Below are 69,111 nucleotides of genomic sequence, written 5' to 3'. Positions count from 1 at the left end.
AAAGTACGTCAGACCAGTGTTGCCACTGCTGTCCGTCTGCAAAGGAGGGAGAGCTCAACTTGGACGGGCGCCTGGAGGAGGAGGCTCACAAGCAAGGCTTTGAAAGTGGATTTCGGCAGATGTTGGCGCAGGCACTCCCCAAAGGAAATGTGGACAAAGCCTGTAGGCAGGAACTGAATGCTGCTGGTACTGGTAGAGGAGGGGAGGGGTAGGTAGCTTAGTGGGGAGGCCCCAGTGGCTCCCAGTGTCTACAGAAGGGGCTAAGGGATGGCAAGCTCATGGGAGGGGATTACTGCACGGGGCTTTATAATCAAGACTCAGTAGATGTCCAACATCCATATAGAAGCTTGGCTGGATGGAGACTCTGTCACCCCTGATACCCTTCCAGGAGAAGTGAGGCCCAGGAAGTGGGACGTGGACATGGCATGGCAGGCCTCGCTCGGATACCGGGCTGTGAGAAGTGTGTACCCTGACTCCGGCTGGTTGGAGGGGAGCGTGCATTAAAGGATCAGAAGGAACTAGGGAATCCCCTGTAATAGAAAAGACTGGAGAAGTGGTGGGGGCCAAGGAGGAGGATGGTCTTGAGGATCCTACCCCAGGACTGGGCATGGTAAGATGGGGCACTCAGAGGCTGGGAGAGCAGCCCTTAGGCCTTCTTCTTCCTTTGACCATCACCTCCCACTGAGTCCAGCCCAGGCCTCTGCATCCAGGGGCCCTGCCCCACTGAGGTCGATTTGTGGCCAAACACTGGTCAGCTGGTTGTGGGATCACGGAGTGGCTCTTCCCTCCTTCCCCGGCCCTTTGGGTGCTCATATCCCAAATATCCATACCCTGGTTTCTGCTCCAGCTTGGACACCATCCCCTGCCCTCACTCTCAGCCAGCTACTTACACTACCACAAAGGGCCATGGCTCAGAGCCATCCTTGGAGGCAGGAAGGTTGGTGGCCCCATGGAGAGTGACTGTGATGACCTCCTTATCAGAGGGAGACGGGTGGCTGATGACAGAGTTCACATTCTGGGAGGTATTCGTGGGCTCCTCTGGGCCCTCGGTGACCTGTGGGGAAAGCCAGGGCTGAGCGCCTCTTCCAGTGTGGTCACCTCCCTTTACTGCCTCTCTATAACTCTAGCCCCCTCTCGGTTCCCCTCTGAGTGGCTGTTTCCCTCTGTTGTCCCCACAGCCAGTCTGGAACTACAGGGGCAGTCACCTTTGACCCCGTTTTCTCCCTACCTCTGTCCCCCACTCCACACCTCTGTCTCCCTCTTGCTTCCTCCAGTCCTGGATCTATCACTTCCTGCAGAATGAGACAGGCCACTTCACCTTTCAAGTCCAGTCCCACCTCTAAGCCTTTGCTTTTGCTGGTATCCTTGCCTGTAATTTCTAAATCCTGCCCTACTTTTGAGGTTCTAGCAATTGGCCCTCTTTGCTCCTGCAACCTCACCCCAGGCCAGCTGTCACCTCAGGTCCCTCCTGTGCACAGCGCTTTATAGTTTACAAAGCCTCTCCACATCCATGGAGTCACCCAAAGCATTAAAGAGGGATGAATGAATGTGTCTTTCCCAGATGCCTCATCCATCGTCTACCCAGAAAACCCTGTGGACCAGGAAGGAGGAGAGGTGCCTGCCTGCGCACGGGGCTTCCTAGGCTGCTTGCCTCAAGCAGACATACGTGCAGGGGCTCAGCATCTTGTGGACTCACACGCTGGAAAGCAGAACCCTGAGCCAAGGCAGCAAAGTGGGAAAGGGAGGGAGCTTACCAAGGCCCAGGGCAGGCTCAGTTTGACTCTGGAGGCAGTGGGGAATCCAGGGAGGGTAGCAGAGTCCGGGTATGGACATGGGGCTGCTGCGGTTGAGGTGTCCTGTCCTCCCTCGGCACTGGCTGCCTGGCTCTCATTCCCAGGCCCGGGGGTTGACACAGTTGACCCAGGTTAAGCCTCATCCGGCAGGAGGCCACCCCCCCACCCACCTTCTGTCCCTCCCGCTGATTAATCAGCACCAGCTGATGTGAGAGGCCCTCCTGGCCCTGGGAGAGAAGCAGTGGACCTCTTCAGGTTGGAGATGGGGCCCTGGGGGAGGGCGTCACTGGGGGCTGACCCTCTTATCTGGGAAGCTTGGCCTGTCAGTCCTGCATTTCAGGGCAGGCTGTGGCAGGGGTGGGGGAGTCCTCAGAGCGGGAAGAGTCCACGGAGACCATAGAGAACGATGTGAGACAGAGGCCCAGAGAAGAGGAGGGCCTGGTCCGAGGCAGGCTTTGTGCTGGTGGCAGCCCCAGCAGGCTGGGTCCCCTGACTCCGTCCTGTTGAGCACTGAGTGTCTGGAGGGCTGGCTTTAAACCAGCTCTACCTCTCACCACGGCGGGACCCAAAGCCAGCTGTGCTCTGAGAATCGGTTTCCCCAATGGAACGATGAGTGCTTAAACCAGACCGTCTGAAACTTGCCCTGCTTCCTCTGTGAGGGTCCAGGTTCCCCATACACTTCTCCCCCTTTGAGCCTGGGCGTCCCGGGCACATTTGCTTCTGACTCTGGGAAGCCTCTGGGCCGAGGCAAAGGGAAGAGCTTTTTATGGCTGTTATTTCATGCAGTTCCCTGCGCTACTGCAATCTGTCGGCATCTCCTGCCAGCTCTACCTTCAAACCATGTCTAGAATCTGACCTCTTGTCACCATCTCCACTTGGGTCCAAGACATGGAATTCCTGCACTTGCATCCTCATTGCTTTCTCTTTTCTGTTTGTTCTGGCCCTCCCTCTGCCCTGCCCCATCTCACGGAACAGCCAGAGTGATCCTCTACAAATTTCAATCAGACCACATCACTTCTCTGCTCAAAATCCTGCAGTAGCTCCTTGTTTCACACACAGCCTCACTGTGGCCTGTAAGGGCTATACACTCTGGTCCAGGAAACTGACCTCGTCTCATCCCTGGGCCCCTTGCCCACTCACTCCAGCCACACTGGCCTTCTAGTGGTTTCTCGCACCCACCAAGCTGGCTCTTGCCTCCCAGCCTTTGCCCTGGCTGACCCTTCTGCCTGGACTGCTCTTCCCTACATGTCCATCTCTGTGGCTTGTTCCTTCACTTCCTGCACGTCTGACTCTTTCTCAGAAGGACCTTCCTGGTACAGGCTGTGGTCCTTGCCTAACAAGATGACTAATTAAGAGGTGAGAACATCACCTCCCTCCCCAGTCCCAGAAGTGCCAGCCCTACAGAGACTCTCCTTCCCTTCCTCTGGTTGAGGAGCCCCTCCCCCAACCCAGGACTCAGCAGAAGCCATCACCATCTGCAGAGGTGTTGAAAGCTGCCCCCTCCTCCCCTATTCCTCTGCCAGGCCAGGGCGGGAGGAGGGGGAGGCAGGTCAGTACTCAGAAGGAACCCCTGCCAGGTGGAGGGGGAAAGAAGGAGAAGCAGCCAAAGAGCCACCCCCTACCCTCATAGATCAGTGTTCCACCCTCACCGCACACCCCGTAACCCACTCACTCCCCAGCAGGTTTGATCTGGTTTGGTGATCTAGGAGCAACACGAGCAGCCTAGGGGTCGAGAGATTCAGGTTTCAGCCCAGCTATGCCCCCAACTCTCTAGGTGACCTCTCTGAGCCTTAATTTTCCCACCTGGTCAATGGGGATATCTGGAACGGTTTGTAAGTCAGCCTTCCTAATAACTGGCCTGAGGTTCTTGCAGTGAGGACTAATGTCCCTCCCACTCCCAGATTCCCAGGAACTGCCTAAGATAGTAGCTCCAGCCCCCTGATTGCTGTGATGAGCTCCCTAGGGCCCCAGAAGTGAGGGCCCAGCAGCATGGCAGTTGCCCAAAGGCTCTCAGTGACTCGCTGGCAGCCCCAAGGCCAGCCAGGCATTTGGCAGACCAGGCCATGAGTGGTGCCTCCTCTACGTCCTCTGCATCCTCTGCACCCTCTATGTCCTCTGTGCCTCCCCTCTGGGACACCTGTCCGGGAAATAAAGCTTGCAGGGGGTTTGGCAAGAACTGCTCATGCTTCACCTTTGGGCATGAGGCCAGCTGCCGGGCTGGCGCCTCCTGGTGAGGCCTGCAGGCGTGTGTCCGCTGGGCAGGCTGGGCCCAGGGCCAGGGAGGCCTGGGGCCAAGTAGGAGACCTCGAGGGGGGACAGTGGGCCAACTTTTCTGCCTTCCCCTCTATCCTGCCTATGTCTGGATGGGAATCTGCAGGCTTCCCTCAGGCGTGTGCCTGCATCAGGAGTGATGTCCTCTCCACGCCCTGCCCTTCCCAGGCCTACATTGGAGACTTCAGGGAACAGAAAATGTACAAGCTGGGTTACATGTGGGGGAGTGAACTGTGGGTGATGACGAAACTAAGTATGAGGTCCTACAAACCCATCTGTAGGGGTGACATGAGCCCGAGGAAGGGAATTCACTTCCCCCGAAGACACCTCCTGCAGGACAAGAGCAGAGCTGGATACTTACACACCACTGGTTTACTCCCTGTTAACTCATGCAGCACTGCTACGGTGCAGAAATCAGTGGGCAGTATTTCTAGGCAGAGGTTTGGCTGGTTTACCACCACCCAAGGCCACTCAGCCGGTACTGGCAGGGCAGGGCTATGATTCCAAAGCGCAGCTCTCTCAGCTGCTCCACTGGGGCCTGGCATGTGGGAAAGCTCCGAAGTTGCTAATTCCAATGTCTTACCCTCCAGACAGCCCACCTTGCCCTCAGTAAGCCAGGATTAGCCAGCAGATGTCCTGAGGGACCTGTGACTGCCCATCACTCAGGGCATTTGGGGATATGTGTGCTGGGGGGAGGGGACAAGGTGGGAGGCAGTAGGAAGATTGTACCAGCAGTGAAGGAGTTAATGGTCCATTGGGAAGGGACTTAAATTGGTTCTCCTGAGGGGACAGATGGAAGAAGACAGTCTCCTCCACCCTTCCCTGGCCACAACTCTGCCCCAGCAATCTGGGAGGCCATGGGAAGCAAGGAAGCCAAGTTCCACCCTCCAGGATGCCCCTGGATCTGAAAGCCATGCCACTGGAGAGGCTCTGATGGTGGCCAGAGGAGGGGGCACTGGGCTGGGAACAGTCATTTGGGCTAATTCACTCCAGGGGCCTCTGTTTCCCCAGCTGTATCGCCAGGGCTTCGAGTTGAAAATGGTCCCTCATGTTCCTTCTCGTTTCAGCATCTAAACTTGCCTGGGAGCTATGATGGCCATGGTGAGGCCCTTCTATAGGTGAGGAAACAGGCTCAGGGGCACAAAAGCCCCTGCACCAAAGCACACAGCTTAGCTCACAGGCACAGAGCCAGAAATGGAACCAGGGTCCGTCCACCTCCACTTCCTGCTGTCTCTACTCTCCTCTCTCACCAGCCGTTCTTTGTATGTGACGTGCTTTCTCTGGGCCACAATGTATACACTCTAAAGCTCATAACCCGAGTAGCTAGTAGTAGCACATGGTACTAACAATAGGAGTTGTGGTGTTTGGAGCAGTAGAGGCTTTTCAAAAGGACACAGAAGTCAAAAATCATAAAGAAAAGGATTGATATGATTACATTAAAAAAATCCATACCGGGGCTTCCTTGGTGGCTCAGTGGTTAAGAATCCACCTGCCAATGCAGGGAACACGGGTTCCAGCCCTGGTCCCGGAAGATCCCACATGCCTCAGAGCAACTAAGCCCATGCACCACAACTACTGAGCCTGCGCTCTAGAGCCCGCGAGCCACAACTTCTGAGTCCACGTGCCACAACTACTGAAGCCCACGCGCCTAGAGCCCGAGCTCCGCAACAAGAGAAGCCACCACAATGAGAAGTCCATGCACCGCAATGAAGAGTAGCCCCTGATTGCCGCAACTAGAGAAAGCCGCACGCAGCAACGAAAAAATATTTTTTGGTGCGCAGCCAAAAAATAATAAATAAATAAATTTATTAAAAAAAAATCCATGCCAACTTCTATAATGGTTCAAAATTCACCACAATACATTAAAAATAAAAGACAAACTGGAGGGAATATCTGCAGTATATATAAAAGGATGGATATCCCTAATACACAAAGAACACTGAAATCTGTAAACATTACCATAACAAAAAAGACATGAATGGAGGACTCACAAAGAAATACTAATATGTGATTAATATGTGACATGTAATTATGTACATTATGAACATCCTTATAGGGGATTCTACCCAGCTATCAAAAATGTTTCCCAAAGCTATGAATCAAATAAAACAAATCTGGCTCCTTCTCAGGGCTCCCATGCACCCTCCTTGGATCCCCGAATCCAGTTGCGTGGGCAGGTGGGAATGAGCTTCCGGAACAAGCTGGCAGCTAAGGGCCCCCAGGTCAGGCCGGCTGGGTACCTGGTCCCACGTGTGTGACATTCCGGAAGGAGGCTTAAAGCAGGAGGGTGGAGTCAAGAGGAGGAGCCAGCTGTGGGTAGAGAACGCAAGGAACCAGAGACACCAAAGTCAAGGGTCATAAAGTAGAAACTGCACTGGGGTCTCAGTACCCTTAGCTGTTTGGTTTATTTGACCTAAGAGTGTAACTGCAAAGAGGGTGTTCCCCAGTTAGCAACTACCTGTGTACCTTTGGCAAGTGACACAGCAAAGGGCATGGGTTCAGCTTTGCCAGTTAGCACAAGTAAGGGTCGTGCTGCTCTGTCACTGCTATTTATTAAGCACCTATTATGTGTCAGGCACTGTTCTGAGTACTGGGAAGAGAGCAGTGATGGAAACAGACAAAAATCCGTTCTCTCCAGACATTGGAGCATTTGTGGCCAGGGGAGAGGGCTGGGCCAGGGCTGGGAGATGGTGGAGCAGTGGGGCATGGGCACTGCCAGGGCAGCAACCTGGGAATCTCCTGGGGGATCTTGGAGGATGATGGTGAGCCATTGCAATAGGCTCTCTGAGCCTCTGTGACCCCCCCAGCAACAAGAGGACAAAAACTCCTTTCCAGACTGTGTGTATGTGTGTGTATGGGGGGGGTGATATACCCAGTTCAAGCTACGTTTCTCTCTGGGTCACAGGGAGATGGGCAGAAATCACCAGATTGAGTTGATGACACCTGCAGGCACACCGCATTTCAGATCCCATGTGTTCCAGGAGTATAGGACACCTCACCAGGAAGACCAAAGAGCCTACCTCCTTCCCCATTTCACAGCTGTGAAAACTGAGGCCCAGAGAAAGGAAGCTTCTGTCATGATTCAGGAGCAAACAAAACAAGGGACTTTGAAGGAGAGATGAGTTCATGCAGGTGCACGCCCCATGCCCCCAGGCCTCACCTTTTTCTTTTTCTGTACCATCCTCTTGGGTGCAGGAGTGTTTGGCCTTGTTTGCCAATCTTGGGGACCAGTACTTGGAATTGCTGGGTGATCAGTCCTGCTCAGACAGCTGGCCTGGGTACCTTGGAGTCTTTGGGGGTGGCGCACAGTATGGAGCGTTAGTGTGGTCTCAGGGGTGCCAGACACCAGCTCTGGGATCTGGGCGGGGGAAGGGGGAGGGCAAGGGTCTGGCGTTTTCTCAGCAGGGAGACATTCTGCGAGCGGAGGCGATGTGTGGGCTCTGGGCCATGGCCAGCTGGGCAGGGGTCAGCAGCTGGGCAATCGGCTCTTGGCACCCCCAGAAGGTAAAGATAGGGGTGGACCTCTCTCTGCTCAGACCTGGAAAAGCAGTGAGATTTCCACCCACTTGGGTCACCTGGGCAACACTGTGTGAGATCGCAGGGCAGGGCAGAAGTCACACAGACACCTGTCAAGTGCAGTGGCGAGGGAGTCCGAAGCCCTTCCCCCTATTCCCGGGGCTGTGTCCTGCCTGCTCTCCGGCATTCAGTCCTCATCCTTCCTGCTCTGGGTACCCCAAACAGCCCATCAACCAAGATTCACCAGCGGTCCTGTGTGCCCAGTCACATGCTGACCACACTGCAGGAAAGGAGGAGACCCAGACACTGCCTGCAAGGAAGTTGCAGCTTGGTTGGAAAAACAGCTATTTCTGTTAGTGAACCTGCCGCCATCCTGCCTCTTCGGATGCCTATAGCCTTCTGTTTGTTTAATAGTAATAAACACAAAGTTCAGGAGAATGGTTTCCTCTTGGAGGGTGTGTGGGAAGATGGGGGAGAGAACGGGAAATAAGTAGATGTGGTATTGTAACGTTGTCCCCTTAGATTGGGTGGTCAGTTAAGAGGTGCTCATTATATTATTGAAAATAAATGATAAATAACTAAAGAGGGCTATGTACGGGTCAACAATTGTTCTAGAGTATGGACCAAAGATTATGACTGATCCAATTCTGAGCTCTACAAGAAATTATTACATAAATAACGACTCCTTTTTTTTTTTTTTTTTTGAGCACTTACCACATGCCGGGCACGGTTCTGCCACTGTGAGATGGCAGAATGAGGAGTGACTGGCCCTTGGCATGGGGGTGGGGTCTGCTCCATGGGGAGACGAGGTGTGAACTGGCCTCAAAGGATGATCTATACGGGGTGGGGTTGAGAGATGTCTGGAAGACCCCTGTGGCCTGCCCCATTCTTCTGCCGGCTGCTTTAGACACCATACGGAGGGTTCTTCCCATTTTCCTTGGTTTGGGGGCCAAGAGCAGGCCCACCCTGGCAGCAGAAAAGCTGAGGACTCACCTTTGATTAAAACTGAAAGGTCACCAGCCAAGGTCACCCAGATGGTTGGGGACGCACGCTGTGAGTCCCACTTCCAGGTTTCTCCCCGCCCAGGCCTGGGCTGACACTGTCACAATCTAGCATGCGTGCAGAAGGCCTCAGGGGTGGTTCCCCAGTCTCCCTAGAGAGCCTCCCCTTTCCACTCAGTCCCAAACGCTTCGGCAGCAAGTCGTGGTGGCGGGAGGGGACCGGAGCTACTCCAGTGCCTACAGGGGCCGTTTGTGGCTCAGTTCAGGGCCCTGCAGCAGGGCTGGGAGAGGCCAGCAGGGCTCTTAGGGAGCCAACATTAAGGAGGCACTTGGCTCTCGGGGCTATGTGAGTATCCCTGCCATCACACCTCCTTAAGTTCTGCACCCTAACTGCCTTAGCCTGCCCTGCCCTGCAGCTCCCTACTAGCATCTGAGCTTTCTACAGCTGCAGCTCCCAGCCCGTCGGCCTTCCTGCCTGGGAAGAGGATAATGCAATTGGGCACTGGTTCCAGGCCGTCTGGCTCCAGAGCCCTAGTGAGCCCTGAGCCCTGCACACTCAGCAACCAACGGAAAGAGGGCCTTCCCACCGCCTCACTCGCTGGCTGCCCGGCTCCCTGGACCAAGGGCCCCTGGGACACTCACTCCTGTGCTACACCAACCTTCCCTCCAGAACTGCTTACTCCTCACCAGTGAGACAGCCATCAGCCTGGGGACTGGATGTGGCTCTCCTACCTAACAACGCTACGAACCCACCCCCCTCCCGCGCGTGCGCTGTTCTACCTGCCTCATTGCCCTTTCCCAGTAAGGGGAACTCCGCCTCCCCCAGCCAAGGGAAATGAACCTGCTCCCCAGATGTCCAGAAGACCTTCTGCTCCCCTGCCCAGGGGACCAGCCCCAAGCTTTGATGACTCAAGGAGATTCCACTGTTAGGAGAAGCAGGTAATGACTGATCTCACTGCTAATAAGTAACCTTACCCAACCCCTCCCCTCAGGAGAGAACACTTGGTGCTGCATCATTCGGTAGGGCCAGGGGTTAAACACAGCCATTAGGGAGCCCACAGTCACTGCGCACTGGATCTGAGGCCGGCTCTTGGGGAAGGAGGGGTCCTGCTTCTTCCGCTGGCTTTGCACTGGGCTTGCTGGGCAGTGGGAAGAGCCTACCCCTCCGCCTCCCCCATTCTTTCACCACCACTACCCCACCCGCATCACTTTCTCTCCGTTTCTTTTGGGCAGTTGAATTGGGCTTCTGGGAAAGGGAAGGGATAGATGAGGTGGAAATTTAGTGTGATTTTTGCAGCAAATAGCAGCCGATAGCTGTGTGATCTTGGTTCACATACTAACCCTCTCTGAGCTTTGGTTCCCTTCTTTATACGGTGGGGAAATCAGGCAGCTATGAGGACTGAAGGAGACAATGCAGGTCAAGCCCTTAGTGCTGACACTCATTTAAGTTCTCCAGAAATGTTCGCTCTTTTCCCTGCTAAACAACTTTGGACTTGGCAGGTTGTCCCCAGAAGAAATGGGCCAGAAAAGTGAGAAATGTCTGCAGGGTGCAGTCTCCCCCCAGCGCCTAAGCCTTCACCCCTGCCTCAGATATTCCAGCCTCCCTCTTCTCTTCCCCAGACCCACTCTGTTCCCAGCTTCCAAGCCCATGCCCACAGCCACCTTTCTCCAGGCAGCCCCCTCGCCAGAAATCTCTTCTCCCCTCCTACCTAAATCCAATTTATCCTCAGGGTCCAGCTCAAGACATTTCATCTAGGAAGCCTTCCTCACCCCCCTTCTCTCCTGCTCTGAACAGTCCTCTGTCCACGGTAACACCTGCCTGTGCCTGTGTTTGTGAGTTCACTCCCGATAGGAAATAAACCTGAGGTCAAGTGCCTGCCCCTCCCCGAGTTATTGGCAATTGTCAGCCAAGGCAGCTCCTTTAGAGGGTCTCTACGCTCCAAATGCCACTTCCCCTCAGCACCAGCAGTGCATACAGCAGGTGCTCACTCATTGGCTGAAGGATGGCAGACTCCAGGAGGGCCCCCTCCTCTGATTACAGTGGTGAATCCACAGCCCGCTAGGTCAGGATCATCAGGGGCTGCTCTGACCTCACATCAGCTGAGGCTCAACCTGGGAGTTTCTGCAGAGAGATTTGGGGGTGAGTAGGGGAGGACTGGCTCTGCCTTGTGCTTCAATTTCATCTCCCACTGGGGCCCCTGGGGGCCAGTTCACACCCTACCCCTTAAGGCACTGGGCAGAGTTTGAGCTTAAGTCACTGCAGCCAGAGCTCTGCTGGGGGCACCTGGGAGCCCCTCTCTCTGTGGTTCCCTCCAGCCTGTCCTCCTTCCTGCCCTTAGTCCCGCCCACACCAAAGAAGCAGCCCAAGGACAGGGCCACCGGCTTCCTCTGAGAGTGTTCCAACTGGGGAGCAGGTGAGTGTGGCAGGAGGGTCCTCTCCCGTCACCTGTGGTGCTGGGCGGCTCCCATTTGTACCGTACATCCGTTCTCCCTCTTCTCCACCCTGCGCTGTGCCCAGGAGGCTGACCCATGTGGCTACTTCAGTGGGTTGTGGTTGGGTTGGGTTTACGGGAGGGCCATCAGGGAGCTAGGAAGATCCTCCTGGCTGGTTCTCTGGGTTGGCTGGTCCCTCTCCCCAGGGCCACCCTGCCTGGCAGGCAGCACTCTCCATACAGCTGCCCCGCCAGGTCATCATTCCCCCTCTTGCCTGTTCAGGTCGAAGAGACAGTGAGGGCTCCTCTCACTTACTAGCCCCCAGGGGACTACACTGTCCCTCTTGTTTTTCCTAAACATCACCCTCAACTTTGCAAATAGCCCCTCTAATAAATTCCCCTCAAATGACAGAATTTGAATGCCTTCTTTTTTCCTACAAGGCCCCCAGCTGATGCACCTGCTGAGTGAGCCCCTCTTTGTGGGCCTGAGCGCTCATCTGATAAATACTCTGGTATCACCGCCGTTCTCATCACCTCCACATCTTCACACCCTGCTAACGATGAGTGAGCTCTTTGTGTCAGGCGCTGTGCCCAGAGTTTACCTCACTGTCTCATTTCATCCTCACATTCACAGCCCCAGGAGTTATTGTTTTTACTCCATTTTAAAGAAGAGGAAACAGATGCTCTGAGAAATGAAGGGACTTGTCTAAACTTTGAAGCAACAGAGTTGGGATCCGAATGCAGATCTGCTGGCTCCAAAGCCTGTGGTCATAACCACCAAAGCATATTGCTTTTTCCTTTACTCCCAGGGCAAGGGGTCACATCTCTCCATCCTTCACTCCTAAAACTGGGACAACATGTAAAAGGTCAAGCTCAGAGATGAAAACACCTGACCTCTTGAATGGGACCAGAGAGATGCTCTGTGACAGCGCTGTCCACAGACACCAAGAGTCAAAGGAGAGAGAGGTGGAGCATCCTGGAGGCCCACTGGGCATGGCTGGGCCAGGCCGCTGTAAACCAGGGCAGAAGCTGGTGTGTCCAGAGGAGGCCATTCTATCCAGCACAAATGGGTGGCAGTGTTGTTTGGTGGAGTCCTGGTGCTTGGGGGCTATGCCTGGGATCACTAATGGGAGCTTGCTCCCAGTTCCAGCTAAGCCCCTTCAATGCAGCCTGTCTGCTGTCTGGGTGGTGGATCCTGGAGGCACTGGGGGGCTGCCCTCTGACCTTCCTCTGGTGCCCTACTATGCAGAGGTGACCTGGATCTGCTCAGTCAGTGGCTGCTGGGCCTAACGCATGTGCCTCCGTCATGGCGTACTTGATAGTCCCAAACTTGTCACTGCGCCTCGTTTCTGTCCCTCAGGACTGACCAGCCTGGCCCAGCACCATCACACTGGGCAGCAAAAAACACCATCAACCGGCTTGGAATCCGCCAAGTGAGGCTTTAACTATGGCTCCTCCAGCCCCAGCAGCAAGCATTTGCACAAGTCCTTTGACCAGCTCGGGCCTCAATTCCTCATCTGCAAAGCAGCAAGGAAAATCTACCTTGCAGGGGTGCGGTGAGGATCAGGTGAGAGAATGGACGCCTGGCACATGGCAGGTGGCCCAGAAAACCGAGCTTCCCCCATGTTTACGCCAGTTTGTGCCAATCTGGAGCCCCTGCGGCCCCAGCTGTGCAACGGGAGACTTGGGGTGATTGTTATGGATATGCTGTTCTCCTTGTTGGCTGACACCTCGTCCCTTAGCTCAGCAGGCATGTTTATTGATCACCACATTGAAGGAGTCCTCTCAGCGTTGGTAACCAGAGCTCTAGTTTGGGGCAGCCCAGGTCCCATCATCGTGCCATGAATCACTTTGCTAAAGAAGCAACGTGGCTTTTGGGCATTTTTCTTTTGCAAAATCAATAACTCGTTAACAAAGGACTGAAAAAAGGGGTAAGCAGGGAAGGCCACCTGCCATTCCCTTCCATCAGGAGGGGGCGGAAGAGGGACCCTGCCAATGTCGAGTGGGGGTCCACTCAGGGCAGAGAGGCCTGGGGGGGCAGTAGGCTCAACCAGTTCCCTCACCCCAACTCTTCTGACCCACAAGTCTGACCAAGTTCCTCCTCTGCTTTGATAAACACTTCAGTAGGCCCCACTGCTCTCAGGAGAGATGCTGACCCTCTCAGGAGCCTCATGGTTGGCTCGCCCCAGCCCCTCCAGCCTCATTGCTGCCGATCCCTGCCTCACACCCACGCTCCAGCCACACTACACGTCTGCGGTCCCCTGAAAGGGCTCTGTTCTCTCCAGCCTCCTGGCCTTCACCTAAGCTCTGCCTGGACTGTCCTCCCTCTACCAGCCTGAATAATTCATCGTGTTTCTTCAAGACACAAATGGAACAACCTCCAGCAAATCTTCCCTGAAACCTTCCCCCACTGCCCCCACTTCCACCCAGGGGCATCAGATCCATAGCCCCTGGGCCTCCCCCTGGCCTGGCTCATGACCCACTATTGACTTTTCTGAGAGAGGGTCTGTCTCCTCTGAGGGTAGAGACTGTGCCTGGTGATGCCTTGTCCCCAAGGCCCAGGTTGTTGCCTGGTACAGTATTGGTGTCAGGTGGGTGCTCATTGAATGAGTGAGGGATGACGTTAGCATCAGATGCTTTCCTCCTCCCTGCTAGTTCCGCAGATTCCCCACTTCAGCCAGGGACAGTGATGCCTGCTCCCCAAATAGCCCTCTCTCTTGCAGAGAACAAGCCCTCAGGGGCCTTCTTCCCCTATTCGGGCAGGAATATTTGGTGTGAACCTCATAAGAAGAGCCAACAATTAACAAGCGCTTGTTATGTGCCAGGCACTATTCTATGCATTTTACATTTGTTAACTCGGTGCTCACAACTGCATGTGAGGTAGGTACAACTGTAACCCCCTTTTACAGATGGGAAAACAGAGGCAGTACCAGGAGCTGAACAGCCAAGCTTAGACCCAGGCCATGTGGCTGTAGAGCCTGCATTTGTCAGCACAGCCCTCTCCCTTAATGAGGTGCTTGTTGGGAGTTTGGGGGTGGGGGAGACAGCCCAGAGCACCCCACTCCCAGGATGGGGCCTCAGGGCCCACTCTGCAGCTGGAATGAGCTAGCAGGTCCGAGGAGCTCCAGTTACAAGAAACTGCTTATTCAGGCTTTACCTGCTGGGATCCCTTGATTCCCTCCCTCTCATTCCCTCCTCAGCACCAGCCTCGTCCACACGGGCCGCCCACCGTCTCTACCAGAGAGCAGAGCCTCCGGCCCTAATCTCATTTGTGGCCATGAAATCGCATTTGCAGCGTATTAATGCAGCATGGAGCTGGCCCAGCCCTGCCTGTCTCCTGGAGGAGAGGAGCCTGGAAAGCAATCTTGTGGGGAGGCACCTCCCGGAACACCCACCGACAAAAAGCAATTATGCTTTAAGAGGAAGATTAAAATAATATCCTCCGCAACAATCCCCACCAGCGGGCCTCAGCTCCACCCAGCCTCCACCACCTCCCGACAGTGATTCAAGGGCAGGCTTCTGCTGGGGGGCGGGGGCGGCAGACTCAGTTCTCTCCCTCCGAGGAGGACATGCCCCCAAGGCCTGGCCCCTCACCTGCCCCCGCATTCACCACCCTTTACCTCCCTGAGTTCCCCAAAGAAACTATGCCCTCTCAAGCATCTGGGCCTTTGCCTAGGCTGTTCCCTCTGCCTGGAATGTAGCCCCCCAACCCTTGTTTATCTGGCAGGCTGCCATTCACTCCGCATAATAATCATAGGTTAAGTTTTCGAGCATTTAGTGTGTTCTTTAAATTGACTACATATTCAATTCAACAATTCTGTCAGGGGACTATTGTCATTATTCCCATTTTATAGATGAAGAAAGAGGGCCACAGAGAAGAAGTCCCATAGGTGGAAGGTGGCAGAGCAGGGATTTAAAGGAGAACATTCACCCTTTCGCCCAGGGTAAGCCCAGCTGCTTCCCCTCCTGTACCCATGATTGCAGTGGTCTCACTGTGGGGTCTTATCTCCCTGAGGACTCTGAGAGGCCAGGCCTGGAGGAGAATCGGGGTTTAACAAAAAATTCTTGGGTGGAAGAATCGACACACCTCCCTGCAGGGATAGAAGGGGTGCGGATGTGTGTCCCACTCCTGCCTCCGAGGCTGTATCCTTCCAAGGATGCCTTCCAGTTTATCCGTATTGGAATTGGAATCTATTTGGAGTCCCCTCTCCTCCAGGAAGGGCTCCTGGACTGCATGCAGTCAGGTTAGCATATCATTTAATCTTCATAATCACACTGCAAAGTAGGCATCATTATCCCCATATTACAGAGGAGAAAACAGGAGGGTCAGAGAAGTGAAGTGACTTGATCAGGAACACTAAGTATGAGGCAGAGCAGGGATCTGAATTCACACCTGAATCCAGCGTCGATGTTTATCCACAGCATCTTCTTGGCAGTGACTCACTCTCACTCCTCAGATAGGGTGGGTAAGGGCTTAATTCTGTGCTGGGGCTATTTATGCAACACTTTTTTCTAAGTGTCATCAGCCAACGCCAGTAGGCCAGGGGGTTTGCCTGGGGACTCTGAGTCACTGACAGCCCCAACCCCATCCCCAGTCCTGCTCCTAAACCTCCCGGCACAACAATGAGCAATTGCTGTTAGGGTCAGCTTAATACTGAGTAATTTGTCTGGGCTGGACTTGCTGTGAGATGGGGCCACCAGGAAGAAATCTGTTGCCCCAAATGCTTGCCCATGATCCTGTCATGTTGCCTAGAAAGCCCATTGAAGAATGAGCCTCCCTGGGAAAGAACACTACAACTCATTCCCTCCTCTGTGCTGATTACTGTATCAGAAAAAGCAAAATATATGGTGGGGACCTGGATTCTAGCCTGGCTTTGCTACTGAGTCAATAGGAAGCCATGAGTAAGTAGTTTACTTCCCAAGGGCTCAGTTTCTTGCTCCAGAAAATGGACATTATCAAGGCTAACCTGCCCACCTCCCAAGACCCATGCAGTGCTCTAATGGGCTTTGTAGCTTCCCCCTTTGCCAGCCTGGCTCCGAGCAGCCTGGGCAAACGGTATAGCAAACGGCTCAGAGCCCGGGAGCTGGCACCGACCCTCCTTTCCCTCGGCATCCCCTGCAACTCCTCATCCCACAGACATGCTCTCTCCACTCCATCCTTTCTCCCTGCTTGCTGTTCCTTCACACACCTCGTGCTCCCACACCTTTGCTCACCCTGTTCTCTCCGCTTGAAAACGACTCTCCTCAGTCCCTACTGGAATCGCACCCATTCTTTGAGGCAGGGATCAGATGTTCCCCATTTGTGAGGTGGGTTTTAATGAACCAAGCAATTTTCCACCCTCTTCCTCACCTGAGCCTCACAACCTCCGTGTCAGTGGGTACTGCTCTGCCCACTGCAGATGAGGAACTTGAGGCCCAGGGAAGTAAGTGATTTGTTCAAAGTCATACAGCTCTTACGCAACTGCAAAATGGAGTCCTAAATCAAGGTCTTTTGATTCCCAGTCAGAACTGCCTTTCCTGCGGCAGACTGAGTGCTTGATGACCACCCCGCTCATGCCCGTCGCTTCCTCCCCAAGCTCCAGCAGCCCTCACAGTGAGCTTTTTAAGTCATGGTCTTCCAACTCCTCCTATTTCCTCTCCCCACCTAGCCTGGTGGCTCCCCAAGGGCTGGAGATCAGCTACCTTGTTTACTGCTGAGGGAGTGGATGGATGAATGGTTGGATGGACAGATGACCACTGTGGGCCAAGAGGTTGGACCATTGGACCCAAGGGCAGGCTGTCAGATCCAGGTAGAGAAAGGATATCCCTGACTCATCCTCCATCCATCCTGCTGGCCTCAGCGGCGCCTGAGCCCAGGGACTCTGCAGAACCAGCCCGGGACCCAGGCTGGGGTGTCTCGGCTGACTCCTGATGGGCCAACCCCTCACCAGGGCCATGACAGGCCAACTGGGCACTGTCAGCTTTCTTTCCCTGTTGCCCTCCCCCATCCGCTGTTTTATTAGAGACCAGTTATTGAAGACTGATTTCACATGGGGTTTTAATTTAACCGCATATATCACACATACCATATCCCCAAAGCTTCTTTCTCCTCTGCTAGAGGCTGCACTTGGAGGGTTTGTACAGAGATAAAGCCAGGAGGGTCCCAAGGAGGTATGGGTCTGTGTGTGGAAGGGGGTGTGCCCCATGTATGTCCGTCAATGAGTTGGTGTGAATCTATCATTGTGATGTGGGGAGGGGGTCTCTGCATGTCCAGGATGTAGTGGGTTTGTGTATATCCAACATGTGTGTGTCCTTGTGTGTCTGCACGTCTGTGAGAGTGGCTGTGTTCCCGAGTGTCTGTTGGGGGAACATCTATTTTCCAAGGGTGTGAGTGAGGGAGAAGAGAGAAAGATGACCCTAAAAGGCCATGACAACTGGACCCTCCTGCCCCTCCTCCCTCCTTTCACATGAAGGTAATTTCTGGAGATGAGAAGGCTACCATAGCCCCCCCCCGCCCCCCACCCTGGCCCACCCCGGAGCCCTTCAGCTGCTGGGCCTGGGCTGGCTGGGAGGACATCAGAGCCGGGTACCCCCTTCCTCTCCATTTCCCCTTCACCACACACATATCACACATTCACACACACACACACACACACACACACACACACACACACACGGTCTCCAGGAGGTGTGAGTCAAGCGGCAGCCCCTGGCTGGGGTGGGGGAAGGCAGTGATGGGGGAGGGGCAGCGGGGCCATCTGGTATGCTCAGATACAGCAATCTGCTAATGGAGTTTCTTCCCAGACCAGCACTCAGGCTGATCCAGCCTTCTCTATCCTGAAAACTGGTACCCGGGTCCCAGAGACAGTGGGCTTCACAAGTTCCCAACACCCTTCCCATGGGAGGCCAGCTAGGCAAGAAGGAGCTACCCTCTTTTCTAGATGCAGAAACTGAGGCCCAGACGCATCTGCTTTGCCTAGTACAGACATCCCAACTCATTACTAGAAGCGCATTTATTAAAACCTGCCTGCAGGGCACGGCTAACCATATACCAGCTCATTTGATTTTCCCAGCAACAGAGGGCCTAGGAATTGCCCTCCCCCATTTTACAGATGTGAAAATGGAGGCTGAGGGAAGTTATATAATCTGCACAAGGTCACACAGCTACTAAATAAGTGTTAGAGACTGATCTGAACCCAGATCCACCTGACCCCACTGTACCTGCCTCTCACTGCAAGTTGGCTGAACCCCAAACTCTCCTATAACCCACCCGTCTGAGCTCTAGGCACCGACTCCAAAGGCATATATAGAGACTTGGAAATCAGGCAGGTGGGGTGAAGAGACTGGCTCGGGCAAGGACATAAATATGGGACCCCACCCCCCCCAACTTACATGTTTTCAGGTCATATCCACTATGTCCAGGGACTTTTGAGGCCCTTCAGAGGCCCCTGTGGGCAGAAAGTCTTTCAGGGCCACCCAGGAGCAAGAAGGGACAGCAGGCAGCTTGCAGGGTCATTGTGGTACAAATAGCCAAGGGCCTTTCTCTTCCTGAGGAGGGTCTGGCCACGTCCCTCACCGCCCCCCTCCCCACCCTCCCTGGGACCAGCCCTGGCCAGCCCCGCATCTCCTGCCAGCCTCAGCTCTCTTCGGCCACTGGTGATGGGTCTACACCCCTCCCTGCATGGGTGACAGCGCTCTCTGGGAATGTCTTGACAGTGCCTTTGTTCCCCAGAAATAAAAGAAAATCGAGCTACAAAGGGAAACCTCAGGTAGCTTTTAACGGAGCTCAGCTGCCTGGGGCAGAGTGTGTTTAAGCTGGAGGCGGTTGTCACAGGAGCAGAAGGGGAGCCGCCCGCAGCCCTCTCCCACCCCCCTCGCCCCCTTGATTGAGTTTACACAAGGAAAAGGCTCTTCCAAATAGCAGCCAAGGAGAAAAATCAATGAGAATTGATAGAGAAATGTAAAGCAGCCGTGTGTGTATATGTGTGTGTGTGTGTGTGTGTGTGTGTGTGTTAGGCACAGCAGAAGTATGCTGCCTGGACCCAGGCTGACCTGCTCTGGGGCCCAGGCCAGGGGAGCAGGGGCTGGGAGTCACTCCCCGGCACGTGCCCCTCGGGGGGGGGGGGTGCTGGTGGCTGGGGGAGGGGCAGCAGCCGAGTCTCTCACTCGAGTTAAGAGAGAGATTAATATATTCAATCCGCTCGGGGTAATTGAGGGAACAATTGGAGTGTTTTTCTAAAGCCCGTAAAACTGCCTCATTTGCAAGGAGGAGCTGACCTGCTCACATCCTCTGTACGTGATGGAGCACAGGAAGGGAGGGGGAAGGGTGACATTGGGGCCCCAATACCAAGGGACTGGGGCATTAACTTGGGAGGGGGTTAGCAGTCCTGATCTAACCTGTTCTCACCTTTCCCACCTTGTTAGTAGCAGCCCAAGCCTCTGTTTCCCCACCTGTGAAATGGGCCGTGGGCATCCCCCTCCACCATGAGATTCGATACAGGAGGGAAGCCGACACTGACCCTGAAGGTCTGGCACTGAGGTGTAGCGGCTGAGCAAAGAAGTACCCAGCTCCCCCGCCAGGCCAGCTCCCCACCCCCACCCCAGATGAACCGGGCAGGAATGTTAATGAAATCCAACAGTGTGTGCGCCTTTCCCCACTAGAACCGTTCCCATCTCCAGGGCAATAGAAATAGTATATACAATAGTGCGCAATAAAAGGCAGAATGAATTGAAAAGCAGAGCAGGAAGGGGAAGAGAGTGAGGGCCTGGAGTGTGCTGGCCCGAAGGCAGAAAGACACCTGGGGATGGAAGTGTGCGGGTCTGGAGATCTAGCCAGAACAGGGACCCGAAAAGGATGGAGAGAATCAGAGAGGGGGGTGGGGGAGGGGAGGAAGGAAGGAACAAAGGGACACAGACGCAGAGACAGAGTTTCGGGGACCGCAGGCAGCAGGGACGCCAGGAGAGCCACTGACTGCTCGTTCCCCTCCACTCCTTTTTAATGAAAACCCCCCAGCCTGTTGGTGCCAAAGCCACAGTCAGAATCCACAGGCTTAGAGCCAGGTGCTCAGCATTTGGTGATTGCTTTATTAGCTTTTTCTTCTCTTTTTTTCCCCTCCAGGGCAAAAAAAAAATGCTTTAAATGGAAAGAATTAAAAAAAAAAAAAAAGACCCTTGAAAGCATCATTTAAAAGGCTCCTCGGGAACAGAATCATTTCCTTGAAACAAAACTGCGATTGTTTGCAAGAGGTAAATGCAGGGGAGGGAGCGAGCCCCCCTCCCCCCCTCCCCCCTCCTTCCCCTCCCCCCACCCCTCCCACGTGGGAGGAAGCTCCAGGGCCTAGCACGAAGGAGCCCCCAGAATGGCTCACGGAGCTACCAGCGAGGAATTTTAAAATTCATGTTTCCCGAAATTTCTTGACTGGGAATTTCCAGTCCACAGTTTCCCTCTTAAACAGCGCTGCCCCGCAGGAGTTTGTCCTTAAACCTTCAGGATCTCTTAGAGAGTTGAGTGAGGTACGAGGAGGGATTGTGGCCCCTGAGGGCCCTGCGGCTCCCGGCCCAAAGCTGTTGTGGCCTCCCCTGCCCCATGATTCCCCAGGAGGCCTCATATGCCCTTAAAAGAGTTGAGCGGGAGTCACCCCCAAGGACTCAGCAGCCAGATTTGGCCTGCACCTTGCTGCTTCCCTCATCCTTGGGGACCTACTCTGCCCGGCACTGGACAGGCCACCCTCATTCTGGTCAGATAAACTCTCTCTTACCCTGGGGAGAAAGGGCCTTGGGGGTGCCGGGGTGGCACAGCCCTGTGGTCTCAAACCTGCCAAGAGGCGAAGGAGGTAGCGTCAAGGGACAGGATGAGTCTGGTGGGGCTCCGCCCAGAAAGGAAGCCGCTAGAGGACACTGTGCAGCTGGCAGGAAACCTGGAGCTGGTTCCCTCCCATGCACAGTAAACTTCCTTCTCTAGCCACTGCCTGTGCGGCCCAGTTCCCCAACTCGTGGGTCAGGGCCCGAGGGAGTGATCTCTACCCTAGAGTCTGTTACATACCTGCTGAAAATACTCATGGGGGATAAGCCCGCACTACCACCAACCCCCACTCCCTCCCCACCCCCCCATCTCCCCATCTCCCCACACACATAACAGGAAACGTGAGTACTGAAGAAGGGAAGATGTTAGCTCAGGGGAATTCATTGTCCCAGCAGAGTCTCCAGGATTTCTGGAATGCTATGACCATGGCTGTGAAGCCTGTGAGCCATGGCTGAGAGGCAAAGTGATTCAAAGTCAGTCACTGAAGCTTCACACTGAGGCCTGCCTCCTGTTCCCTACTCACTCTTGATCACTGCGTTAGTAATCCCCCTGCCCTCTGCCCCCGGCTCCACACTTACCCCATCTCTCAACCCATAACCATCATCAGTTCTGGCTTAAAAAACTGACACACAAGTTGGAGAGCAACTTGTGAGCTTACAATAAAGTTTGAAATTGAATAGATTCAATGGTTGAAATGCCTAATGCAGACAGGACCGAGGCTAGTTTGGAAGAGACAAAATCAATGCAGGGAAGGCTTCCTGCCCGAGGTGGCCTTGAGTCTATCCATTGGCATCTAGAGCCTAGAAATCCATTCCTGGCCTTGAACTGAATATTGCTGAAGTTGGGCTACACTCAAGAATGCAGTTCCCTCCTCTCCATCCCTCCTGCTCACTGCCTTTTCCCCTCACCAGCCCCACCGCCCCAAGGTTGCTTTCTCCTCCTCTTCAGTTGAGAATCAAAGAGAGCTGGGTTAAGTCCTTCCCTCCTGGGCTTCATTTTCCCTATCTGCAAGGAGGGGAGGGGGGATGGTTTCAAGGATCCCTGTGGTTCTAGGCCACATCCACTTCCCCAGGGAGCTGGCCACAGGCCCGGAGGACAGCCTGCGGCCCCAGCCCGCGCTGAGGGCCTGGTCATGGTGCTGTCCTACCAGCTGTGTCTTTGAGCCTCCAAAGACACCAGAAAGGTGCCCCCCTTCCTCAGGCTGAACTGCTGATGAGTTTGCCTGAGCTGAAAGAAACAGCCCCTCTATTCTCTGAAGGACCCCTCTCCGTTGTCTGTTCCCCACTGGCTTCCTGGCCCCGTTGTCAGGGCTGTGATGGCTGACCCCACCCCCAGGAGGGAAGCGATTTTCCTCTCCCTTGAAAGCCATTTTCTTGTCTTGGTAGAAGCAGACATCTGACACTTTAAGAGGGAGAACGGCAGGGAGATGACAGCATTAAATAACAGAAATTAGAGCTGCCTCGGATGGCTCAGCCATCTCACAGTCCCCCTTCCCTGCAGCAGTCCCACCCTCCCTCAGAGGCATTCAGAGCTGCAGCCTGCAAAGAACTGTCCACGTGGCCCCTGGCTCAGGTGGCCAGGGCATGCTGGGACATACACAGCAGGGGACTGCTTCTCCCTGAGCTCTGAGCTTCTTGCGTATCTAGTCCTGTAACAAACTGTAGAACATGTCGGAACCCAGGTATCATCTATCTCACTCACAAGCTCACCGCTGTATCCTCAGCACCCAGCACAGAGCTGGGCAGACAATAGGTGGTCAAAAGTATTTGTTGATCGACTGACTAATGAATGAATAAACAGGGGCCAAAGTAGTCCATGTAACAGACTGAGACCTGGGCAAGAGAAGTCGGTGCCTGGTCCCTGGTCCACCCTTCCAGTTCTCCTGGCACATTCTGCCAGATTACTCTGTCTAAATCACGGGTCAGATTGTCTTTCTCCTGCACAAACCCCTCTGGTGGTCCCCCATTGCCTCCTGAATTGAATATCCACCTAGCTCTTTTGTCACTGTTCCTGATTCCTTCCACTTTCTCCCAACCATCAGCCGTCTTCCGGCCCAACTCAGCCCACCACTGTGGGCTCCACTTCAGCCCAGACCAATGCGCTGTGGGATGGAGGTGCTGCAGAAGAGCCAGGCACCTTTGGTTGTAAACTTTTGGTTTCAACCTCAGCTCATTCTGCTGCCAGCCAAACCCTTTCCTTTTCAGCCAGCTCATTCTGGTCCCTCCTCCTTGGAATATGCTCCTCAAAGTCCAGAATTGCCATTCCTAAATCTTACCCACCTAGCATGGGATCTGATAGAGTCAGCACTTAACAAATGTTTGATGGATGAATGAACGGATGAATGAGGGAATGAATGAATGAAAGAGTCACCTCAAATGACATCTCTTCTGAAAAGCCTTTCCTAGGCTCCAAAATCAGACCCACACACTTCCTCACCAGAGCTCTCCTTCCAGCACATAACTTGTGGGACCATATGATGCCCGCAATGCGCCAGACTGTTTTCAAGCCAGGTGGCATCTTGAACCCAGGGTTTGAACTAGCTTTGGGTTCCGTGCACTATTGTGCACTAAGGTCCCCAGGAAATGTTGCTGGCATTAAATGGAATCAAGAATCCTTGGGGATGATCCTCAGTTTCTCTACCTGTGAAATGGGCTGCTTGCTCTACTAGTGTCTACCTATACTGACTGTGAGGCCCACCAGACACACTGTCTGGTTGCAGAACACTATCGCATTGGGGAACCTTCCTCAGCTCGGACAAGGACTAGACCCTCTCAGCTGGGCCTGAGGCTGCCAGGGTCCTGGTTCAGGGCTGAGTCCCTCCTGGCTGTGGTGGGAGCTCAATGGGCTTGAGGGTGGGCACAGAGAGACTTGTGTCTCCTGGTCACTCCAGGCCTCCCTCGAAACCTGGTGAGAACGTGCGAGAGTGAGTTTGAGGACTGAAGGGTCTCAGGGGACACTCACCCACTGGGCAGAGAAACCCCACCCAGTGATGTCCTTGATCTATGTGGCCTTTGCTCCATTTTCTGTCTCCTCCTTCAAACTGGGACTCCCTGCTGCACCCTCAGACTGCTTGTTCTTAAGAACCGAATGAGGCAACCTTGGCAAGTCCTGCTGCTCTGCTCAGTGAAAGATTGTGGGGACAGCCAGGCTTATCAAAGACGCAGGTCTTCTAACTGGGGGAGCAGTGATGCTAGAACCTGATGGGGACCCAGGGAACACCCACCTGCAGCCTGGGCAGCTGGGGCTCTGGGCGCGGTGACATTGGTTCTGGCTGGCTGGCGCGGGGAGGGCAGTTTGTGGCAGGAGGCTGAGGGGCCCGGTGCGTGTGGAAGGCCACCCTGTAGGCCAGGCCCCTGCAGTGGCAGGCCATGGGGTCTGCACTGGCCCGGAGCAGAGCCAGGTTGCCGCGGTAGTGCTGCGGGTCCTCGTGCTCCTGGGCCGAGAGGTTCATTTGGGGTTGGTCCGGGTGCGGGTAGATGGGAAAAATGGCCTCGCCGACCCGCTGGGCCGCCCTTCCGGAGGCCCCGCTCAACCTCCAGGTGCAGCTGTGCGTCGTGCTGTCCATCATTCTTGCAGAAAGCTGGGTAGGGAACAGGGGTCTCAGAGGTGGTCTCTGGGGTCTCTCTCTGCCTCCCCCAGGGGATGAGAAGGACAGGCAGGGCCCTTGGGAAACCCGGGCTACCCGGCCTTTGAGTTGAAGCCAGGCTTGGTTTCCCTGTGGATGACCCCCTCTCAGGCCCCATCCATGGCCCCCTCCCTTTACTGATGTGGGGAGTGGAGGGCTCTTAGCCTGTGAGATGGTCCTGGGTCCTGCTACCCAGAGGGAGGAGTTCAACCTGACTCTGATCTCTGACCACATGAAGGCCTGGAACTTAAGTTCCCTATTCCCGCATGCGCCTCCTCCTCCAGGAAGCCCATTTGGATGTCTTCACAGTCTAGGCATGGATCTTCTGCTCTTTCCAGGTCACTTAACTATTCTCTCTTTGGAATTCCTGCCTCTCTACCTGATGGCTGGAATCTTCCTGATGGCAGGGCCCAGGTCTCCATCTCTCTGTCTACCCTGCATACATACAGTCCAGTGGCTCTAAGGTTACTCAGTGTAATGGCCGGTGGGACTGGCCCCAAACCTGCTGTGTGCTCAGCTGTTACAAATTCACAAAGCCATTCCTCAGCTGTCCTTTCATTTCTTCCTCACCCGACCCTGGGTGACCAGCGTCAGCATCCCCATGTCATACTGAAGGAGGCAGGGGCTCACAGAGGGTCAACTTGGCCCAAGTGACACAGGCAGAGCTTTGGGATTCAATCTGGAGCTCTGCCCCTGCCCCTCCCGGTTCCCCTGAGGCTCCCTGGAGTCCCTGACAGGGGCCAGGCAGGATTTGCAGGGTCGCTGTCTCTCCCCAGCCTCCACCCTTACTTCATACCTTTAAGCAAAGTAAAGACAAACTGGTTCCTGGTGAGGGTGAGGCTCTGGCCAGGGTCTTTCTGCTCAACGACATCGGTGACAGCAGAGCAGGCAGGGAGGGGGTCCCCATCATTCACCTGCAACTGCACCCCAGCCCCAGAGCCGGCCTGCCGGGGCCTCTCAGCTGACAGCCGCAGGGCGTATCTGGCCTCCTCGTTAAACCCCACGCTCAAGACCTCGAACTCCATGTCCGAAGTCTTTTCGTTGGCCTTCAGCCTCTGGCTCAGCAGGGATGCAGGGACCCAGGGTTCAGGTCCCCTGAAGGCCATGCCCATGTCAGGGACTGAGCCCTGGGCTGAGCGCTGCCCCCTCCCAGCCACGTCCCTGCCTGGGCCCAGTCTGAAAGCCTACACGCTGGGCGCTCAGGGCCACACCCCCACGTTTCTCTGTTTGTTTGAGGAGAACCCAGGTAACAAGCCAGGAAGCTGGGCCCGTCCCAGGGAAAAAAGGCAGCAATGGATTCCTCCCGTTTAGCTTTTGTTCATTCAGCAGATATTTATTGAGCGTCTACTGTGTGCCAGGCACTATTTTAGGCATCTAGAATATAGCAGTGAACCAAAGATTCCTGCCCTCCTGAAGTTTATCTTCTAGTGGGGGAGGGAGGTAGGGACAGATAAAAGTAAACACTAAATATAGAAAGTAAGTTAACTATGATGTCTGCTAGATGATGATAAGTTCTATGGAAAAATTAGAGCAGGGTCAGGGATAAGGAGTACCGGTGGGGGAGCACACAGGTATGGGGTAATCAGGACTTCCCATTTCCAGGAGAGCCTATCTCCACATGCCTGTTCATTCCCTAGAGTTCTTGAGTTGGGGGGGTGTCTGTTCCCTGGGAGCATACCCTTAGCACCTGCTTCTAGAACCAGTTTGTTTACCTTCTGAATCAAAATGGAGAATATGGGGCACAGCTTCACTTTACAGAGAGCCCAGAGCTCGTCGCACCAAATAATTGTCAAGCTGGAACCCATCCTTCCTGATCCTGGGTCTTGCTGATATCCAGTGGGAGAGGGTGGATTCTAGACACTCCTCAGAAAGAACCATCTCTATCATCACCACTATCACCACCATCATTATTCTCATCATTAGCCAATATCATCACCATCATTTGTGATACTCTTCATTGAGCAGCTACTGGGTACCAGGCACTCTATATGGCTCTGTGAGATAGATATAATCATCCTCATCTTACAGATGAAGAATCTGAAGCTGAGAGAATCTCAGATAACATAGCTAGTAAGAAACAGAGCTGAGATCTGAACCTAGAGATTCTAAACCTATCTACATTTTCCCCTACTAAATGTGTCCTGGGACTGGCTCAAAGATTTAAATTCAAACTATTAGGGACTTCTGTACCTTCGTTCTGAGTCTAAAGAGTAGATTTATGGACAGCATAGATTTCATTCAAAAGAGTTCATTTGAAGTCACCTTGACTGGAAGGCATCATTTTCAAAAAGTAAGAGATAACCAGTCTAAAGATGGTCTGGCCAGCCCAGATAAGGGTCCTGATGTATGTGGCAGGCTTCCTCTGCAATGATTAAAGTTCAGTCTCTTCAGGTCCCCCAAGGAGAAACTGAGGCAGAGAGGGTTTATAAGACCAGAGTTCTAGTCACCTGACTTGCAGGTGATCTTGGGCAGATTCCTTTCCCTTTCTGGGTATCAGTGGACCCATGTGTATGATGGGTAGGAGTTGGATGGATAAGTCTTCGCAGATAAGTTCTGGTGGTTTAAAATTCTGTAAGTCATGTTGGAGAAGGCCACAGTCTGGCCATTTTGGGAAGAGGGTGGCTGGCAGAGGTTACCTGGAAACCTTTGCTTCCACAGCTGGGCCTGGACAACCAGCCTGGGTCTGGAAGCCATGGTTTGCCTCGGCTAGGTCTAAAGTCTTGGAGACTCAGTGATTCGGAAGAAGTAGCTCTCTTCTCTTGCATGTTTGAAGTGACCCTCAGAGATGTTACAAGACGGGAGCCAGTCTCTTCTGCCCTCGGGCAGACCTCTATGCACTACACCCGGACCCACGCCCCTGCAAGCAGGCCCCATGCACACCACCGTTCAGGGTTTATCCTGAGCCCCTTCCTCAACGCTTCCCTCTTTCCCCCTTCCTCCCTTCTTTCCCTCCCTCCCGCTTTCTGCAGAGGATCTGAGGTGACTGTGCCAGCAGCCACAGCGTGGTTTGAGGGCCCTCTGCATCTGATGACCCACCCCTCCCACTTCCAGCCTCCCCTCCCCTACTCAGTCTCTGGGCAGAGCTCATGTTTTGGTGTGTATGTTTGGTTATTTTTTTCTTTTTAATTCTGGTAAAATATGCACAAGATAAAACCGACCATCTTAACCATTTTTAAGTGCGCAAGTTCAGTAGTGTTAAGTATATTTACATTGTTGTGCAACCAAGCTCCAGAGCTCTTTTCATCTTGTAACACTGAAACTCTACACCATTACACAGCATCTCTCCATTGCCTCTGGCAACCACCATTCTACTTTCTGTCTCTGTGAATGAGATTACTCCAGGCACCTCATATAAGTGGAATCACATGGTATTTGTCCTTTGGTGACTGGCTTATTTCACTCAGCATAATGTCCTGGGGAAGGCTCACCTTTGCCCCAAGCCAGGCCTGCCCCGTCTCCCCTCCCTGCCTTTGCTGGTGCTCTTTCCTCTGCCCAAACTGCCCAGCCCCTCCTGCTGTCATGCTACTCCTCGTCCAGTCTGGCTAAAAGCCTCCTCCTCTGGAATCAGGCTGGTGACTCCACCCGATTGCCACACACTGCACACACCTCAAACTGGCCCACGCTCAACTGCAGGTGCCTTCAGGAATCACGTCTGTGTGCCCAGGACAGGGCTGGGCGAGAGATAGGTGACTGGGGGACCTCTAACGCCTTCTGGAAGGGAGGAAGGGAGGTAGAATTGATCAACAAACCCAGCCCTGCTTTTGCTTGTGCATAAAAGAATAAGGAATAGTTCTTTTGGCTATTTCATCTGGAGTCTGTTTGTGAGAAGGGAAGACCATTTTGGGTTTTTGACTCGCACTTGGACTCAGAGATGCATCCTGGTGTCTCAGCGGGCAGGCTGGTGCCCAGGAGGGAGGGCAGCGGTGCCAGGGGGTAAGCAGCAGGGCAGGAGGCAGTGTTCTGATGCTCAGGCTTCTCTGGGCCTGGCCTCAGTTCCACCGAGGAAGTCTCTGGACACCTCAGTGAATTTTAGCAGGTCAGGACTGGATAGTTCCCCCATGTTATAGATGGAGAAACTGAGCCCGGGATAGTAGAGCAGGACCAGATCCCAACTCCCTTCCCAGGGTTCTCTCCACTCCCAGCTGCCTCCCTGATTCAGCCTCCTGTGGTTTTTCAAAAGGTTTAAACTCCAGGAAGAGTCCCGACTCCCACAAAAGGAGCCAAGAAGGGGCAGAGTGTGAGGTGAAGACAGGAGGCGACAGTGCTGACTTCCAGGCCGCCTTCCAGGCCGCCTTCCGCAGTCCCAGCATGAAAGGACTTCATGGGGCCCTCAAGTATTCTTTCTTCTCCAGAAGAATGGCCACTCAGAGGCCGCTGGCTTTGTCTGGAAGAACCTGGGCCTGTAATTAGCCTACCCCAGAGAGCCCCCTTCCTGCTTCCCACAATAGCTCCTTTCAGCCTCCCCTGCTGACAGCCCCCATGGCTCCTGTGGGCCCTCAGACCCTCATCCCCAAAGGCCCACCTCCAACTCCCCCCATCCCTCACCCGCCACCACTGCTCAGATCTGAGTCCTCATGGCAGGGACATCTGTGAGTTCACTGGATCCTCCCAAGGCCTGGGGGCTGGGACTATTAACCCCAGATGGGGTTACACATGGCGAAACAGGCACAGAGAGATCAGGTGGGTGAGTGAAGGGAAGGACCTGGACCTCAGACTCCTGATTCCCAGGCCAGTGGGATCAAGCGATCATCACTGCTCCACACTGGGATTTCAGCCCCCAGCTCCCCTCCAGTAGCCTCCCCTCCCCCACAGTGGAACTGCCTGAGGTCCACACCCCACTCCCTTCAAATCCGCAGTGCCAGAGGCTCATGGGATGATAGAACAGACTCCAAAGTGAAACGTAGCAGCCAGTCTCTCTCCACTGCACAGATGAGAAAACTGAGGCCCAGAGCTGGAAAGGGCCTTGTTCGTGGTCACTCAGCTAGTAAGTGGTAAATGCAAAATTAGAAGCCTGGTTTCTTCCCTCCATTGATTTTGGTGGTTAGGACTGGGGCCTGGCTACCTTGAAACTCTCCCCTCTGAGTGGCAACTGATCCAGCCCCCATGCCTCCGGCCCCACCAGGTCGCATACCCTTCCCCTCCCGGCCTTTTGCTCCAGGCTCCAGCATGGAACACTGCCAGGAGAGTCTTGTGTCATCCCTGAAGCCCTCTGGCTCTGGCCTTCAGCCGAGCGTGAGCTAGGGCCATACCCATGATCCCTGGGCTTCCCCCAACAGCCTCGTCTGCCAGCCTTGGCTCAGAAAGAATGAAGTTCCTGGGGTCACAGGAGGGAGAGGGTGCTAGCCTCTCTGGCAGCATCAACGGCACTGACCTTTGCCCTTTCTGTGCCCAGTTGCCCAGCTGCTCCACTGGCTCCAAGGACTCAAACCCCTGAAAGGGCGTCCAGCCTGCTTGGGGGCCAGAGGCAGACAGAGCAGGTAAGTGGGGGAGACAGGAGGCAGGAGCTGGCAGGGGCAGCACCAAGTCAGCACACAACATGACCCAAGAAAAGGTACTGCCTAAAACCTTTAGGAAGAGAGATGCACTTCACAGTCAGGCTCAGAGAGAGGGAGACAGAGAAACAATACAAGAGCAGGAGAGAGAAACAGAAAGGGAAAGACAGGAAGGGTAGAGAGAGACAGAGATTGACAGCGAAAGAATGAGGCAGAGACAGAGAGTTAGAAAGAGAGATAGAAAGATAGCAGACAGGCAGACTGAGGCGGACAGAGAGAGATGATAATAGGGATGAAAAGAGGCGCTAATGGACAGGGACAGACAGGCAGACAGAAGGACAGAAAGATAGAGAGAAAGAAGCCAAATAGGAGATACTGACAGACTCACCAGTGGGCAGAGGTTCTGCTGTGTTCTCATCAGAGTGCTGAGAGGTATGTCCCAGGCCTACCACTTAACCAACTCAGGGGACCTTCACCCAATCCTCGGACGTGGCCCCGGAGGGTGTCCCCTAGCCACAGAATGGAGCAGCATTAAAGCTCTGGGAAGGGAAGTTTTCTGGGGAAAGAACCATGAACTCTGTGTGTGCATGTGGGTGGGGTGGGGTGGGGGTGGGGGATCTCGGGCAAAACTCCTAGCTCAGTCACTGCCCCTGACACATCATGTGGCCTCTCTGGTCCTCAGTTTCCTCTGGATGTGAGGGAGAGTGTGGGTAGAGCAGGGGTCTCTGAGGTCTCCTCCAGCCCTAAGATCTGGTCTTAGCTCAGACTCCGTCTTTGCAGCTCACTTACTGCTCTATCCTATTTAACTCATGACCTTCACCTCATAGTCCAAAATAGCTGCTTGAGAGCCAGCCATCACAAGCACATTTCAACCAATTGGAAGGAGGAAAGACTAAAGAAAACACCACTCTTTTAAAGAACACCTTTTTGGAAGTTATGCTCAACATTTCTTTTTCCATCTTATTGGCTAATACTTAGACTCAGGGTGGCATCTAGCTTCAAGGGAGGCTGTGGAATGTGCAATACTAGGTTGGGGACAGAATGTATTTCACACAGTTCAGTGATGCCATCACAGCTCCTCACAGCAGCTTCAACACAGCCTTACAATGTTTTCCTTTTGCTAACTAAAGATAGATAGATAGATAGATAGATAGATAGATAGATAGATAGGTAGATAGATAGATAGATAATAGATAGTTTTTACTAGTGCAAATCTCCCTTCATTTCCCCAAACTCATCCCTCCCCTGAGTGTGATCACTGTGAACAGTTTGCTGTGTGTCTTCTAGATTCATTTTTAATGTATTTACACACACACACACGTATACTTAATTTAAAGGAACATAGGTGTGTATTATTCTGCAACTTGCATTCTTGGTTATTGTTACATGGCATTATGTCTTGGAGGTTCTGCCATGCCAGTCCACAAGGAGGTACCTCATTCTTTGTGACAGCTGAATAGTGCCTTACCATATAGACTTATCAAAGCTTATTGATGGATATCAGGCTTGTCAAATTTTTACATTACTAACAGCCTTGGGTATCTTCTCTGCATATATATGCAAGTGGTACTTGAGGATAGATTCCTAAAAATGGGCCAAAGTTTAATTCTCTCCTAGTGTCGTGGGTTTAACTCTTTCTATGAAAATCCTTCTTCTCCATGGGGAAAATAGCAGTCAGCTCAGAGACCCCTTCCATCTTGGTTTGGACTGCTCCCTCTCGCTTCCTCCCTCGCTCCCACTGAGCAAGCACAGCCCTGGCACCATCCTCACTGTGCCCTGTGTTCTGGGGTCTTTACCATCACTGGAAGCCAATCTCACATCTTAATGCTGCCTTGCTGCCCCGCCCGTTTATTGACTGTACACCCTTTCTCCTTTGAGGAGGAAGAAGACACCTCCCCTGGTATCCTTCTCTTGGGAATTTAGGGCCCTTCTTCTGGTCCCTACCTTTATCCCTTCCCTCCCTGACTACCATAGCACCATGTTTTAGCACCTTCTGAGCCCTTTTTTCCTTCTCGTTTACCCCCCTCTAGGGCACCCCTGCTAGGAGGGGGAGGGAAGAGCATGGTGAATCTGAGCCAATCACCTCCCCTTCCAAGTTCTGGGACGGTGATCGGGGCGACTGTCCCTGCAGACTTGGGGGTTGTAGGAAGGTGCTTGGGGTGAGTAGCAGGCCCCAGAACCCCAGACTTCTTCTAGAGACAGACTGGGCTATGAGGAGTTGAACAGAAAGCTCTCTGAGAGCTTTTTGGCTCTCCCCCTGGAATGGATCATACCTGAAATTTGAGCCCCAAAGCCCCATGAAAGTGTGACAAATTCCCCCCTTCCCATGGTCAGGGCCCTCAGCCCAGTTGGGCAGCAGCAGGTTGCTGATCGGGTTATTAAAAGCTTAGCTGGTGGTTCCCCTCCGGCTTGGTGCAATTCATCGGGCAATGGCTCCCGGGGAGTGATGGATGGTGACAAATGAAGGTAGGTAGGGGGTTCCTTAGCCCATCCTGGGCCACAGCTGGGGAAACTCAGCCATTAAAGCCCTGTGCAGGCTTCTCCACTGAGGTGACTCTGAGGGCCAAGGAGATCAAGTTTCGGGCAAATGGTTTGGGGGCTGGAGAGTCTCCGCCAAAGACAAGCCGCCCTGTGTGTTGTGAGGGGCCCCAGCTGCGCTGTGGGCCTGAGCTGGCGAGGTGGGGGTGGGGTGGGCTCCTCTGATCCCGGAATCACAGACGGGAGGCCTGGGGGGGCGGGAAGAGGGGCAGGGCCAGAGCTGGTGGGAAGGAGGGAGCTGCCTTTCTGGGAGGAGGAGATCAAACACCTTTTAAAGCAGGTGCTGGGGACTCTGCTCAGGGGCGAGTGCTGAGACTGCACAGCCAGCCATCCCTCCGGGATCCCAGCCAGAGCTGGTGCTGGCGCTCAGAGGAGGAGGCCCCGGGGGGTGGGGAGCACCTTGTCTGCCTGGAGGCACAGGACTCCCCAGGGTGACCACTAAGGAGAAGGAAGAGATACAGAAGGGAGAGGTCAAGAGAACGCCTGGTGGAGGTGGGGCAGGAGCCAAGCCTTGCGGGCCAGGTAGGATCGGGACAGGTGAGGGAGCAAGGAAAAGGCACGGCGGTGAGGGGGTGGGGTGAGGGGGAGGCGAGGGGGGTAGGACAGAGCACAAACAAAGGTGTAGGGCCGGAAGGGGGCAGGAATGGTAGGGTTGAGCAATTCTGAGGGATGAGGTTGGAGACCTGGAGATGGCTGTACTTGGGGGACCCTGGGGAGCTAGTACGAGCTCCAAAAGGCAGGGAGACATCAGAAGAGCTGTGTCTGAGTAGGGTCTGCTGGTGGGCAAGAGATTGATGGAGAGCCCTGTCCTCTGGTCAGCAGGGAACAAGGAGAGAGAACTCAGGGGACCTGCCCAGCAGTCGGTGTCCTCAGTGAGGAAGGAGGGCAGCACGAAGCCCACATCTCAAGACCAGACCATGGTGGCACCATCCCAGGGAGGACGTGCTGGGAAGGGAGAATCCAGGCCTCTAATAGCTGGGGGCATCTTCATGGCCTTTTGGCCAGTCCTCCTCTGAAGGCATCTTGATGTTACCAGCCCATTCTTTTTTTTTTTTTTTTTTAATTTATTTATTTATTTATTTATGGCTGTGTTGGGTCTTCGTTTCTGTGCAAGGGCTTTCTCTAGTTGTGGTAAGCGGGGGCCACTCTTCATTGCGGTGCACGGGCCTCTGACTATCGCAGCCTCTCTTGTTGCGGAGCACAGGCTCCAGACGCGCAGGCTCAGTGATTGTGGCTCACGGGCCCAGTTGCTCCGTGGCATGTGGGATCTTCCCAGACCAGGGCTCGAACCCGTGTCCCCTGCATTGGCAGGCAGATTCTCAACCACTGCGCCACCAGGGAAGCCCTACCAGCCTATTCTTGATTGCCTCCTCTGATGGGGGGCTCACTGCTCTGTGAGACAAAGAAAGCTACCTTTGTCCTGAGCTGAAACCTGCCTCCTCTGAGTCAGTTCTAGCCTGGCACTCTGGGAGGGGCAGAACACCCTGCTCCCCTGGAACAGTTGGCTACCCTCCTCCTCACCAGTGTCCACACTCATACCAGAGCAGTCTGGCTTACATCCCTCATGCTATGATGATGCTGTTGGTGAGGGGGGCAGGAGAATTCTAAGAAAGGTATGTCTTAGATGCTTCTGAAGCTCCCACATGGCAAGGGAGGTAGGAGGCAGAGAGCCATCTACACTTTCCTGTCGTGAGCTTAGCAGACAACAGCACTGCCTTCCAGCCACTGAATGGGGTCAGGCTGGGTCTGGAGCCAGGGTTAAGCGCCTGTGTGTGCCGGGGGCAGTTCGATATGTGTGTATGTGAGTGTGCTGTGTAGATGGGGGCAGACCCAGAGCTCACTGGTCCACATGGGGTTGAACCCGCCTTGGCTGCTTATCCATGGGTTCATGGTGGGCTGGGCTGCACAGGCAGGCACATGGGCCATCCCCCACTCCTGGACTGAGGCAACCCTTGGCCATTCTCTGCTGTGCTGCTGGGGATTGGGGTGTTGCTGAGGCTCTGGGTGTTACTGAGGTTTGGGTGCTGTAGAACTTCTGGGGGGGTGCAGTTGGACTCAGAGAGCCAAAAGCTGGGATGGGAGGGTGGTGAGCAATGAGGGGTCTCTGGGCCTTTTGCAACTGTTTACCATGGTTTTGACCATCTTGCCCCTACCAGTGCTTGATTTGCCAGAGTTTGAGGGTCCTTGGAATGTGGGTTGAGGTTCTGAGGTGTTTTAGAGGTTCTGGTGTGTTACTGAAGTTCTGGGGGCTCATGGCGGGTGATACTGAAGTTCTGGGAGTTCTTGTGGTGCTACTAAATTTCTGGGGATATTGCTGAGATTCTGGAGGTGCTCTGGAGGATCTGGGAGTCCTTGGGGGTGTTTCTGAGGTTCTTCCTCGCTCCTTCAGGCCCACTGTCAGCTCCTTTTAAGCTTAGCACTTTACCCTTTGAGGATTTTGATAACCACAGGCTGCTGAAGGCACACACGTGGGCCTCTGTTCCTGGACGCCAAAATTCCTCAGATTTAATCAACTTGAACAAAAACATGGGGAGGAAGGAAGCCCTGTCCTGAGGGCTTCGTGGTCCAACTCCAGCCCAAGGGGAGCTCCGTGCCAGGCCCAGATGGCAGATGGCCTTCGTCTGCTCAGAGCCCAGAGGCTTTTTGCGACCCCCCCCTCAGAGTGAGCAGGACTTAGCCACCCCCCAATCTGTGCTCAGCTAGGAGCACTGCTGGCCTGGGCTGCTCTCTGGGTGTTGGTGTCAGCCTCATCTGAACGTGCCCGTGTGGGCTCACGAGGGCACAGCCAGGCAGCCCTGAGCCCTGCCCTGCTCTCTCCTTGCCTCTCAGACTCCCCTTCTCAACTCTCCTATGACACTTACACCTCATTCTTGCTGCCATTGCTGACCCTGTCTGACCTCAGGGCCCTGCTCCAGGCCCCCTCCTCCAGGAAGCCTTCAAGACTGCTCAGTCCATCTCCTTATTCTTCTTCCTCTCTTCTCCCTTCTCCGAGTTTTTACTGTCTGTCTTCCAAGTAACTCCACCGGCCAGCTCCTCCTCTCCTGCAGTTCTCTGACTTTTTTGGATACGAGTCCCCCTATAAAAGGTAGGCCCAACTCCAGAGGGTAGGCCCTGGACTCTGCCGCCAGGCCTTTGGAGAAATTCTTCAGGAGCACATCATTACCATCTTTCTCCTCTCAATACTTTTCCTTACCAGCTTGCAGTCTGGCCAGGTGGCATCCTTCCTAACACCTCAGAGGTAACCTTCCATTTCACAGATGTGAGCTCTCCTAGCTTCAAGCTGAGGAGGTACTTTGGGCTCAAGGAGTGGGGTCCCCTTCCCAGCCTGAGCTACGTAGCCACCTAGTAGCCATGGATCTTTGACCCAGCCTGCCTCCCTGCCCCCACCAGAGTGGATAGGGGAGCTGGGGGCCAGGAGGGTGGGTGGAAGACAATGGGGGACGCCTGGGCAGTCACAGCTGCTCTCTGTGGCTTTGACCTTCTTACTACAACCAGTGTCTGGTGTGCTGGCTCCACATTCCTGGGCCGTGAAGTCACTGAGGGCAGGGAGTGGGGGCCTCGGGGAGAGGAGAGCCCACAATCAAAGAAGCTCCTGGCTGGATAACCTATCCCTCCTGGGAGAGAGGCAGGGCTGAGACTCAGAGAAGCCAAGGGAATCACTCAAGGTCACACAGCCAGTCCCAGGGCTCAAACCCAGGTAGGCTGCCTCCCCAACCAGGGCATTTCTCCCTGCCATATAGAAACCCAGCTCTTTCCTTCTGGACCTGCTTCCTCCCATTTCAGCCTGGCCCTGACTAGAGGTACTGAGCAAAAGACTGCCCTCTGTCCGCTGTGCTCGTACCTGGGGAGAGAGACGAAGCTCACACTTCCTCACCTCTGCTTAGGGCCTCCCTGAAGGTGGCCTCTGCATCTCCCCAGTAAGGAGGGAGGTGGCACCATGGGCACTGGGCTAGCCCAGGGCGGGTGGGGGGAGGCGCTGTCTCCACTTGAGGTCTCTTTGGGGGCAGAGCAGGGTTTGGGTCGGGGAAGAGTGCAGTGGGGAAGGGACTGTGCCTGGACTTAGCTTGGGCCCCTCCCTGCCAGCCTCGCTGTAGCCGCTGAGGCTGATGGAGTCTCCTCCAGGCAGCCTGAATGTCTTTCCTCAGTGCCCATTTGGGTACCGCCCCGCTTCGTTCAGGGATCTGCTGAAATATCACCTTCTCAACTGCGCCTGTTCTCACCATCCTGCCTAAAATAGCCAACTCCTGTCTGTCTGTCTCTCCTCTCGTATCCCACTGTATTTTCCCTCTCAGCACACATGACACATGTTTTGTCTCCCCCTGCCCCCCACTACACATGAGGTTCCCTGGGGCACAGGACTTTATCTATCTTGCTCGCTGCTATATTCTCAGCGTGGAGAACCTCGCCTGGCACATAATCGGCATGCAGTCAACATCTGTGGAATAAATGAGGTAATGAACAAACCAGACTGAGGAGGCAGACTCAGGCTCCCTGCAGGGTAGAAAGCAGTTTCGGACAGGGATTCATCCAGCTACGAACTTCTCTACCTTGTAGAGGGAGTGAGCTCCCCGGCACAGACTGGAGACTCCAATTGTTGGAGGAATCATGAGGGGGATTTAAAATCAGATAGTGAGTTGCTCCCTAAGCTATGGGTCTAGGACTCCTGAGCAGTGAAGGGAATGCAGGGCTCTGGTGTTGGAGCAGAGGGCTCTGGAAACCTGGCTGGAGAAACAGCAGCCTGCACGGGACAGGCCCATGGAGGAGCGATGGTCACCAGAACTAGCAATGGCTTTGCCAAACCCAGTTTAGAAAGTCCCTGTGGCCCCGGTGCTGGGTACTGTGCATCAGGGGGAGGAGGCAGGAGGAGGAGGAGAAGAGGTAGAACTCTGCCCTCAGGAGATCATAGCCAGGCCTGATCCCTGGGATCAGATGGGCAGTGTGGGCTCCTGCATTGCATCAAACAAAGTTCAGGTTCAGCTCTGAGTCAGCACATGCTGACATCTCTGTGGGGTGGCAGAGGGGAGGCCAGACCCCTCTTCCTGGAAGAGGGGTCATTTGGGAAGGAGGGGGAGGAACCAAAGCCAACAGAGCCCTCAGGCCCTAATTCTGGAAGGCCTTGTGAGCCTGGCTACAGAATTTGGATGGGGAGCTTTTAGGATTTCAAACTCTGTCCCTTCTGAGCATCCCTCATGCTGTTCCCTCTACCAGGAACACGCTTCCCTCCACTACCCACCCCACCCACCAACTCCACCCCCCTGCGCAGCTGACTTTTCCCTGCCCTCTGATCTCCACTGAAAGGTTTCTTTTTTCAAGACACACACCGCACCACCCCCGCCCCGCATTCTTTCAGACCAAATTCGGTTTCCTGTGGTATACATCAGGGCACTCTGTGCCTTCCCTTTGTAACCCTCAGATTCGAGGTCGTTTACCTACTTGGCTGTGTCCCCCTGAACTGTAGACTCTCCCGTCCCAGGATCCCAAACAGTGCTGGCACTTAGTAGGTGTTCAATGAATTTATGTTAAAATAATAAATGGATGAACGTCCTTTTGAAAAGCTTGTTGAATGAATGCCTTAGCTGGGTAGGGCCATGGCCAAGGCACCCTGTGGGGTATTGGAAGGACAGGGACCCTCAAAGTTTCAGGGGGCCTGACTCCCACCCAGGGATAGGGGGCCTGAGAACTGCTCTCTGCCTTGTCTGCATCTTGCCATACCTCCACCCCCGGTTGGGGGCCTGGAGGGGGAGAGGAACCTCCATCTCCTGCCCAGTCCCTGCCTTCCTCACCCTCACTCTCACCCCACACTCCGGGAGGAACAGGAGGCAGGCAGGGTTCTCGCCTACCCGTGGGTCTGGTTCATGTTTAAAGGACTAATTTCTGCCTTGTGGGGGTGAGTTATCTCCTTGTGAAATCAAGTTGGAGAAACAAAAAGATTTTACCAGTGAGACACATGTTCCTGCAGGAGAAGGAACCGACGGGCTCCCTCCCCTCCTCTGGCCCTGGCCCAGCAGCCTCCCTGGGCTGCTGGAATGCCTGACTTGTCTGTAGGGCCCTGCAGATGTGTGCGAGATTTGGGGCAGGCGCTGAAGGCAGGTATGTGCGTGCAGTCAGGTGCCGGCCCTCCTGGCTGCACTCCTCCCTGGCTCCGGCTGCCAATGGAGCCGAGACCTCCACCTCCGGAAGGGGGTCTTGTGAGGACCACGGTGTGTTCCCATCACTGAGGCCCAAGGGGGCCAGCGAGGGGCAGGCTGAGGCTGGGGGATGGTCTCGAGGGAGCCTGAACAAAGAGGGGGGATTGGGCTGGACCCCTGAGAGCGGAAGGGGCTGGGAGCCCAGCTGGGAGGGGCCGGCAGACTGTGCTGAGCCCGCCCGCTGCCCGCCCACCCTTTCATCTCCGCAGCTCCTTCCTCCCTGGTCCTTCCTTGAGTGTGTGTCTGTGGGTCCATCTGGGTGGGCTTGAGGAGGGGGAAGGAAGGGGGTGCTCTCTGCGGGCAGCTTGGATTGGACAAAACTTCTTTGAAAATGGTGTTTTGAGTCAAAACCTACCGGTGGCCAGTCATAGAGAGAGACAGACGGGGGGGTGCTCCGGCAAAAGCCCAAGGACCCTGAGGGGGCACCATCCCCAAGGGATAACTACCTCCTGCAGGACCTCGCGAGACTGGGCGGGAAGGGACAGGAGGGGACAGGAGAAGCCCTTCCCCTTCTCCTGTGCCAGCCAGCCCAGGCCCTCACTCCCAGGAGGGCTTTTCCCAGAGAGCTAAAAGCAAGAAAGTAACCTTTAGGATCAAAGAGAAACGTTTCTTTGTTTGGGTTTTCTTTCTTTTTTTTTTTCCCTCCTAAGCCTCTTTTCACATCTGTAGTGGCTTTTTCCCTCTGGTTTGGGGGTCAGAGGAAAAGGGCCAGAGAATGTCGACCCAGGCAGCAGGGAACCAGACCTCCTCCGGGGCCACAGACGACGACGACTCCTACGGCAGCTGGTACATCGACGAGCCCCAGGGTGGCCAGGAGCTCGAGCCGGAAGGGTGAGTTGGAACCCCTGGCTCTGTCTGCCAGCACATGGGGTGTGGCAGAGGTTACTGATGGGGGGCGTGGGGAAGACCCTGAGCGAGGGCTGCTAAGAGGGGCTCTGCCGCTCATTTGCTGTGTGAACCCTTGGCAAGTCACAGCCTCTCTGGGCTTCAGTCTCCTCGCCTGTTAGGTGAGAATAGCCCTTGCCCTGGTGTTAAGAAACTTGAGGTGGAGGACCTGGGCCAGGCTAGTCCCCTAAAAAGCACCTGTGTGGTGTGTTTGTTTTTTTGACTTTTTTTTTTTTTTTTTTTTGGCTGTGCCATGCGGCTTGTGGGATCTTAGTTCCCTGACCAGGGATTGAACCCCGGCCCCGGCAGTGAGAGCACTGAGTCCTAACCACTGGACCGCCAGGGAATTCCCTGTGGTGTGTTTAAAAAACAGATTCCTGGGCCCCATCCTTGCAAACTCAGATCCAGCTGGGCTGGGGTGGCTCCCTGGTGACTCTGGCCTGTAACCAGGGTGGAGAGTCCTGGGTGAGTGGTTGAGGGAGTCGGGCCTGCCTTCAAGGTGTTACTGGCCCCTGTGGTGACCATCTGGGGTGTGCTGTTAGCAAGCGTCAGGTTCTCTGGGCAGGCCTGGGGCGGGGGGAGGTCTGAGGAAACATGCCGCCCCAGTTGGCTTTGGCTGGTCTGAGGCTCCGTGAAGATGAGGCCCTAGTTCTCTTCAGCAGGAGTGCTCGGGCCAGCCCAGGGGAGGGAGGCGGCCTCAGCCCAGCCCAGTGTGGCCTGAGGACTCGGCCCACAGCCGCCTCTGCCCAGATCCCTTCTATCTTTGTTTAGTCTGGGCAGCCTGGCGGAGGAGCTGGGTCTCCTTGTGCCCCCATGCTGCCAAGGACGCCTTGCCTGCGTGGGCCCCAGAGCCCAGATCTCCCCTTGTTGTCCCTGGCCCCAGCCCCATCCCCTACCTCCCTTCTCTGTCTGAAGGTTTGGGGAACTAGAAAGGTGAGGCTGGGGGTTGCCCTGCCAGATGTGTGCACATCTGTTCTCCATCAACAACCAAAACAGGAGAAGGGGAAAATGCTCGCGTGCCTCCCCAGGGGCCAGGGCTGTGGCCTGGCCAGGCTGGGGTCACCCGGCAGGGATGGAGGCCCCACCCAGGCCTGGGGGAAGGAGATGTTGTTTGGAGGACTCGGGGTTCTGACCACCTGGAAAGCAGCCCTGCTGTCAGCAAAAGTGTGCCCTCTTCCCCTTCCCTGGCTGACCTCGAAAGCCCAGGGCTCCCCAGGTTCCTGCTGTGTATGTATGAGGTGGGAGAAGCAGCAGAATGGAGAGGGGTCCAGGAGCCCCAAGAGGACACAGAATCTGACCTGAGTTAAGGCCCTAATTTGAAGCTGTGTCCTTAGCCAATTCAGGGCCCAGGCATTGGCTGGGGCCAGGCATCTGCAGCCAGCTCTGTGGCTCAGGTATTTAGATATGGCCTTAGAATAAAGTTGGGTGCATGGCAGGGACTAGGTGATGAGGAGTACTGCCCCTAAGGTGGGTGTCATCTAGAATTTGTAGCTCCCTTCTCTCACTGCAGGTAAGAATGAAGAGCTTTGTTTGAATCTACTTACTTGGCCAAAACAAGTCGAGCTTCCTGCCAAAGGTGGGAGTGGGAAGCTGGGATCCCAGGGGAATCCCAAGGAGGCAAACTTGGACTCACTTCTCCCTGCGTGAGTCAGACACCCCGGCGAGGTGGTGCATCGAAGCTTTGAGGAGCTCTGGACAGTGGTCCCCCCTGTACCTCAGCGTGCCCCAGCAGGCTGGAGTCGAGGTTGTGGGTGACAGTGTCTGGGATGGACTCAATCTCCTGGTCACATTTATCCAAGTGCCCCCTTGGCGCCAGGACCTGGTTGGAGAGGTTGGGGGCGGGGGTGAGTCTGATGGCGATGGGATGCCCTGTCTGGGGTCTTCTGTGGACATAGGATTGATGTGTATAAGCCGAGCTGGCTCTTTCCTACCCCCAGAGGCTCCTCTGGTCAGGTTATGGGCCCTACTTGCCATGTGCTCGTGTGTCATCCACCCATATCATCAATACCGAGCTTCCCAGCCAGAGCCTGGGGATACAAATACATCTGTGGCAGCTGTCCAGGATGTCAGTCACCTCCCCACCACTTCAAAGGGCTGCCTGGAAGGCGGAATTGGGAGGCTTCCTTCCTGGCCTGCCCTCCCACCAAGTGAGGTCAACGCCAGGGTGATCTGCAGGCCCTTCTGCGGTGGGAGCAGGGAGAGGGTCAGGCAGCAGGGCTCCAGGCCTCCCGGGGACCACAGACCCACAGACCCCCGCCCCAGACAGTCAGCCTTTCCCTGTCACCCACAAAGATGTGTTCTGCCCTCCCCTCTGGATGGGGCCCTTTGCAACCTCTCACTCAGAGCCAAACTTCTAGAAACAGTTGTCTTGCTTCTTCTCTGTCTCAGTGTCCTCACCATACTGCAGTCCGGCCTCTGTCCCTGAGTGCCCATCACCACCTCTGAATTGCCCAAGACCAAGCCTCAGCTTCCTTGGGCTCCATTTGACTCTGTCCTCACTCTTCGTCTTGGAATAAGGCCCAGAACCCTACAGTCATCCCAGAAACTCCCCTTCCCTCTGCTCCTCTACATTAAGGCATGTAAAGTCTTCCACCTAAATACCTCTGAGATACTGCCTGACATTTCCGCTCCCCCGTGACTATTTATGCTGAACCATTTGAAAATGCTGATATTCAACTGTTTTTGATGGAAAGAAATGGCAGTTTCATATGGTTCAACTTAATATCTTCCTCCACGTACTCCTTGCCTCTCACATCCTGGTCACATGCGGCTGCTGAAGTCAGACTACCTCAGTTCGAATTCTGGCTCTGGTGCTTTACTAGCTGTGTGATTTGGGCAAGACACCTAGCCTCTCTGAGCCTTGTTCTCCTTATCTACGCAAGGGGGATACTAATAGCACCCACCTCTTAGGTAATTAACTGAGTTAATACATAGAAAGTGCCTGGCACTTACTCAATGCTTAGTAAATACTAGTTACTGTTGTTGTTGTTATTCAAATCTAGCCACAGAAATCTCCTAAAATCCAGAACACTGTCCCGCTCAAACGCCCTCAGTGGCTCCCTAGTGCCTCCCATGCCTGCTATTACCGGCTCTCAGCCTGCCCTCTGCGCTGTCATCAAGCTGAAAACCTTGCCTGGCGCCAGCCACACTGTCTACTGCCTGTCACTCCACTTTCTCATGCTCTTTCCTCTACATGGAGCTCCCTTGCCCCTTATTTGCCTAAAGAGATGCCACCGTCTTTCAAACTCAAGTACCACCCCCTCTGAGGCCTTGCCCCAAATTTCTCTCCCTTTTCTGCATCCTTTAGCATCTGCTTGTGCCCCCTCAAGGATCAAGCTCCCACCCTCCCTGACGTAGCGTTCTCTGTGTCTGTGCCATCCTGCCTGTCCCACAGCACAAAACATGGGTCCACGAGCTGTCAGCCAAACATCTGCTCAGCCAAATTTCTGTCGCTCAGACCTCAAACATTTGAGGGTCCATGAGCCTCAGCCAAACTGAGCTAAGTAAAGGGTAGATGGGGGGCCCCGGGTGGTACAGAAAGGGCCAGAGATGCCCCCAGACAGGGCCCTGGAGGGGGTCCATGGAGGTGAGGGTGGCTCCTGGTCTGGGGTGAGTGGGAAATGGTCAGGCTGCTCCAGGGACAGTTTGCGGAGCCCCTGCCCTGGCTGGGCCTGGTGCAGGGCGCAGGATTGAGTAGGACTTTGTCAGGTGACGAGATGCAGGCTGAGAGGGCCTGGAGTGGTGGTTCTGAACTCTTGGGTCTGGTGAGGGGCCCTGCCTCACCCAAACCCCACCCCACATACTCGAGTAAAATGCCTCAGAGTTGCAAGTGGGGAGTGTGAGACCTGAGCTCAGACAGCAGGAACCTGATCCCCTACATGGCACCTACTCTACTGCTTTGGGAAGAGGCTGGCTCTGCCCTGGCCAAGAAATTGCACAAAACAGACTTCTTCTGTCCCTCCACCCCAAGGACAAGCCCATGTGACCGGGCTCTTTCCTGCTTCTCGCTCTCTGGGATTTCCAAGCTCAGGGAGGTCGGGCTGTTCCAGCACAGAGCACTCAGGCTCACCCTTGGGATCCCTCTTTTCCACACAGCAGGAAGGAGCCCAGCGGGGTGGGTGAGCCCCGCCTGCGGCAGGGAGGGCCCAGCTGCAGGGCTTCCTCTGATGCCTCACCCACCAGAACTTGGTGGCCTTGCCCACACTGGTTACCTCCTTCTGGCGCTCCCAGGTTCCAACTGGGCAAACCCAGAGGTCTACCCCTCCCCCAGGAACCCAGTCGTATCAGCTCTCCCAGGTTCAGGTCCAGCCCTGAGCTCAGGGCTCCTACCTGATACCTTTCTCTGCCACGTGACTCAGCCCTTAATAAAACAGGTAAAGAAGAGACATAAATCCTGGAAGACCAAGGTAGATCATTCCAGTCAGAGACACAGACCAGACTTGGATTCCAGTGAGTGAAGGACAAATCATAGGACCGGTTGCTGATTGCCGGACCCAGGCAGTATGCTCAGCCACAGTTATGAGGAGAGATCTGAGGCCTGGAGCAGTCAGGGAGGCTTCCTGGAGGAGGGAGGAATGAAGTGGGCCTTGATGGATAGAAAGGCCAAGCTGGCCCATTCTGTTTCTCCCATGTCTTCCCCTGGGAGCCCCCTGTCTCCTTCAGCCCTGTAACCTCAGAACTGGGCATGGGACCGGCACACTGCAGGGTCATGAGAGGCCCAGAATGGCCCTGAGAAGGTGAACTGTCTAGGAGAGATCAGAGGGTCAAGGGAGGTGGTGGGTGGAGCCCCAGTATAGACAGCCTGGAACCCCAGACTGGGCTGCACACCTGGGGTTTCCCTACCTCGGCCTGACCCAGCCTTCACTCGCTCTGCAGGCTGGTGCCCTCCTGCCGCCCCAGCGTGCCACCCGGCCTCTACCACGCCTGCCTGGTCGTGCTGTCGGTGAGTCCCAACTGGCTTGCCGCCTACCGCCAGCCTGAACAGGGGGATGTGTGTTCTTTGCTGGCGCTGGTGAAGGGAGACTCAGGGACCCCAAATATGGGAGTGGGTACCGGGAGTTCTCCCAGGGTGGGGACCCAAACCAGGATGCAGACCAACCTTTCAAACTTCTGTCACCTCCTAGCCAGTCCCCAGTTGCTGCAGGAGTGTGCACTATGGGGTAGGGGGTCCTGGGACCGAGTGCTCTGACTCAGCCCCTCAGGGGAAGCCTGGCACCCGAGCCCTCGTCTGTGCTCTCCTTTCAGATCCTCGTGTTGCTGCTGCTGGCCCTGCTGGTGAAGCGCCGCCAGCTCTGGCCCCACTGTGGGCACGGCAGGCCTGGGCTCCCCAGGTTGGTGCCTTGGCCTGGGCACCCCCGCTCAGGGGGCCCAGCTGACAGGGCCACTCTGGGAGGGTGGTGGCTTGTTAGGTACCTAGAAGCCAGCTCTGGCCTCCGGGACACCCCAAACTCTCTCAGTCTGGGGGCTTTCCCCATCCCCACCCAGATCTCCAGGCTTAGTTGGGACCCCCTGAGGGAAGGGGAGGGACCCACTCAGGTGCACCCACTCCTGTTCCAGACCCCAGGGAGACCAAGCCCAAGAGGGCCCAGCTCTAGGACACACCCCCTCAGGAAGCCCATGGTCTCGACAGGCCATGATCACTCCACGCCGTCTTTTATTTTATTTTTTTTAATATTTTGGCTGTGTTGGGTCTTCGTTGCTGTGCGCGGGCTTTCTCTAGTTGCGGCGAGCGGGGGCTACTCTTCATTGCGGTGCACAGGCTTCCCACTGCAGTGGCTTCTCTTGTTGCGGAGCACAGGCTCTAGGCACGTGGGCTTCAGTAGTTGTGGCTCGTGGGCTCTAGAGCGCAGGCTTAGTAGTTGTGGCGCACGGGCTTAGTTGCTCCGTGGCATGTGGGATCTTCCCGGACCAGGGATCGAACCTGTGTCCCCTGCATTGGCAGGCGGATTCTTAACCACTGTGCCACCAGGGAAGCCCCCCTCCATGCCATCTTGACCCTCATTTCCCTGAGGGTGTTACCTGGACCCTGATGCTTCAAGGCAGATTTATGAGGGATTGCCCTCCATTCCCTCTGGCTGAAATTTTCTCCCCCTGTTTCCTTCAGCCCTGCAACCCCAGAGCCTGGGACGGGGATGACCCTGAGGAGACAGGACTGGGCAGCCTTATGTGGGAGAGACCAAAGGCCTGGGGGAGGTGGTAGGTGGAGCCCCAGCGTAGACAGCCTTGCACCCCAGGCCTGGGCTGCACACTGAGGTGGGGCCTGCCATATTGGTTTTGTGAGGAACTAGCCTGGGGTTTCTGCCACACTGGCTGGCCCAGGAAAGAGCGTGCCCTGCCTGGGGGAGGGCCTGGGGGAGACCGAAGCAGGATGGAGCCCTCAGGGCATGAAGGCAAGCTGGAGCACAGAAGCAGAGGGTCTGAGTGGCTTGCCCTGAGCCCAGAGGGGTGAGGCCTGGGACAGCCATGCCCGCTGTCTGCCCTCTGCCCCAGGGCCGCTCCCAGGCCAGGATGGCGGCTGTTGCATAAGGATGTTGTGACTCTCCAGCTCTCTGAAGGTCAGCCAGCCCAGACAGACCGATTAGTGTGGAGGCGGCTGTTTCCTGAAGCTTCCAGAGTGGGCGGAGGGAGCAGTGCTCAGGCTTGTTCCTTCTGTGTCTGCCTGTTGCAGGGGGTGGGGCAGGGGATGTTCCTGAGTCACTTTGCCACAGGGCCCAGATCTGGTTACATAGGAGGCACTACACCGACATCTGTGGAATGAATACACGAAGGGACCTCAGTTTCCCCATCTGGAAAGTGGAACTGACTCCACCTCCCCGGTTTATGGAACTCGGTGTGTGGTAATGGGCGTGCAGGGCCTGAGCGACTGCCCCCTGTCCTGCCCCTGCCTCTGCACCAGCCCTGTGGACTTCTTGGCTGGGGACAGTCCCCGGACCGTGCCTGCTGCCGTCTTCACGGTCCTCTTCAGCTCCCTGTGTTTGCTGCTCCCCACTGAGGACCCACTGCCTTTCCTGACCTTCGCCTTACCACCCGGCCAAGGTACCCAGCACAGCTGAGGCCCTGGGCTGGATTGCTGGGAGGGGGCAGGTGGGAATCCAGAGCACTGGGGCTCCCCATTCCAGCCATGAGCCATAGACCAGAAGACGCTGTCCCGTTACCCTCCCCAGCTGTCCCACCACAGTGCCTGAAACCTCTATTGCTCTGTCCTTGGGTCAATACTGCCCTCTCTGCTCTTGTGCAAACCCCACCCTCGGGAGGGAGGGAGCACAGGCTGAGTCCCCCAGACAGCCCAGTCCTGTGTGAGCATGAAGAAGGGTGGGGAGGGGTGCGGGGAGGGGTCCTGGAGACTTGAGCTGGGCTCAAGGAGGTGATGGTAAAAAGGACAGCTGCCATCCAGAGGAGCCACCGCCCTGCAACATGACCTCCTTAGATCATCCGATCCTCACAGCAACTCCACAAAATGCAGATATTCGCCCCATTTTACAGTGGCAGATGCTGAGGGTCAGAGAAGGGAATAGTAATAAAATAGTAGCCTAATTTACTGAGTACTAACTCAGGCACTGTGCTAAAGCACTGTACACATACCTTCTCATTTTATCTTTGCTAATGTACTATATATTATTTCCATTTTACAGATGGGGAAACTGAGACTCCAAGAGGTAACTTGCCCAAGATCACAGAGCTGATACTAGTCAGAGCCTCGATTTGTATGCAGGGCTCTTGCCCACGGAATCAGCTGAGGGGCTGGGAAGATGGAGACAGAAGAGAAGCTTGGGTGGGTTGGACCCAGGCCCCACATCTGCCCCTCCATCCTGTGTCTCTCTGCCTGTCTTGCCTTCCAGGGCCGTGGAAGATACTGGCTCTGCTCTATTACCCTGCCCTCTACTATCCCCTGGCTGTCTGTGCCACGGTCAGGCATGGAGCCGCACACCTGCTCGGCAGTGTGCTGTCCTGGGCTCATCTGGGGGTCCAGGTCTGGCAAAGGGCAGAGTGTCCAGTGTCACCCAAGGTAACCACTGACTCACAACGACCTGGGGCGGTGGGGCGTGGAGGAGCTGCTTAAACCAGTGTGGCTCCTTTCCTCTCTGTCCTGCTTCCCTGTTGCACAGGATTCCACGCCTTTACACACATGCTCATTCCAAGCTCCACCCCTCTGTGGGAGAGGCTGGGGACCATGCAGCTGGGCCTGCCCTCAAGAGCTTCCAGTCTGGGAGGGGGAAGGAGGGGGGAAGGGGCAGAGAAGGAGGGAGAGGAAGCCTGAAATCCCCCCATTATTGATCTCCCAGACTTCCCTTGGCCAGGCTGGAGTGGGAGTGAAGAGAGCTGGAGGACGCAAGTGCTGAGCTGGGGGATGGTCTCAGAGGGCTAAAAAGAGAATTCCAGAACCTCAGAACCTGGTTCACTGGAGCTGGCTGGGGTGTGAAGCTGACCAGTCCAGAGCCCAAAGGGTGGGGGTGTGGCCTACAGAGTCAGACAACCCAGGTTTGAATCCAGCTTTATCCCGTCCTTCCTTTGTTCATTCCACAAACATATCTGAGCATATACTCTGCACCAGGGACATTTCCAGGCACTGGAATACAGCTGTGAACAAGACAGATGAAGTCCCTGACATCCCAAGAGCTGTCATTCCAGAAGGGGACACACAGTCACACAAACAAATATACGAAATGACGCCAGGTGGTGCTAGGTGTTTTGAGGACACCTTATCACATTTCTGAGACTCAGGTTCCCCCCCACCCTGCCCTGCCCCCATAAATGAAGTTGATAACACGAATCCCTCAGGGTAGAGTTGAAGATTAGGTGGTTTCCGTGAGAGCAGGGACTTCGTTGGTCTTTTTCACCAGCCAGGACCTGGCACATACTAAGCTCTCAATAAAAACATATTGAATTAACAAATAGATGAATACATATTCAACCCTAGGAGGGCCTCAACCCCAGGAGGCAGAGCATGTACTTCCCAGATGCCCAGGTTGCAAACTGTAATAGAAAAAATCAGGCCTGTGCCAAAGCACCAGGAACGTAGGGACATAGAAGGTGGATGTCCCCCGTTTCAGACCCCATCCCAGCCCCCTGGGGTGGGTAGGAGGGGATTAAAAAACATACTCCCTTTGGCTCCTGTAAGGGACCTGGGGGTCCAGGGGCCTGGGGGTCCAGGGGCCTGGGAGAGGGGCAAGCACCTCTGCAGGGCCTGAGAAGGGGAAGTAGAAGTTGGTGCCAAGTGGCCCTGGTTGGGGGGTAGCGATAGAACCAGAAGCCTTCCCATGCACCCTAGACCACCCTCAGGGCCCCCTGTGAGCTGGGAAGGGAAATGGACCCTGGTCTTCGGTTGGAGGAAGGAGGCAGAAGGTAGGTGTGTCTGGGTGTTTGTCTGTCCATCCAGATCTACAAGTACTACTCCCTGTTGGCTTCTCTGCCTCTCCTTCTGGGCCTCGGATTCCTGAGCCTTTGGTACCCGGTGCAGCTGGTGAAAAGCTTCAGTCATGGGGCAGCAGCGGGTTCCAAGGTAAAGGGGCAGGGCTGGGGTGGGCTCGTACTCAGCACCCAAGACACCCTGGACTTGCCCATATCTATTGTTCCCCTACATGTGGTCATGCCTGGTGTGGAGCCTAGAACATAACAGGTGCTCAGAAAATGTTTGCTGAGTCGCAGAGGGACTGGTTGGTCCTCCCTCCCCAGGCAAAGGCCAGGCCAGGCCCTCGGCTGGCACCCAGGATGCCCGGGGCACCAAACTGTTTGCACAGTGGGGACTCAACAAAGGAGAAGTGGGCCAGAAGACAGGGAAGTCATAGCTCTGTTTCTGAAACACTGAGGATCCTGCTGGAGAAATGAGACAGGCCAGGAGCCTTGCGCCTAAGAGGAGCTCTGCAGATGCTGACATGATTCAGGAAGCACCCAGGGCAGAATTGCGTTATGAATCAACCCTAGGTTGGATAATATTAGATAAAGGGGAGCGCTGGGAGAACTAAGGCAGGCTGAGGGGGCTTCCTGGAGGAGACAGACATAGCATGGACTAAAGGACAGTGAGGATCTGGAGTGGGGAGAGAATAAGGAGAAAGCATTACAGGCATAGGAAAGAGCATGAGTAAAGGGGCAGAGGTGGGTTACATCTCTTTCATTCACGCATGATTTGCAGCACCGGACAGGTCTTAGCACACAATAGACACTCAGCAAATATTTCTGAAGTTTTGGGTAAGTGGGTAGGTGGGTGTGTGGATGAATATATCATGGCAAGAGGGAATTCTTACAAGATATGGCAATCTTATTTTAGATTAGGTAGACCTTCTAAGCACCTGCCCTGTGCCAGGCCCTGGGCTGGGTTTATGGACTTAGCCGAGTGACTCGTGTCGGACCTCCAGGACTCCCAGTGCGCTGGGGGAGATGGGTGCAGCAACATGTATTTACAGTGCACTGTGAGAAGTGCAGCCAGGGCTCATCCAGCGGACCTGGGAGCATGGGTGGAGGCGGGGCCCAGTGCTCTTCCTGGCGAGAGAGGAGGAAGAGGGAGACTGCTCCGCAGAGGCCCTTGAGAAAGGTTAAAGACACAGATGCAAAAGGCTGATTGCTCTGCAGATGTGGAGGGTGAAGGAACGGCTTGAAGGGTGGCATCTAGGACAGACAGCAGGTGGGTGGTGGCGCCAGTTGCTGACATACGCAACGCTGGATGAGAGCAGGTGTGTGGGGAACGATGTGTAGCTAGCTGTAGGTGTGTGGCGCTGAGGGGTCTGGCGGGCAGCTGGACCGTGGGCCTGGAGCTCAGGAGAGGGGCTAGGACTGAAGCCAGAGAAGGAGTGAGGTCACCATGGAGGGATGAAGAGCGAGGGGAGAAGAGGCAGGTGGGCTCAGCATCTCCAGGGCGACCCTGGGTCCCCCACAGGCCCACCTGACTCCGGGTTTCGCTCTCACAGGGTAGCAGTAGGGTCCTCAGTACTTGTCACTACTGCCCTTCAGATGCTCAGAAGAGGGGAGCAGCTCCCCAGGATACACAGCACCTCGTCCAGGCCCTTCCCTTCTCTTCCAGGGATCTTCTCGGCCTCTCCCTCCATTGCATGCCTTTCCTCTTGGGAAGTCTTAGGAGAAATAAAATCCTCTTTGGCCCTTGGTCAAAGAGTTTTAAGCCTCAAAGGACACAGTCAAGCTTTGAGCTGACCCGCACCTGCCCTGGATCCCAAGGTTGCCATGGCAACAGGTGACAACGGCCTATATTTTCCTAATCGTCAGGGGCCAGGGGTTCACTGCATCTTACTGTGGGCCTCTGCCACTTGGCAGGGAGTTTAAGGCCTGGAATGTGGCTTAGACAAATCAGGTCACCCTTGTGATCTCCCTGGAGTAGGAGAGGGCTGGGGGGATCTGACCCGAAATGGCCCTATCCCGTGTCCTGGTCAGGGATGTGCTCGTGGGACATAAGTACCCTTTTGCTTCAGTCTTAGCTACTAGAGGCCAGACGGCCAGGAGGAAAGCAGTGATGTGATGTGACTGAGTAAAGCTGGAGAGGGTTGGAGATAGACCTTAGGAAGAACTTCCCTGCATTGAGAGTTCTTAGATAAGAGACTGATTAGTCTTTTATTTACGGAGGAGGAAAGGGCAGCTTTGGGGGGCATGGACCTCGTCCCCACGGGATGGCCCTTCTCTGTACTCCACCGCAGCCAAGAGGTTTGTATGCTCACCTACTATGGTATCCTGAGCCAGGGCCCCAGGGATGGCTCAAGACAGGTCCCACCTGCTTGTCCATTTGTCTGTCGCCACAGGGGCTGCAGAACAACTACTCTGAAGAATATCTGAGGACCCTCCTTTGCCAGAAGAAGCTGAAAAGCAGGTGAGGTCCTAGGCAAACCCTTTGGGCCAGGGGACAGGCCTGGGCAGGCAGGCTTGTTTGGGAGGCTGGCACTGGGCAGCATGGTGGGGCAGAGATGAGAAATGAACCAAACCCTGGGGCCCAGGCTCAGGGCAGGGGCTTCTCCTGAGAGCTCCCTCCTGCCTGGGTCTTTCTGCAGCTCCCACACGTCCAAGCAGGGCTTCCTGTCCCGGGCCTGGATCTACTTCAGACACTACATCTACACTCCACATCGAGGTATGGCGTGGGGAGCTGAGGTCGAGAGTGACAGGTGACCTCACCCCTCTTTTGCACAGAACAGCTGCAGTAGAAGGTCCGCTCCTTTCCCCCAAACTCTTGTCATCAGGAAGAACAACCCCAGCTTGGGACGAGGGGAAGCCCCTGGCCTGGCCTTGGTGGTCCAGGGTCCTGTGAGCCCTGGCCCTTTTCCTAGGCCTCTTGGGAGGGATGGGGCTCCCGGGGCTGGATGGTGCTGGGGTTCACCACACCCCTCCTTTTGGGGACTGCAGGATTCCGACTCCCCCTGAAGCTGGTGCTTTCAGTCACCCTGACAGGGACGGCCATCTACCAGGTATGTCCTGCCTCTGTAGTGCCATTTGCCTCTGGACCCCTGCTCCCAGCCCCCAAGCCTGAGATGGCTCAGGCCCTCAGCTCAGCTCTCCAAAAGCCCCACCCAAAATCCTGCCCAGCTGCTTCTGGCCATCTTGGGAATGCTGGCCTACCCAGAAGAGAGGGAATGGTAACTCTTGTTGGGCTCACATAGGGTCAGAGCACGAGTTTTGGAGTCACATAAATGTGGATTTAAATCCTAGCTCCTTTATTTACCTCCTGAGTGACCTTGGGCAAGTTACTCAACGTCCCTGAAACAATTAGCTCAGCTGTGAAATGAAGGAAATAGAATTACTTCCTTTTAGATGGGAAGATTTAGTGAGATAATATGTGCTTGATAAATCCCCACCACCACTACCGCCCCCCCCCAGAAAAAAAAAACAAACAAAAAATCAAAAACCCTGGAAGGTAGGTATGATTTCTCTCCATTTTACAGATGGAGGAAATTGAGGCTGAGAGATGAACTTGACTTGGCCAAGTTCCTCCAGTTAATATCTCAGGGTAGCCAAAATTTGAATCCAGGTCTGTCCAGCTTCAATGCCTGTGCTCATTTATAGGACACTTTGCTTTCTCCAACATGGAAAAATTGGAAGTTTTATATTCTGAAGTTTAGATAGATAGATGATTGATAGGCAGTCAGAGGTATACACATATACTTGTGCTGCTTGAAAGCATATCTGAGGCCTGTGAGGCTAAAGTCGTATCTGTTTGTAACGTGCTGATTAGAGGCACGAGGATGCTGCTCTAAGGGACAGATAAGAACACTGTGGAGGGTGATGGGCTTGTGGATGCGGCCGTGTGCTGCCAGAGTTTCTTCCCTGAAGTCTCAGAAAACACTTTTCCTGGGATGGGAGTGCCTGGTGTGAGCACAGCCAGGCCCTGCCGCCCTGATTTGGGGGTTCTTCCAGGTGGCCCTGCTGCTACTGGTGGGCGTGGTACCCACCATCCAGAAGGTGAGGGCAGGGATCACGACGGACGTCTCCTACCTGCTGGCTGGCTTTGGGATCGTGCTCTCAGAGGACAGGCAGGAGGTGGTGGAGCTGGTGAAGCACTACCTGTGGGCTCTGGAAGGTGAGGCGTCTCGGGAGCCCCCAAGGGCCGGCAGTGGGGACCTCAGCTGGGATACCTGAGCTCTGTCCCGGGTGCTGCGGACATGCGGGGTGTCCTTGGGCATGTCCTTTCCCCTTTCTGCGTCTTGGCTGCTTCATCTCCAAATTGGGGTGGTTGGACCTTCCAGTTCCAAGTCTCTGAGACCTGAAGGTCATCTCAGCGGGCCCCTGTTAGCTTGTGTGGTGTCTCCCACCCCCACCCCGAGTGACTTTGCCCAGCTCTGCAGGCGTGGAGATGGGGGAGGGTGTGGTATGTGTGAGCTGAGGGGACAGCCCTGGGCCTTTGCTGCGGGTGGGGAAGGGGAAAAGGAGGCAGTGAAGTGGGACAGTGCGCCAGGATTCTGAGCTAATCCTCATGGCAGGTGGGTGGGGTCTGGCAGGGCGGATGCTTTCTCTTCCCCAATCCCTGTCCTCCAGGCACTTCCTTTCTCCTTCCTTCCCTTGACAATGAGCTCCTGGGCTCGGGAACTATACTAGTCTCCCCTTCTGTGGTCTGATGCCTCCTTTAGCCCTTAGCCCTGTTTCCCACCTACGCCACCTCCACAGCCCTGTGGAGGAGACTGAGAAGTATCCTCACTTGACACACGGGGAAGGAATCGCCTGAGGTTGTACAGCCAGGCAGACGGGAGCCAAGAGAAGAACACAATCTCCTGACGCCCAGGCTGGGGCTCTCCATCACCTTGAGACAAAGCCTGGTGGTCAGGTGTCATGGGGCCTGCACCCTCTGCTGGCTTGGGAGTCCCTGGCTGGCAAAGGCACCCTGGCTCTTGAGGAGTAACATGTGATGGTCAGAGCCTAGGCTGCCAGTATTGCAGGTGGAGGTGTGATTGCTCTGCAGCTCTTCCTTACCATTACCATCAGGGAGGGAGTAGGAGTGGGCAGAGGTGTGTGCAGTGACTGCTTCCTTCCCCGACCACCACTCCCACCACTTTCCTGAGTGCGTCTGCTCCCTGGAACTGTGACCAAAGCCCACAAGATAGACAGGTGACAAGTTCTGGATGGGCTGAAAATGACATCTCCAGGGAGATTTTCCAAGTTGGCTGCAATCTGGGCCACAGGCAGGAGCAGACATGGCCCACATCCGTCCACATCCAAGCTCACACCTTGCTCACGGCAGCCCTGTTAGGTCAGCATCATTGATCTCATCTCACAGAGCAGGAAATCAAAAGGCAGAGGGAGGAAGTGACATGTCCAGGACAATGGATTTGGTTTCTACTCAACACACCTGACACTTCTAATCACATGCTGCAGTTTCCAAGCCCAAATGCTCCCACTTTGGATCTCCTTGGATGCAGGGGTCAAACAGATCAGTGTTCAACCTTCTAGTTCACGGACAAGGAAAACTGAGGCCCAAGAGGATTAGAGATATGCCCCAAGCACTCAGCAAGCCAGGGATGGAACTGAGATTAGATCTGAGCTTGGGGACCCTTTGGTTCTTAGCCTAAGAAGCGAATGTCTTCTGAGCTTTGAGAGCCTGTTTTAGGGCTGCCCACCTGGCACCTGGCATCATTCACAGAAAGCTCACACTCTGAGTCAGGCAGACTAGATTAGAATTCCTGCTCCATCACTTACCAGCTGTGTGACCCGGGCAAGCCACTTTACTCCTTTGGACCTCCATCTTCCTACCTGCAAAATGGGTGCTGAAGCTCTAAAGGCAACCTTGTCCTAGAGGCGCTTGGTTGGGTAGGGGAGACAGACTGATCCACAAAATCAGGGCCCAGAAGGGGGAAGGTGCAGAGTCCCAGAGGAGGCAAAGTGCAGGAAGATTTTATGGGTACCAGGATTAGGAGGGACCCAAGTTTGGAACATTTGAAGTAGAGAGGAGCAAGAGGTAGACAAATGGAGACCAAAGGCCAGGCTGGGGCCAAGGGGGCTTGCTAACCCTTCACCCCAATTAACCTATTCACTCACCTGGGCAGGCTCAGCAGGCAGGCTCCTCACCTCCTGGCAGAAACAGTCCAGAATGTACCTTCGCTGGCACCGTGTTGGCTCTAGGAGGGCAGATGGAACAGGGCAGAGCTGCACGTGCCCAGGGCTTTCTCCTAGCCTTACATTTCAGAAAAGTGCCCCCTTCTGCCCCCGGAGGAGTGAGCCAGGGACAGGCAGATTGGCCCCAGGTTTCTGTAGCGGTCATCCTCAATACTGGCTGTGCCTGAGAATCACCTGGTAACTTGTAAGAAATCCCAAGGCTCAAGCCAGACTTCAGAAACCTTGAGGGTGGGGCCCAGCCTCTGTGATTGGACAAGCCCTCCCCACGATTCTGATGCCAGCCTGAGTTTGAGAACCACTGTAGCAGGAACTCTACACATGTCGTTGGCTGATTGATTTCAATCAGTTGCTGTTTGAAATAGATCATTAAGGCTCTGTCTTTGAAAAAAAAAAAAAACAAACCCAGTTCAGTGGTTCTTAACCCTGACTGCACATCGGAATTACCGGGGTTGCTTTCCCAAAAGCTACGGCCTGGGTCCTATGCCCAGAAATTCTGATGTAATTGGCCTGCGGTACAGCCTGGGCCATGGGAATTTGAACAGCTCCAGGTGATCCTAATATGCTGTCAGTGCTGAGACCCACATCTCCAGAACCTGTGGCTACAAGGACCTAGTGCTTGCCTCTCCCGTGTGTGTTTGCTCCCCTCCTGAGTCTCTGATGGGAACCAGGGACGCTTCCCTTGGCTGACTAATGAGATCAGAGTGCAGACAGCCTGGGCTCATTCTAGGTCTGCTTGGAAATGATTGCACCACTTGCTCTGTCACTTCCTAGCAGTGTGGCTGGTGGGTCAGGCCCTCTCTCTGAGTCTCAGCTTCTTTGTTGGTCCCATGTCTCCCTGTGCCTCTCCTGTGGGGTTGCTATGAGGGTGTTGAGTAAGACTGGATGTGGATATAGGGTGGAAGGTTTGTAGCCCTGCATCCCTGCTATGCTAAATGCCAGGCTTGTTCACAACACCATGCATTCTCCCCCAGCTGCTGGTGATACAGGGAACTCATGATCTGTGCACATGGACAGGGAAGGTGGTGACCCGGGGAGGAGATGGGTAGCAGTGGTCACTTCCCTCATTCTGATGGACTCAGGCCACACTGACGGGCGCTCACATCTTAACAAAGGCCATTGATGCAGGCCCTGATGGGGTTTTATGGCTCACAACATGCTGGGAGATGGGCAGCCCAGCAGTGTGCCCGGCATGGGCAAGCTGAGGATGGGAGATGAAATGACCCCCTGAAGCCCACACAGCCAGGAAGCCATGGAGCTGAAGGCGGATGCCACATTGGATGGAGTCTCTCACTGGGGGTCACACAGCAATGGAAGCAGCAAGACCAGGGTGAGGGCCAGGTCTGCAGCCTCAGAGCTGGCCTCTCTCTGTCTTGGCCACCAGATGTCACCTGGCAGTATTGGTCAACCAAGGTCATCGACTTATACTGGATCTGAGAATAGGGGATGTGACAAGAGGCCTCCGCTCAGAGTAGGGCGTGGGGCAGGGATAACTCCCACCCAGGTACCACCCTGGCAGCAGTTCGGGGTCTCCCAGGAGACCCCCCAGGCCCTGACCTCCCATTTTGCTCCCTTTCCACCTTCCAGTTTGCTACATCTCGGCCTTGGTTCTGTCTTGCTTGCTCACCTTCCTCATGCTGACCCGCTCGCTGGTGACACACAGGTTAGTGACAGGCTCTGACTCCTACCCGGTGCAGACGTGGGGAAGGGGTCAGAGCCCTGTGGGCCTGCAGGACCCCTGACCCAGGAGGCCTGTGGGGAAAAACTTGGGGCTGGAGGGAGGGAGAGTCCCTGCAGGACCAGGCTGTTACTGAGCCCAGCTGCCCAGCTGCCCTGTGGTGGGTGGAGAAGGTGGGGCATCCCTGTCCGGTTGGAGAAACATCTGTGACTGATGTACGGCTGATGAAGGGCTGGCGTGGGGCCACCTGGGAAAGCTGGCATGCTACCTGGGAATGGAGATGAGGGATGAAGGGTGCCACAGGCGGGAGGAACTGTGTGGGCAAGAACAAGTGTGAAGTGTGGGTGAGGAGTGGACGGGCTGGCGCTGGGGCACCAGAGAGATTATTGTGGGACATGGAATGCCAAGCCGCCTACCTTGCCCTTTCATGGTGAATGGTAAGGAGCACTGAGGAAATGTGGGCAGAGAGGGAGAGAAGCTTCTAGTTGGGAGTAGAGTGGGTGGGGAGGGGAGGGCCAGGGACTTAGCAGGGAGCTGGTCCGTATGCTGTACGTTTATCAGGCCTCAGGGTTCCTGCCCCGGGATCTTTTCTCACAGGGTTGGCTCTACTTAGGCTGGCATATCAAGGCCCTCAAGCCTCTGTCTGCCTGGAACCTTGCCTCCTGCCCTGATGGCCGAGCTGCAAATCACTTTCCATCCCTACTGTTGTGTCCCACGTTCCTGACTTGGCTCAGGTTGAGCCTTCTGCCTTAATTTGTCTCCCTTGATCCCTGCCCCGCCCCCCACCAGCTTAGTCTTATTCATCCTTTAAGACGCAACTCAGACATCACCTCCTCCGGGAAGCCCTCCCTGATCTCCCAGGCTGGGTTAGTAGCTCCTCTGGGCTCCCACAGCTCTGGACTACCCTGCCCATGGCTGTGGGTTATACTTAGACTGGGAGTTCAGCCAGAGGCTGGCCCAGAGCAGGAAATTAGGGAGCGTGTGTGCTCCCTGAGATCGTTGGCTTCCTCACTCCCACCCCAGGGCCAACCTGCGAGCTCTGCACCGAGGGGGCGCCCTGGACCTGGGCCCCCGGCCCCAGAGCCCTCGCCCCTCCCGCCAGGCCATATTTTGTTGGATGAGCTTCACCGCCTACCAGACTGCTTTTACCTGCCTTGGTGAGCGCCCCCTTGCCCACTCCACCTGACCTCGGCAGGCCCCACTGGCCCGAGTGGGGGAGGGGAGGGTGCTCAGCAGGTCTTGGCTGCTTCTGGGCGTCTGCCTGTGCTGGAGCTGGCTCTGGGGCAGAAGCAAGAGGAGGGACCCACCTTGCCTTCCCTGCCCTCAGGGAGTCCACACAGGTGGGGTGGGGGGGTAGGTGCAGGGGCCCTTGCTAAAAGGATACCCGTGATGGGGTATGAGGATGGCTCCTGGGTGCCACCAGGGGTTTACACAGAAGGGGACCCAGGGCTGGAAAGTTCGAGGAGGCATATTCCTGCTCTTGTAAGGGAGGGCAATATCATGATGGGCTGTCTCAGGAGGTCATCCCTGTCACTGGGAGTATTCAAGCATGGTTATGTGGCCATGGTTGGGGGCCGCAAGGAGGGCCCTGCTCTGAGAGAACTGGACTAGATTAACTTCAAGGACCCCTCCAAGCTCCGAGTTTCTGATTCTCCCCTTGGGCACTGCAGTGAATAAAGTCCTTGCAAATGTGAGGGGGCTGGGGCCATTGTTGCCAAAGCAAGGGCCTGATTTCTCCCTCTGCCGATGGTTCCTTCAGTTCTCACCTTGCTGGCAGAGGTGGAAGAAGATGATAAAGGGGTAGACGAATCACTAGCACCAAAAGTCATAATTCCTCATATAGGTAAACTTTATGCCTCTGAAACCCTTTTGTACATATCCCATGTAAACAATTAGCCAACTGTTTCAATAGGCAACTTTCAGGTACCTACCATGTGCCAGGCTTTGGCCAGTAGGAATGCAAACATTAATTTCAAATACTGTCTTGTCCTCAAGGACTCAGGAGCAACTGGGGGAAAATAACATTTGCAAAGCACTCTGTGGTTTTCAAAGAGTTGCCACAGATACTGTCTCATTGGATCCTGACAACAGCCCTCCTGGGTAGGGGCTGCTATCCCCTTATTTACAGAGGAAGAAACCAAGGCTCAGAGAGGTAAAATAACTTGCTCAAGGTGGCACAGCTAAGCAGCAGCAGAGCAGGTATCTGAAACCAGGTCTGCCCAGTTCCAAAGCCTTGGGCTCCTGGGAGTGGCAAGGGTGGGCTGATGCCTTGCCCTGTTCTCCTCCCCATGCTGGCAGGGCTCCTGGTGCAGCAGATCCTCTTCTTCCTGGGGACCTTGGCCCTTGCCTTCCTGGTGTTCATGCCCGTCCTCCACGGCAGGAACCTGCTGCTCCTCCGGTCCCTGAAGTCCTCATGGTGAGTGAGGCAAGGGGCCGAGGGCTCTGGGACCGCTTCCCCGAGGACCACTAATAATGACACCCTCCCCATCCCCTCACCCCCCACAGGCCCTTCTGGCTGACCTTGGCCCTGGCTGTGACCCTGCAGAACATGGCAGCCCACTGGGTCTTCCTAGACACTCACCATGGACGTCCAGAGCTGACCAACCGGTGAGGTGGCTCCTGGGCTTGCACATCCCTTAGGCCCTCAGCTGCTTCTTCGGTGGCTTTCTTTTTGTGCCCTTCTCCCTCGTCTGCCATCTTTCCCCTTTCTCTAATGGGGAGCCCAGTGAGCAGTAAAAAGAGCTTGTCTTAAAAGGGGTCAGTGACCCAGCTTAGTCCAAAATACCTCTCTGTTTACCTGTCACAGGGCCAGAAATACCCCCATGAGCCTTTCCTGTTTTGGGGATCAATACCGCTCTCCCCTTTGCAGGAAGGAGGTTAACAGAAATATTATTTCTATGCTAGGCTGTGGGAGGACCTTGGCCCCAGGAGAGACTTAGAGTCGGTGGACAAGGGACCCAGAGGAGGGAGGTGGGGACACCAGGGTCATAGAAAGATCCAGGTGGACCTGGACTTAAACCCCACTGACTAGCCAGACAGCCTTAGCTAAGTCACCCAGTCTCTCTTGGGCCTCTGTCTCCCAGATGGGTGGGATGGGTGAGCTGGGTGGAGAGAGCAGACCCAGCCCAGAAGATGGGTACACAGAGGTGTTCTCAACAAATACACGGCAGTTGTGGTCATCTAGGTCTGACACTGACGCTGAGGAAGGGACTCGGTGTGAGGACCTGCCTCAGCTCTCTTCCCCCCGACCCCAGGCGAGCGCTCTACGCGGCCACCTTCCTTCTCTTCCCCATCAATGTGCTGGTGGGTGCCACGATGGCCGCCTGGCGAGTGCTCCTCTCCGCCCTCTACAATGCTGTCCACCTTGGCCAGATGGACCTCAGCCTGCTGCCACCCAGAGCCGCCACTTTCGACCCCGGTAAGGTTACTGGGCAGGAGCTGGGGGCAGGGGATGCTCAGGCTGCCCAAGCAGTGCGGGAGGGTCTGCCCTGACCTAGTCTCTGCAGAGGATGTCTGTAACCCCAAGCTGTGGGTCTGTGGAGGGGGCCATGTGCAGTGCACGTGCAACACGCTCAGGTGCCCACGTGCTCGCGTGCAGGGTGTGCAGGGCACTCCCTGTGTCAGTGTTAGGTGCCGGCTGGGCCCCCCCCGCACTAGCACTGCCTTTCCCCACCCACCCAGGCTACCACACATACTGCAACTTCTTGAAGATGGAGGTCAGCCAGTCACATCCAGCCTTGACGGCCTTCTGTGCCCTGCTCCTGCGAACTCGGAGGCCCCAGCCCCGCACGGTCCCCCGGGATGGCCTCAGTCTGGGGGAGGAAGAGGAAGGTGAGCCTTTCCACTGGGAATGGGGGGAATTGAGCCCACCCGGCTTCTCCCAGGAAGGAGGCACGCTCCCTCTCCAGCAACGCAAGGGAGAGAGGGCTAGGAAAGTGCCCACTTCCTCTCTGGGCTGCCTGTGGGAGAGAAGAAGTGAGAATTCTCCGGGTCCGTCTCAGGGTAATTTTTCCCATAATACTAACATACACACACTTTCTGTCATGTGTGTGCACACACACTCACTCCTCACGTGGAGAATGAGACAGTCTCAGAGCTAAGGGGCTCTGTCACCCCTACCACCCCAGGCCAGCCCCTGCCTCTCCTAAGCAGTACGTCCTCCCCCGCCCTGCTGCCTGGGACGTGCGTAGTAGGGAGGGGGACGCTACGCTGGCTCCAGACCCTTGTCCCAGCCCTGCCTCCAGCCCCCTCCACAGAGCTCATCCTTTCCCTCTTCTGCTGGCCACCCAGAGGATGACACCTGAGCCTCAACAAACACCCTTCTGCACCGCACACTCTCCTGGCTTCCCACCCTGTGAACGGGCACCTGGAGCCCCAGTCTCGGCCTCCCTCACCCTACATACACAAGGGGTTTTCAGACTCTGCTCAGGTCTTGGTGCTGGGGGTGGGGCTTGGCTGGGTGTGTGTTGAGTGACTCACGGAAGGTCTCTTTTCAGGGATGCAGTTGCTGCAGACCAAGGACCGGGTGGCCAAGGGAGCGGGGCCCAGGGTAGGCCGAGGCAGGGCCCGCTGGGGTCTGGCATACACGCTGCTGCACAACCCAGCCCTGCAGGCCTTCCGGAAGACAGCCCTATCAGATGCCCGGGCCAACGGTGCCCAGCCCTGAAGGTGGGGGAGGCCACACCGCCTGTGCTGGAGCACTTCCCATCCTCCCAGCCCACTCCCCCCCCAGCTCTCCCAGAGTCATCACTCCAGCCATGGCAGCCTCTCTGCTTGGCACCAGCTCTGTCAGCAGGTCCCGGGGGTTCAGGGCCAGCCGGGGGTTGCTTTGCTTGGGTGGAAGTCTGTCAGCATTATGAGCCTCAAGCCTTGGGAAGGCTCTGGTCTGCCCCCTTGACCTTGGGAAGCCAGCTAGGGCTCTGGAGAAAGCAATCGGTGGTTTAGGCCCTTGGTCCAGGAGCCAGTGGAAGTGGATCGGCCACATCCAGGCCCCTCCCCACGCTGGCTCTGCCGCCAGCCTTCAGGCTTCACAAAAGCCTTCTCCTGACCGGGGCTGGTGATGCAGGTCCGGACAACCTAGGATTCCAGCTGGGCCCAGTCAGCCTTGGAACACACCACCGTGACCAGACACAGCGCTTCCTCTCTCCTGCAGATTTCCCCGCTTCTCCTGGGGGGCCCGGTGGCCTGCAAGGCAACCCAGGAGGAAGCCGCGGGCTCCTACCTGGCAGCAGTCACGGCTCAAACCAGGCCCCACACTGAGCTGGCCACACTTGAGAGCCTGATATTTTTGTAGCTGGTATGCCTTTAGATGTTATGAAAGAGGTTAGTGTGTCCCCTGTAATAAACTTGTCCCCAAGAAACAGTCTTCCTGAAGGGGAGCGGTACGTGGGGAAAACCGCCTGGCATCTCAGTCAGTCAACACTGTTTATGGGGCTTGGGTGGGGTTGGGGTACTCTGGTCAATGCTGGGCTGGGCATTGGGTGGGGGGCAGAACAGGAACCATGGCCACATCCCTTGGGGTGGTGGAGAGACTGGGGACCTATGGTGCCACCCCTGAGCTGTGTGAGCATTGACTTTGGAAGTAGGACTGATTCTGGGTCTTCGAGAATGAGCAGGATTTGGGGAGGAGAAGAGATTTCAAGAGATGGGGAGACAATATGAATAAAGGTACGGAGGTAGGCGGAGACTAGTATGCAGAAGGGAGGGCAGCTGAGGGGGTCCCTCCCCCTGCTGGGGACTGAGGTGCGGGCATGTATGAGTGAGGGTTTGGGGGCCACTGTGGGGCTGGGGCTACCGAGGGTGGGGCAGATGTGGCCACCCCACACAGCTGGATCAGTGGGGCCTCCAGAAATATCTGCACAATTACAGCACATTCCTGCACCCAAGCTACGGCCTCAAACTTGCAGGAAGCCAGGCAGGGCCAGGGAGCCTCAACCCACCTTCGAGGATGCCCAGGAAGAGGGCAAAGAGGGCAGGGTCTGATCCCACTGCAGCCCACTGAAAAATGTCTTCCTAGCCCTGTGTTAGTGATTGACGGGGTCTCAGGAATGAGAAGGCAGACTGGGTCTCTGCCCTTAATATGGAAACAGAGTCATAATAGAGTGTAATCAGGCTGGGACACTGGACACTCAGGACTGTGTGAGCCAGAGGAGGGGGCCTAGTCCAATTTGGGGGGGTGAGGGAAAAGCATCCAGGAAGGCTTTCTGGAGGAGGTGGTACCTCAGCCAACTCTCAAAAGCTGACTTAGCCAAGTGAGGAACAGGAGAAGGGTGTCCAGACTGATGGAACAGTATAAGTAAACGTACAGAGGATGAGACATTACCGACTGTTAAAGGAACAATTAATTAGCCATTCCAAGAGAGGTGGGGAGGGGTGACTTTGGAGAGCCAGTCAGAGGGGCCACGAACATCTGGCTGGGGAACTCGGGCTTCACCTTGAGGGCATGGGGGGCCATGGATGACTTTAAAACAAGCGAGTAGCTAGTTCATTCAGAGCACAAATGTTCCCCAGCTGCCCCCGACTCAGGTCTTAGGCCCACATCCTGCTCCAAGAAGCCAAGCCTGCTCAGCTGTGAATGGAGCCAGAGATGTCAAGGGGTCCAAGCTGGGTTAGGATTATCAAGCCTTAGATAATCAGAGTCAATGAGTTACCATATCCTAGCCCATCCTTTGTTTTCTGAGGAAACTGAAGTCCAGAGATGGGCAGTGACTTACCCAAAGCGGCACAGCACAGGGGACTCGGCACCATCCTGCTGCTTTCCATCAGAGGTGCAGTCATCCTTGACATGTACTCTGGTGACAGCAGCTCAGCAGGAGCTACAAGCTGACCAGGGGGGATGGGGAGGTGCTGTATGTGGAAGGAGGAGGAAGCGGGGCTGGCCAGCCTCCAAGGCTCACAACTGCTACCCCACGTTCCTTGGCCTCCCTGCCTCCACTTTGCTGGACTCAGCAGTTCTGGGGGCTCTAGTCAGAGGCTTCAGAGCTTCTCTCATGGGGTCTTGTCCCTATGCATAGCACCCTTTGATCGGGAAAGGGGCAGGGATGAAGGCAGTAGAGAGACGCATCTCTGACCCAGCACAGGTTCTACGGTCTCTAGGTTCTGACCTCATCCTAAGAGACCCACAGGTTGCTGCCAGGCCCTCCACCCACCAAGTCAGTTCCTGATCCCCCTGATCTGTGAGGAGAAGACTTTCCTCCAGGAATACTATTTCCTCTTTCTGGAAATGTGGGAGGAAGTACCATTCATTTCCTCTGACTTCTCCTTCAACTATGTTCTCTTGTCCTCAGTCTCTCTGGGTCTTTCTCTTTCCCTCTCACCCCATCCTACATCGCCTCTCTCCTCCCTTCTCTCTCCCCTCCATCTTGCCTTGCCTGTCCCCGCTTTCCTCACTGTTCCCTAACATCTCTTCCAGGAGCAGGACTGGGAAGAGAGGCCACAACCCAGGCACTTGATTTCCCCCATGCCCCCTCCAAAACACCTCCTTCAGGCCACTGCTCAGGGACCCCAGGGAAGCCTTTGCAATGGTTGTCAGGCTCATGCCCCTGTTTGTGCCGTGGGCTAGGTGGGGGGGTGGAGGAGAACATCCACAGCTCAACCCAGCCCTGAGCCCACCACCGGGCCACCCCTCCCTGCCCCACAGGCTCCGGAACATGTGGACAGACAGGCTGGCTGTCCTTCCAGTCCTATCCTCCACCGGGGGGCCCCTAGATCCAGACAAAACACCAGGCAGATGCAGGGGAGCATCAGAAATGCTGTTTATTTCTCTGCCGCCCCCAGGCTGCCTGACCTCTCTGGAGGGGCAGGCTACAGATGCATACCTGGAGAGGAAGGCAGGGCAGGTGTCCAGGATGGAGGGGCACGCTGAGGGAGGAAGGGTGAGGAGATGAATGACATTCTGGATACTCCAGTCCTGTCTGAGATGAGGGCAGAGCCTCCCAAGCCCCCAAGTCGTCAGAGAACACCAAAGGTCAGCAGGAGCTCAAGCAGGTCAGAGAGCCTCAAAGCCACGCCAGCCACTTCCGCTACATCCTACTCTACATCTCCTGTGCCCTGTCTGCTTCAGCCTACCTCCCTGCCAAGCTCCAAGCCCCAAGCCCCACCCATAGCCTTCAGCAGCTTGTCAGTCCCAGTGCCCAGAATTCCATCAGTGAGTGCCGCCCCCCCCCACCCCGCCGTTGGTTAGGGCACCGTCCTGTCAGCACGCTGCCCCTGAGAAGGGAGCATGCGCATTGTGATTAGCAGCAATTAGCACCGTAGACGGTGAGTTACGGGATCAAATTCTGTCCTAGTCACTAGCTTTGAGCAAGTCTAGAAGTTGGGGCGGTGAGTGTTCCAGAAGAGATGAGAAAGGGAGGTAGGAAGATGGGAAGTCCCCGATGCAGGCTTCGAGAGTCGCCGAGCCCAGACCCCTGCAGCACTTGTAAGGGACGGCTGCGGTGTCAGGGGCAGGAGTCAGCGAGGCCTTGGGCCTGCTCCAGCCCAGCCTGGGTGGGGGTGGGGCTAGAAGGAAGTGAGGAAGAGGAGGAGGAGGAGGCTCTGGCCCAGCAGAAGCAGCCCTGGGGGCTGCTTCCCAGAGATCCCTCCTCCCGCTGCTGCAGCCTCAGGGCCCCCAGTACGGCTGAGGTAGATGATGACGACGTTGTCCTCAGGACCCGACGGCTGCACCTCATTGTCAACCGTGTAGCAGCCCTTACCCTCGGCCGCTTTGCCATGGAACCTGCGCCCCAGTGCATCCTCGCCGCCCTCGCCCGGTGTGGCCAGTGCCACGTTCACCGAGCTCTCCGCACTGCCCAGCTCGTTGGTGGCCAGGCAGCTATAGGTGCCCTCCTCCAGCTTGCCGAATTCGGGGATGAGCAGGCTGCCATTGGCAAAGGCCTGAAAGCGTGGCCGGCTGCTGGCTGCCAGGACACCGGGCAGGGCACGCCCATCGGCACCCACGTTGGGGCTGGCAATCTCCACGGTGCCACCGGGCGTCTGGATGTGCCAGTGGAGCTGGGGGGCTGGCTGCCCGTCCACGTCGCAGTGGAGCGCCAGCACGAAGCCAGGACGCAGCTCGGCGCCGTCCTGGCTGGGCTGGTAAGTGAGCTGCACCGAGGGTGCCGAGCAAGGCAGCGGCAGCAGGCGGTTCAGCCGTGTGCCCTTGAGCACGTGGGGTGAAGTGCAGGTGATGTTATCCTGCTCTGGGATGGACACAGCAGTGGTCAGGGCCCACGTCTTGAACCACACGATGCCGCAGGTACAGTCGAAGGGGTTATCGTTGATCTGCAGGTGGGACAGCGCGGTGAGCGGTGCGAAGGTGCCCTCTGCCAGCGTGTGCAAGCGGTTGTGATTGAGCTGCAGGGAGCGCAGGGCACGAAGGCTGCGGAAGGCATCGCGGGGGATGAAGGTCAGCTCGTTGCTATCCATCTTGAGCAACTGGAGGGCACTGAGGTTGTTCAGGTCGCTCCAGGCAAAGTCAGAGATGAGATTGTGGCTGAGGTCCAGGCTCTTGAGTTGGCCCAGAGGGGCCAGGGCACCAGCGGCCACCCTGCGGATCTCATTGTGCGCCAGCCACAGTGACTGCAGCAGGGGCACCTCCCTGAAGGCGCCCTCTGGTAAACTCGGCAGCCGGTTGGCCGACAGGCTCAATGTGGTCACGTTGGCCGGGAAGCCGGGTGGCACGGCCTCCAGGTCACGGTAGGCACAGTCGGCGATCTGGAAGCCGTACTTTTCCCCACAGTCGCAGGACTCGGGACAGGTCTGCACCAGGCCCACAAGGACCACCCAGCACAGCAGACGCAGCTCCTGCATCCTACCTCCTGCAGAGAAGACATGCCACCAAGGTGACCCCGAGGACACGCAGAAGGCACTCGTCCCTCTCAGCACCCTGACCCAGAGCTCTTCCCCATCAGAAGGACCTGCCAGCAGCATCCAGCTAAGACCCAACACCACCTAGCCCACCACCCCCATTCTATAGAAGGGGAGACTGAGGCCCAAAGAAGGTCCAGGACTTGCCCGAGGTCATGCAGTCAGGAGCGGGTGAAGACCGGACAGAAGAGGACCCCAGCTCCTTCTCTGAGCAGAGAGCTCTCCCTGCCTCGGCCAGCTCCTAGCTGACTTTATGGCTTGAAATCTGTTTTCCAGCCACCTCCTCCCCCCAGCACTCGGCAGAACCTCCCTCCTGCCCTCCCACATCCTGGCCGCAGTCCCTCCCACTAGAGCCCCCCATAGGTATGCTTTGCCCCGGCCTAGACAAGGCCCCTTGTGCAGTGCACACCACCCCCATCCGCCCCACCCACCGCTCTCCCGCTCCTACCAGCCCGTGACCACAGCAGACACCAGACCCTTTCTACAGAATCACACCCTTGGCCTATTCGGTTCAAACTACGCCAGGCAGCTGCCTAAATAAACCCCTGCCAGGACCTCTCAGCTGGCTTGGGTGAGGCCAGTGGCTCAACCCAAATACTGCTGAGATTTCCAGGGCTGCGGTTGTTAGAGGGACTGAGGCCCCCCTGGACAGATCCAAGCAAAGGGTTGTCCCAAGCACCCCAAACCAACAGGAAAGTGCCCAGGGGAGCCCAGCCCCTGTGCCCAGCAGGCTGCCCTCTCCTCCCACTGGCCCTTGGAGCCCTCTTCCAGCTGGCTTACCTTCAAACTACTTTTTCTTAGTCAAGCAGAGCCTCTTCTAAGATGGAACCAAAAAAGCAACAAAGGAAGAGTTAGCCCTGGACAGTGTGCAGGGCCAAGGGAAGATGAAGGTGCTGGAGGAAGGGGCAACCTGGCCCCTGCCCCACCTTCAGTCTGCACACCTGGGCCTGCCCTTTCCTTATCCGGACAGGGTACCTGAGACCGGCTGCTGCGAGGAGGCTGCAGGAAGGGAGCCCAGGCAGCCCGTGTACTTCCTCCTTCCAGCAAAACAACTGCTTCTCTGCAACAACAAGGACCCGTGTTTCATAAGTGACACCAGAAACTTGAGGGGGAAAAGATGCCAAATTTTTTGATTTTTTTTTTTTTCTCTCTCTCACTCACTTTTAGCAGCTTCAACTTCCTTAAAGACACAGCACTAGCTGGACGAGACCCAAGAAAAGATGTGGCCAGAAGGATTTTTGTGGGGGGAAGGGTGAGAAACTGAATCCCGTGGAAGGTGGGAGACTTCTAACCTCACTTTGAGCAAGAAAAAAACGCACGGTGGTGGGGGCATTCTCCAAGCTGAGACTGTGTGAGGGATTGTGTGTCCACTTGTGTGTGCATGTCTGAGTGTCGGCGTGACATCTCTGTGCAGATGAGTTTGTATGTGTGTTTGTGTGGATGTGGGTGTGAGACCATGTATGGGTGAATTTGTGTGTTTGGAAATGTTTGGGTGTGTGTATTTGTGTAGGTGTGAGGCTGAGTCTTTGTGTGTCTCTGCGTTTGTGTGGGTGTATGTGGGTCTGTTTGTATATTTGGGCGTGTGTGTGTGCATGTTTATGTGTAGAAGTGAGTGTGCATATCTGTGACTGTGTGTGTGTGTGTGTGTGGTGGGTGTGTTCCAGTGAAGAGCTGAGGCCAAAGTGTATAAAACACCCACGATGCTCCGAAGCCTCAGTAAGAAGCCAAAACGTTAGAGCTGTTTTTGTAAGAAAACACATCCTCCTGGCCCGCCCATGTCAGGCCTGCCTGCTGGCTCTGAGGCTGGGCTGTCCTGGGAGGTCCCCAGGCTCCAAGGCTCCAGCCCTGGCTCCCCACTGGGCTGGGAGGGGTGGGCGGAAGGCAGGGGTGTGACTGGGCTCCAAGCGGGTAAAAGAAAACTCCGGACAGGAACCAGCTGGGCTTCAGTTTCCAGACTGGGATTCTGAGACACTCAGGCTCACAGAGACGGTTCCTTTACCCAGAACTATCCACCTGGCAGCCAGGTAAGATTGAAGGACATCGCTCCTTTTGAAATAGTCTCTCTGTGGCCTCCCAAGTGCCTGAAACCCCACCTTAGGTGCTGCCTGTCTGGGGACGCAGTGTCGCTCCCTGGGCTCTGCTGTCCCAACACTAACAGCCTCCAGGGGGAGGATATTGTGTCCAGTTCTTCTTTTTTTTTTAATTTTATTTTTTTATATAGGAGGTTCTTATTAGTTACCCATTTTACACATATTAGTGTAGTATATATGTCAATCCCAATCTCCCAATTCATCACACCACCACCACCGCCCCCCCCACCGCTTTCCCCCCTTGGTGTCCATATGTTTGTTCTCTACATCTGTGTCTCTATTTCTGCCCTGCAAACTGGTTCATCTGTACCATTTTTCTAGATTCCACATATATGCATTAATGTACGATATTTATTTTTCTCTTTTTGACTTATTTCACTGTGTATGACGGTCTCTAACTCCATCCACGTCTCTACAAATGACCCAATTTCGTTCCTTTTTATG

General features: G+C 55.5%; 2 protein-coding genes across 12 annotated transcripts; one reads left to right on the top strand and one right to left on the bottom strand.

Moving 5' to 3' along the window:
* The first annotated feature begins 32,753 nt into the window (after positions 1 to 32,753).
* STRA6 (signaling receptor and transporter of retinol STRA6) lies at positions 32,754 to 62,136 on the top strand. Of its 9 annotated transcripts, none has more exons than XM_082387302.1 (20): positions 33,802 to 36,146; positions 36,841 to 36,900; positions 39,336 to 39,468; positions 44,398 to 44,464; positions 44,767 to 44,852; positions 46,418 to 46,557; positions 47,154 to 47,177; positions 47,361 to 47,527; positions 48,899 to 49,021; positions 51,264 to 51,331; positions 51,510 to 51,586; positions 51,859 to 51,920; positions 52,867 to 53,029; positions 56,641 to 56,716; positions 57,755 to 57,888; positions 59,030 to 59,147; positions 59,237 to 59,338; positions 59,986 to 60,149; positions 60,413 to 60,562; positions 61,228 to 62,136. In XM_082387302.1, exons 3-20 carry the CDS (start codon positions 39,353 to 39,355, stop codon positions 61,395 to 61,397), a joined length of 2,007 nt encoding a protein of 668 aa, XP_082243428.1. In that variant the 5' UTR covers positions 33,802 to 36,146; positions 36,841 to 36,900; positions 39,336 to 39,352; the 3' UTR covers positions 61,398 to 62,136. The 9 variants fall into 9 exon arrangements, with proteins under 9 accessions (XP_082243429.1, XP_082243423.1, XP_082243426.1 ...); XM_082387295.1 differs by having other exon boundaries at positions 39,307 to 39,468; XM_082387303.1 differs by lacking the exons at positions 33,802 to 36,146; positions 36,841 to 36,900 and adding an exon at positions 32,754 to 32,986 and having other exon boundaries at positions 39,288 to 39,468.
* Positions 62,137 to 64,461: 2,325 nt separating this feature from the next.
* On the bottom strand, positions 64,462 to 67,670 carry ISLR (immunoglobulin superfamily containing leucine rich repeat). Of its 3 annotated transcripts, none has more exons than XM_082387323.1 (2): positions 67,358 to 67,670; positions 64,462 to 66,528 (listed from the first exon to the last, which is right to left on the bottom strand). In XM_082387323.1, exon 2 carries the CDS (start codon positions 66,518 to 66,520, stop codon positions 65,231 to 65,233), a length of 1,290 nt encoding a protein of 429 aa, XP_082243449.1. In that variant the 5' UTR covers positions 66,521 to 66,528; positions 67,358 to 67,670; the 3' UTR covers positions 64,462 to 65,230. The 3 variants fall into 3 exon arrangements, with proteins under 3 accessions (XP_082243449.1, XP_082243450.1, XP_082243448.1); XM_082387324.1 differs by lacking the exon at positions 67,358 to 67,670 and adding an exon at positions 67,026 to 67,131; XM_082387322.1 differs by lacking the exon at positions 67,358 to 67,670 and adding an exon at positions 66,725 to 66,853.
* Positions 67,671 to 69,111: the final 1,441 nt, after the last annotated feature.

Source organism: Balaenoptera borealis, assembly GCF_965194805.1.
Source record: "Balaenoptera borealis genome assembly, chromosome: 3".
Classification (NCBI taxonomy): domain Eukaryota; kingdom Metazoa; phylum Chordata; class Mammalia; order Artiodactyla; family Balaenopteridae; genus Balaenoptera; species Balaenoptera borealis.
Note: the sequence above shows the minus strand (reverse complement) of the source record. Positions and strands in the feature narration are given on the sequence as shown.

Bases quoted from the DNA above. Each gene is read 5' to 3' on its own strand.
- STRA6 (XM_082387295.1), top strand. The intron at 44,465-44,766 runs GTGAGTCCCAAC...CTCTCCTTTCAG, and splicing joins CCTGCCTGGTCGTGCTGTCG to ATCCTCGTGTTGCTGCTGCT. The intron at 51,332-51,509 runs GTGAGGTCCTAG...GTCTTTCTGCAG, and splicing joins CAGAAGAAGCTGAAAAGCAG to CTCCCACACGTCCAAGCAGG.